Here is a 72089-nt window from a genome sequence, read left to right on the forward strand (position 1 = left end):
GCGGGAAAATGTTAATCAGATGAAGACTCTTTAAAAACAGCTAAGTCATGTGAAATATATGGTTGGGCCATGTTAAACTTTAATGGCTATGTTTGTTTAAACTTATAGTGATCCCCTGAAGAAGAGCTACAGTAAAAGCTCGAAATGCATTGGGAATAGGAAGATTCACTGAAAGATTTGTTTAAAAGTATGGGCATACGACAGCAAGAGGTTGATACACAGCTGCCGTGTAGAAGCATTTATACTTTTCATCGTTTACCATGTAACCAGTACAACTGAGGAACGAGTTGGATATATTCGTAATAAAAGGACTGAAATTTGATTACATTTGTGGATTTTTGAAATACGCCATTAAGGCAATTGCAGTGCACTCAAGTTCGAGGCTTACCCGCCTCAATTCCTTGCTAAGTATTCACCCACGTGGTCCCAGGACAGACCGCATCGAGTTGCACGCCAAGAAATTTCGAACGTTGATAAAATGGAGTAAATATCGTCGTCTTACACCAGGAGTGCGCATGCACCTTTCATGTTGTTATTTATCATTTTAAAATAAAACGTTTCTGCATCACTTGTGTTAAACCCTGAGATGTATGGGAATTTCTCATAAAATGTTTTCGAGCTGCTTTTAGGCGGTGTTGCACAATGTTCCCATTGGTTATAATTAAAAACATTTCTAGGTTGAGCAGATTTATGCAAATAGTGATGACCAAAATGATTATAGCAATACAATTCTTCATAGTTTGATGAACCCTGTAAATAATCATGTTCTGTAAATTTTGCTGACATTACTAAATCTGACATCATATTGTTAATATTTTCAAAGTCCCAATCATCAGAGAAAGTACTTGGTTTTACAAAGTCACTTAATGAAACCTTGAACTGGTATGGATATTTTAAGAGCTCAATCGGCCATAAATTTCATAATCCGCTTTGTCCCATGCTACCTCACCGGGTATTGGATTGGCTGTGATGTTCACTGATGATAATTCTCTTTTCTCGATGTGAGATGACTTGTGAGGCTTTAGGACCAAGTTGATGTTCTGACTTGCTGTGTCCATTGTACTGTATTTTACTTCAATGAATTTTCCCAAACAAAGAACCATGATGAGCCAAAGCAGGAGGAAAAGTACACCTAACACAATCCAAAATTCAATCCATGGAGAAATCAGATAGGTTTCTTTGAGTTGATGAAAGAGTTCAGTTACTTTGTCTTTGAAAGTTTTTGTTGCTGGCGTTTCTTCATGTTCACTTGGATCATCAGAAAAGTCATCAAAATTGATGAAGTAGCCAGATGCAGTTCTGTTAATTGTTGGAATTGCTTCCGGATTTTCTTTAGTCTTTGGATCTTTCTTGGAGAAATTAGTATAGTCCGATGCTACATCATTGTAGACAGGTGTTTCTAGACGAACTGTTGCACTTTGGGTTTCAAGAGGCACAAGTTCCATGGCTTTGTTGCATAGTCCTTTTTTATTCACTGTAGGTTTATCAAATGTGATTAGTCTCTCAGTTTGAACCTCTTGGATTGTAGCAAATGTTGGTGTTCTGCTATTTCTTGGGAGTCCACTGGGCCTACTACTTATTATTGGCCACATGATTGTGGTTTTACCAGGTCGATGGATACAACTCGGTTCTCCTTTTTACCAGCAAGGGGCGGTAGTACAACTGATCTTGTTACGCTGACAGTTAAGACTGGTACTGATTTTCTGTAAGAAGGGCCAAATTCCTTCTTCACCGCGATCTTCTCTCCGACCAGATCCCAAATCTTTGGAATCCAGACAGGTCTTTCTGGGACAGGTGGTTTGTCTTCAGTGGCTGTTGGCTGTTGCTTTAACTTTATATTGCTCAGGCTTCTTCTTGTTTCATTTAAGTCCTGTAAAACAGCCAAACGGTCTTTGATATCAAAGGATTTTTCTTCTACCACTGAAGTGTGACTATCAAGATCCTGAATGTGCATTCTAGTACCGAACAATAGTTCGTACGGAGTGAGACCTTTTAGAGAATTTCTTGGCAGATTATTAAGACTACGTTGGACACTTGTTAAATGTTTGACCCACCCATCACCCGAACCTAATACCCTCGCCGTTATAGATTGCTTTATGTCTCGGTTTTTTCTTTCCACTACCGCATTTCCCTCAGGATGGAATGGAGAAGAGTACCACAATGCAATGCCCATGCTGGCCATGGCCTCCTTGTAAGCCCGAGAGCTAAACGCAGGACCCTGGTCAGAATGTAGCATGCCAATTGCGTATGTGCCGGTATAGACTCGCAAATCTTTTATAACAGTTGTGGCATCAGCCGAGCGCTGGTGTCTGCATTTTAAGTGAATCTAGTCTTAAATATTATGGTGACGCATTTCTCCTACTGGATTTCTGCGTATAGATAGCCTGATGCTTTCTAATAACGGGGTCCTGGCACTAGTCTGGTCCGGTTCACGACTGTGATCTCTGTTGCAGTTTGGACACTCCTTTACAAATTTGTAATGTTGCAAGCTCATCCCCGGCCACCAGTATTCTGATTGTAATTCTTTTAGAGATTTCACAATCTCTTGGTGCCTTAGACCCAATCCCATGTGTGCCGCTTCAATCAAGAAGACTCTCCTGTTCGTGTTTGGAATTACTCTATCCTCCACTCCAGGGATTTGAGCAAAAGGAACGAAGTTTGCATCTATTATGTATGTATAATTGAGTGGATAGCCAAGAGGTAATGCTGCATAGTCGCCTTTTAATGAGGTTTTTACCGCGAGCATTGTTTCTCCGTCTATGTATTTTTTAGTACGCTTTTTTGTGGCTACGGAAGCCGGTTGAATCGCTTCCGCTGTGGCTCTGTTAGCCAATGAATTCCCTGCAATGTGAACGCCATCACGTTGATAACTCAGTGTATGTATCAGGTGAGTCTTTCGTAGTTCTTTCTGCAAAAGAACTACCTGTAAAAAAAAAAAAGCTTTTTATGCTTTATTGTGGCACCTGTGTCATCTTTGTAATCGTTTTGAACCCAGTCCTGCAAGTCATTGTTGTAAGACCTGATGCAGAAATGTTAATCGCACACTATTAGTGTCGGGAATTCACGATCAGCATTTTCAAGCGCCATCTTTAAAGATCTTATTTCAGCTCGCTGAGCTGAACAGTTTCTGAGTGATTCACTTTTGGTTAATATTGGTCTGAATTTACCAAAGCGCCAGCGACTTTAACAATCGTGCACGCTGCGTTGTAGGATTCTTTCTCTACATCGTAGTGTTGTGCAAATCTGTCCATGTAGATTACACATGTGTACTGTTCGAGAGGCAGAATTTCGATTGGCAGAGGATATTCTTCTTCATATTTTAGATCTTCCAGTTTTTTCATTTTCGGGTCAAAATAGTATTTCACGTCTTCTGCAGCAAGAGAATTTTCCCATTGTATCCGTTTTGGATCTAATGCCACAGCAGTCAAATTGCGTGGGCTTGTTAATGCCTCAAGGGCTGATTCTGCTGTTAAAACAGTTATTCTTCTGCCTTGGGCTTGGGCTCTTTCTTTTGCTGCAGCAGTTTGAACCGCTATTTGAATTTTTTCAGTAGAACTAAATTTCATTTCAGCTTGGGTGTACAAGTGTGATTTGTAAGCTAATGGTACCGTTTCTCCCTCATTAGAGGTCAGGTACGTGAATCCGCATCTTCCTGGGATGACTCGGATTACAAGGTTGAGTAAGTTTTCGCGAGTTTGTAATTTTGTTTTAGCTAACATGTCTGTTTGCAATGATCTTAAAATTTCTGTTTGTTTCTGAGTCCAATTTATTGGTTTGAAATCAGGTTTTATTAATTCATAGAGGTTTAACCCTCTCTGCATAATTTAGAATGTATGTTCTTCCGAAATTCAGGAAACCTAGTATTAATTGTAAGTGCTTCAGCGTTTTTGGTGCTTGGAGTACAGCACACTTCTCTAAGGCATACAAGAGTCGGTAGTGGTGTTTCCAAAGATTTGGAAAAAAACGCACATACACTAATAACAGTATACTGAAAACCAGAGCTGGAAAAGTCAATATAATCTTTCTAAATATCAAAGACGGAGTACTACATAGACCGATATCCCCCACTACCAGGAAGAGTCAAGATTGTAAAACCAAAAGGATTGACAAATGTATATCTAGACAAGAAAGGTCAAGAGAGCACAATCCTCAGGTATAAGTACATTTAAGACTAATATGATTTATAGTCATAACAATAATGAATCCAAATACAATCTGCAACTTGTAATGTAGGACAGAACAAATCAGTGGATAAAGTTCATATTTATGTCATTTTTTTCTTTATTGATCCATAAAAGTTATTTTCCAATTGATAAAACGACAGCTGACACGTGTTTCGTCCGTACTCTCAATTAGTACAGGGACTTTTTCAAGGCTAATAAAGCTGGAATATGCGGCGCATGTATCATCAAATCATATGAATGTAGCTATGATCATAAGGCTCCAAAGTAAATAACAAAAGTCCAAAATATCCGAATGGGTCAAGCGCAGTGAGAAAGCTGGGTAGATGTCAAGGTGAGGTTGTCACTATGAACTCCAAATAAATAGCAAAAATCCAAAATATCCATATGAGTCACGCGTATAGAAAAACCAAAATAGATGGCAAGATGAAGTAGTCAAACGGACTCAGCACAAGTTAAATATTTTCCTCATTCAAATAAAGAGATTATAAAAAGAGCATAATAATGTTCCGCATAGGCATAGGTCAATACATTTCAATCATCTTTTTGACGGCCCAATCCTGAATCGCAATATCGTGTAAAGGTGAATTGTTGCACCAGCGTACTATGGAGTCGCCTCAATGATATGTGAGACGAAAAAAAAGAATCTAGCACCATCTGATTCTGGCACCCTGCAAGCCAAGAAGTTGTCTGCTAGGCTTTTGCCTTCACTTGATAATTCATATCCTAAAAAATAGGACAGTTAGATGGGCAATTCGTGACTTTTTAAAGTTGAATTTGTAACCCTCAGCTGCAAACCCAAGTATTATGGTGTTTACTCTTTTCAAGTGTGTCTCCAGGTCATCATCTGTTAGATAGATGTCATCAACATAAGATAATGCCTCATCATCATATATTTGTAGTAACTCTGTTACTCTTGCTGAGAATAATCCTGGGCTATTCTTGAATCCCTGTGGGAGTCGACAGAAGTGTTTATGCGACCCCATTATTGAGAAAGCGGTCAAATACCTGCTTTCAGGTGCAATATTTTGACAAAAGAACCCATTAGAGATGTCTAATGTAGTTTTATATTTTTTGCGCACGATGTTATTCATTAGTGCTGCACTGTGTGAGTTTTGTACTGCAAATGTTTTACAACAGGAGTTTAAGTGTCTGTAGTCCAAAACTAGACGATATGAATCGTCTGGCTTGGAGACAGGAAACAAAGGATTGTTCATTTGTGAGGTGCATGTTTCAATCACCCCCTGGTATTCAAGTTGATCTAAAACCCCCCTGACTTGTTTTGTAGCTTCTTGCTTAACTAGGTACTGCCTTTGTGCAGTGGGCTGATTTTTTAACTGGATTTTGTGAGGAGGAGAGTCCTCATCCCATCCTACATGACTTTTGTATAATGCAGGAGCTTGGGCCACTGCCCATTTTCTTGCAAGTGTATATTTTTTATGAATTGGAATATGATTTGAGAAGGCAGGCATAATCATGTCTTCGCCATGAGGGCACTCCCTGACAAACTCTGGTGGCCAGTCTTTCTCAGCTAACAGGATGTCATAGCCTTTCGAAAGGTTATCCCAAAAGAGACCCCTTACTTTCCTAGTCTTGTCCCCCTCTATGCGTAATGTTATTTCGTATAATTTATGGGGTTTGCTAACTCTGGTATCTGCAGTTTCCACCTGAATGTATTCATTCGTGTCTACTGTCTCCAGAAGATTCATCAGGATCTTGCGAGCTATTGTCACTTCTGCTGCGCTGTCTAGCATTGTCTGAGCCCACTCTCCGTTTTTCAGTTGTGTCCTCAGTATCCTCGGCATGTTTAATTATTTTAATACTGGCTACCTTCTTTCTTGGAAATTGTAATTTTTTACTCTGATGAGCAGGTTCCTTGTCTTTGGACTTGACGTGCTCTTCCTTGTGTTCTGACCGTCCTCTTCTTTCCGATTTCTGTGAGGAAGTCTGAAAAGATTGAGAGGGACGTGTATCAATATCTTGATATCTATCAGGTTTCTTCAAATTATCCCAATTTCTAAGGTTGTATCTTTACTCAGGGGGCTCCCTTTGGTGAGACTTGCCTCTTTGGTCCGGAGATCTCTCTCTCCGTTGAGGAGACCTTCCTCTGGACTGGAATCGTTTTTCTCTGGGAGTGGATTGTTTATTACCATCCCAACTCTTTTTTGGAGTGTTCAGATTATTTTTAATAAAGGTTTTTTCAGGAAGTTCAGTTAGTTGGGGTTTTGCTGGTTTCCCACCCAAACTATCTCTTCCTAGTTCTTCATAGGATTTTTCTATGATTCTGGCAAGTTCACAAGGTTGTTCTGCTATATCTGTTTCTTTCAATTTCTGGCGGATCGCCACAGATGCTGCTTCTCCTTTTATGTTGGCTAAAAATATAGCCGAGACCTGCTTGAAGTCTTTTAGTAATTTCATACCCAGAGTTAAAGCAGGTTCTGGACCGTATTCATTTTGAATCTGTCTTAGTACGTCTGGTATAACCGCCATGGACGGAACACCATGTGTTTTTGTGTAGATGGAAGCAAAGACCGTGCCCCAAGTGTCAAAGTCCTCCACATGTGGTGCGATCCCCATTGGAAGGCAGATAGTCAGAATTCTGTCTTTCTCAGTAGGTGTAGTATCAGGAAATACTGCCTCTCTTTGAGTGATTTTTTGTGCTAACCAGAATGGAATTTGTTCCCGTTTTGCGGGTATTTTACCAAGACATGATTGTATGTTCTGTGATGTAATTTTGTTTGTGTTCCCCTGATGAGGGGTGGTCTGTGGAATCTTTATTGCAGGTTGGATTGTTGAAGTCCGCATTACATATTGGACCAATTGTCTATGTATTTTATTTAGCAGTTTTAGCTGAGCTAAAAGTTCCTGGTCTGACATTGTTTCAATGTCTGGATGTGGTGTGTAGCTGGCTAGAACCGGCCACGTGGCTCCTGGTCTACCTAGTAGACCTAGCCTGGTGATGTGATTTTGATGTTTTAGGGTGCCTTTAAACCAGAGCAGGTGCTCTTGGTAATTTAGTGGGTGTATTCATCCGGAGGTTCCTCTATTTTGTGAAAGTGGAATTCTTTTGTTACAGCGTTTGCTGCTGGAAAGTTTATCCATGAATAGAATACCTCTGTCTGCCGATATTCAAGGGCCTCTACCATGAATATGACTGTACCACCTTGTGATGTCAGTCCATTTTCTATAAGTTTAATAGTTATAGTTCTTCTTATATTTGCCGGAATGAGTATAACATTCGGGTCATTTTCTTGGAGACTTGTGTCATCCGCTTGGAGTTGAGCTGCTATTCTAGCTGCCTCCCTTTTGTCTACACTTTCCCCCATTTTACTGGAAGAACTTTCGTTGCAGATCAAGTTTCAAGGAAACAAAGATTAGGTGCACAATATTTTGGAACACTGTATCCTTTAATGTTGACTAAACCAAAATCCATACATAGGAATCTCTTTCTACTAAGTTCCGGCGGATTTTAACCTTTTACCCACTCCAGACGTCGATTGGAGTTTTTACGGGAAAAAGGGTCTGTGTGAAAAAGCCCGACTGAGTTACTTTATTGTCTTGCGTTAGATTATCGCCTTATCAAACGCTGGGCGCCATGTAGTGTAGTTCCTATATTCCCAATAGGCTCCGCGCATTGGAATAATATAAGCAGCAGTGTAGACGTAGGACTGAGGTCGACTAGGTCTCTACTGACTATATTAGACCTAATTAGTTTTGCCAGCTAGCTCAGAGGTCACTAGAAACTTTCTCGAATGTTCAGGAAAGAGTTAACTCTCCTGATTTAGACAAGAAGGGATTAGCTTCTGACAACCGCATAAACATTTGTGGCCGAAAGACATGTCTCCTCCCACTAGCTCGTCTGCGAAAGCCAAAAATCTGGGAGTGGTGATTGACAACAAGCTATCTTTCGGACCACATATCTCATCTCTCACTGGGAAATGTTTCGGCATCCTGCGGATGCTTCGCAAATTTCTCCCCCTAGTCTCTATCCAGCACAGACAAATTATTGTCCAGGCACTGATTTGTTCCAGGCTGGACTATGCAAACATTCTGTTTTTGGGACTTCCCAAATATCTGGTCAGGCGTTTGCAAATCGCCCAGAATTCTGCAGCCCGAGCCATTTTTGGCCTTCCAAGGAAAGCCAGAGCTACGGATCTTCTTGCCACATTGCATTGGCTACCAGTTGCAAAAAGGATTTTATTTAAAACACTGACCACGACTTTCAAGGCCCTGCATGGCATAGGCCCCAAATATATCTCCAAGCGACTGTCTTGGTATACCCCTCTCAGATCTCTTAGATCCTCGTCCTTATCAAAAATGAGTGTTCCCACTATCAAACGGGCAAGAGTAGGAGGACGGTCTTTTCGGCACTTAGCCCCTCATGCATGGAATGATCTTCCAATCTCTTTAAGACAGACTTCCAGTCTTCTGTCTTTCCGCAAGGCCCTTAAGACTTGGCTCTTCCCGTAATCTTTGAGGCTGTTTTTATGTCTGTATGCTCTTTTGGTGTTATGTTTTTTTTTTTTTCTCCCCATCTTCGGTTGGGAGTCTTCGTCAAAGCGCCGGGATACTCCAGTGGAGTGGCCGTGCGCTATAGAAGTGTACAAATAACATAACATAACATAACATAACATGACAACTTTGCTCCCTCAGAATAAAGAGTGTATCTCTAGAGTCGTGTGAAAACAATAGACAGTTATTTCACTCAGTCGATCGTGCATACTTAGTTTCACCAGAGTGCAGAGAAATAGAGAGACGGGCGTTTTCAATAAAAGGTGTTATTTATTGAGCAGTCTTCTTTCTCATGCAAGAGAAATGAATTGCCATAATTGTAATACTTATCATAAAGTAAAGTGCGTACAGTAAAAGGAGTATTATGAAATAATACTGTAAAAGCATTGATATGGTTTCTTAGCCATTTGATACTTTAAAATGGATAAAATATATACATACATAAAAACATTGACTAACGTACTCAACTGGTGCTTCTAATCTACGCCTACCCCGGTGTACCTGACCTAAGCCTAATACGTGGAAAGGAGTAAGTAAGTAGCAGTTTAAGTTAAGTTGGTTTTGCCAAGAATCTGAATCAAGAATTCTCTCAAGGGTTTAGTCAGCTCCGTACCTGGGTAATAGAATGCAGGAGGTCTGGTATCTCTCTCTCAGGACTCGATATCCCAGTAACCCGCAAGGGTATCTGGAAACACCGGAGCTGGATTTTCTCGGCAGGAGAAAAGACAGCGTCTCTCTCAGTGCGTCAAAAGGGAGGGGCGGCTTCTGTGGGCTCTCGCATCAGCTGGGCTCTCGGGCAAGTAGATAGCCGCCTCACAAGGATCTATATAACCACGTCACTAAATACCTTGCAGTGTCCAAGGAAACCAATAGTTGCAGCACTGAATGTGTTGTCAGTTCTTTACGCCCTCCGCCCCACAGCTCCCTGAAGGTTCGTATCAAATATTAATTGGTGAGGAATTGGCTCGGGGGTAATTTGTATTGGACCACCAAATCATCCAACTGGACCAGTGTGCCCAATAAATAACAATCTCCCGTCTATCTTTCGTCCAGGCTGACATTTGTCCAGCTGTGGAAAAAGAGAGTCACCATGTGGGAGACCCACCAATGGCAGCGCTGGGGCATAAAGTGGCGTTTCCGCAGTCTTCAGCACAAAGCACCTCCAGCATTTGACTGCCACCTTTAGTAGTACAAGGAATCACCCCTGCTGAACAAAGCAGTTTTGCCAACAGTGCTTCCAGATTTGTAGACTACCCCACCAAGTCCAACTCCTCCTTAAACCAAGAAACAGGCACCCCAACCAGAAGATTATTAAAAGCGTAAAGCAATTTTGGTAACAGGATCATTTTGTATACAGAAATCTGGGGCATGATTGGCAGCTTAAAAGAGCACCAAAAGGGGACCCAAGTGCAAATAGATTGTAGATTTATCCCCAGATTTCCCTCTCATAAATCCTCCAGTGAGTGGAAAACCTGTATAACCAGGTACTAAAAGGATGAGGGGCACCATGGCAAATCTTGTAGGATATCTGACAGCCATTGGACGTCCGGTGACATGTGAAACACACACTGGCCTTGGTTTCATTTACACAGAAACCAAAAATCTTCTCAAATTCCTCCAGAAGGTGCAGCACAGCTGCGGAGCCCACAAGGCCATCAGCAAGGTAAAGAAGGAGGCCGTCTGCATAAAAAAGAGATAATGTGTTTCAGGCCCTCCACGCAGATGTCCGCATACTCCTGATGAAAGAGGTCTGCCAATGGTTCAAATGCCAGTGCAAATAGAAGGGGGCATAATGGGCACTCTTGTTTCGTTCCTCTGTAAACATTGTATTGCAGGGAGATGGTTTGACACGTGCAGTAGGGGCAGTGTACAGGGGTGTAACCCAATTGATCTAATGTTTCCTCGTCCCATCCATCGTATAACCTCACATAAGAAATCCCTTGTATAGTTTCGAAGGCCTTTTCAAGGTCCACTGCCGTAAGCATGAGACTCGGTGGAGACTGCACTTTTGGATAGTAAAGAACATGGTATAGCCGTTGAAGATTAGGGGAAGTATTGCAGGTTGGAATTAAACCATTCTGATCACTGTGTATCAGTGTGGGGAAGTAGTAGGAATGCTAAAACCTTGCTAACGATTTTAAAATCCATGTTAAGCATGGATAGGGGATGAAACTCTGAGGTACGGGCTCTGTGATCTTTAGTCTTGGGAAGCGGATAGTGCATCCTAAGTGGATTTAGGTATTGCCCCCAGATGCAGGGAATTGGCATAGAGTGATTCCAGTTTCAGGGCCAGGGTCCCTGCAAATGCGCAGTAAAACTCTGCAGGAAGGTCTTTGGGGCCCGGGGTTTTACCAGTAGCCATTTCCTTGATAGCCAACCAGATTTCATGTGCCGACACCGGTCCGCTAAGGTTCTCCTTATTCTCTCTAAGGCTAGGTTTGGCCCTCGGTTTACCCATAGGAACCATTTGTACAAGTCCCCGTAGGGCTCAGGGCTACCAGCTCCAGGTGTGCCCGGGTCGAACTCTGATATGTGGGAAAAAATACACTGCCCCGGGGAAAAGAACAAGCTCATATCCCCAGGGGCATCTGCAACCACATGCGGCTCCAGGCAAGAGAGATCTACTTCGTGAGGTCAGTGAGGGATAAGGTCCAATATCTGCAGCACGCTATCCGGCACTAATGTGAGAAAATAGGGCGATGGTGGCTTCCTAAAAAGCGTCAGGGGCCACAGGGCACTGCCTGTTGAAGCACCCAGCGGGGAACATCACTAGATGAGTTGGCCACCACCCACTGCTCGTTACAGCGAAGGCCGTCTTCAGGAGTGTAAGCAAAAGTGGGGCACCCACACCGGGAAGCCTATGCCCCAGTAGTTTAAGGGCTCTGCCCACAATGTCCATGTTGACCCCCAGCAATAATTCAACACTTCAGAGCTTAGACTGGGGAGGAGGGAAAAGGGGAAGGGGGTGGCAGATGGGCTACTGGTGTCTCACAGACGCTGTGGTAGAAATAGTACAGGTGACACAGTCCACTCGGCTTCACTCATGGGTCTCCCCAATACACCCAGTCAAGGGGGATTCTCAAGCTATGGTGCCCACACTGTGAGTTGTGTGGTCTCACAGGGCAGATACATGAGCGCACCCTTTCACAGTGTCCTGTGTAGATAAATTCCCAGAGCACAGCTCTCCCAACTAAATGCAGACTGCCCTGGGCCAAGCCTTGAAAGTCATCTCCAATCACGGGGGTCTAGCTAGTCAGACTCCAGTCATGGATTGGCCGCAGCCCTTTGCTCCGGGCCCCGATACAGGCCCCACGGTGTTTCGACTTCCCACACGCAGCGGCCATAGCCGGGACGATATCCACCACTCATCAGCACAGTGATATCCGTTTTCAAATGGGGCACCGCTAGAGGCTGAGAAACGCATCCCAATATTTACAGGGGCGCACCACCCATTCAGGCCAGGTCAGCTTGTCCGGATGGGACACCCTCAGCAGGCCCCAGTCACCATCTTAGAGATTGGGGCTGTTAGTGTGCTGCAAACAGGACAGACAGCGCTGCTCCAAAATGTGCACACACGGCACTGAGGTGGTCTCCAGCCAGGTCTCCCAATCGCCACTAACACCAGAGGGAAAGCAGCCAGCCAGCTCTCAGTCATCCCCCGATCATGGTCTTAGTCACCAGACCCCGGTGTAGGCCTTGTTCAGGCGGCAAAGCTCAGCAGGCACAGCGTCACATACCTCTCTACGGTGCTGCACTGCCACCACCTGGTGCCCCACAGGGGCCAACACGAGTGTCTCCTTCAACGGTATACATGGGAGCTGTGCCGCCCTCTTAGCATGGGCCAGCCGACTCGCAGGAGTAAGTCTCCCCAGGCCCCGGTTGACATCTTGGGAGCCGGGATCGGCAGCATGTTGCGGTCAGGGATGGCTGACTGCGGTGTGAAACGTGGCTCGAGAGTGACTGCCACCAATGGTACACAACCTTTACAACGTAGTCATTAACTTGCATTACCTTTACATAGCAGTAATTACATCACAACATCCTTTACATCGCATGTCATTACAACGCAGCCATTACATTGCATATCACTACAACGCATATCATTACAATGCATGTCACTACAATGCCGGCATTACATCGCAGGTCATTACAACGCATTCCATTACAACGCATAGTACCCTTCCACTATCCGACACTTACCCTACTGTTGCACTCACTGGAGTTAGAATAGTAATTATTACCCTATACTATCCAACACTTACCCTACTGTTGCACTCACTGGAGTTAGAATAGTAATTATTACCCCTATACTATCCAACACTTACCTTAAATGCAATGTAATGTATGCATTGTAATGGTATGCATTGTAAAGGTATAATGCGATGTATTGGAATGTGTTGTAAAGGTAGTTTCTGAAAATGCGATGTACTGGCATGCTATCTAAAATAATGTGCTGTAAAGGATGTTGTGATGTAAAAACTGCATTGTAAAGGCATGCATTGTAAATGTATGCGTTGTAACGTCATACATTCCCATCATTACTGTATTGATGGTACGGTCGCCTCGATCCAAGGCAATGGATGGCTAAGGATATCCAGTGGACCGGCTCGAAGCAAGAGGCTCAAACGTCCATAATCTTTAGCTTGCTAGCCATGTCTCCCCATCTTAAACATGTTTAATACATGTTTTTCATTTTTTAATACATTCATTTAACATTTTTAAATTATTTCCCATTCATTTATATGAGGTGATAGTCTTTCATCTAGTTTCATTTTGTAGTCTATTTGTGTAATTTTTAGGCTATTTACTGGGATCCAGGTTGCGATAAGGTGATTCTGTTTAACCGAACAGGTACGTCCTTTTCAAAGGTTTTCTTCCTAGGGTTTTGTGGATAGGGGGGATGTAGCAGGAGGAATAGAGGTTAGATATATGGTTGTGGTTTTTTGTATGCTTAGTTGTATTAATTGTAGTATTTTTCACTCGTGCGTAGTTTAGGGTTTCTGTACACTGTTTTAGTAATGTGCTGTTGTTATGTTACTTATTTTATGATGATTGAGTAAAATTTAAATGTATTCTTGGAAATATAATTTTTTTTGTGGGTGGATTTTATGGCAAGAAACGTCGGCTAACATTATGCAATATATCTTTATTGCCACTACTCAAGCAAGCTGGGCCGGGAAGCTTGTTTCCTTCCCAGTGTAAGAATTGGCTTTTGTAGTCTGGTCTGCCCTGTTCCCATGATGCACTGGGCCAGGGACAGACTAATTTGCATACAGCCAGGTTCTGAAACTGGGATGGTGCAATGAGCTAAAAAACGGTGTTGGATCTAGCCCTGATCTCTTGACTGGGTGAGAGTATTCTGCTTAATTCAGAGACTCTGTCCATCACCACCCCTTGTTGTAAATACTACTCCAAAGCAGCTCCTTTAAATAATCTAGAATTTAGAATGTCGAGCGCTTTGCGCGCTGGAATCTTGAAGCGGCAGCGATGTGAAAGCACACGTCTCCTTGATGACAAATGTGAGTGGAGCGCGGCCGATTCGCGCGCTGCTTCTCATAAATTTTTTAGTGTGTGAAGGCTTCCATTGCTCATCTAATCTTAGCAAATTTCAGGCTTGGGATTTTGTTCATAAAGTTGGTTTCAGGAGGAATACTGCCGGTGGGGCTAAGGAAGGGTTTAGGTCTACATAAGTTGTACGGGAGGTGCTCAGAGTGTCAAGCATGGAAATAGAAAATGGACTTGTGTAGAGTAAAATTAGGCAGCCATTTTATAGGAATGGGCTGGATTAGATTCAATAGACAGTGTGATGAGTTTTACAAACGAACAGCAGCTATGACAGTTGAATTTGATAGAGGGTGTTCAGTCAGTTTGACAGTATGGTCTCTTTGGTCAGGGTTTTGTGGAGTCTAGCTGGGACAGGTGTAGTTTGGTTTAAGATATTTTCTTGTGCAAATTGGGATAATTGGTCTAGGAGGAAAATATGAGTGAAGATAGATCCCAGTTAAATGAGCTTCAGTTTGAGGAAAAATAAAAGAAAGCTGTTGAAAAAATGTCTGAAGATCTAAACTCACGTATGGAGAAAAAGTTGGAGTCTTTATTAGCAAGTGCAAAGTCAGCTTCAGAGGAAGAGAGGTTTTGATCAGCGGGGGAGATATTCCAGGCTAAAAAAAGAGATAAAGAGGCAAAAAAGAGAAAGCATCTTTAAGATGATTTTACTTATGCGAAGAAGCGAAAATCTGCGTTGGCAGACCAGGGTGCCAGTGTGAGCTTGAGGCATGGTGATGTCGAGGACACACATGGGGGTCAGTCAAAAGGTCCCAGGAAGGAGAGCAGATTGAAAGATGCTGGGAAACATAGGAAACAGTCTGCTGTTTACTGTGATGAGTCTTCGGGTAGTGTTGAAGTGGAGAGAAGTTGTTCTTCAGACTTTGGTACGGACGAGTCTGACAAGGAAATGATTGAAGTAAAAGATAAGAAAGATAAGATGAGGGAGTCAGAGCTGGAATTGATTAAGGATCCATATGGTGAGGATATGTTTGATCCATACTTGGTCAGACATCCTCAGTCCCGGGAGTGGACACTACTTGATCATGTTGCTGAATATATGCATTCTTGGATGCAAAAGCAGATACCAAAAGACGTTAGGGTCAGATTAAGGTCAGAATGTCCAAGGCCTTCTTTGCTGGACAGTTATTGTAACTCCAGAGCTGGACCCAAAGAATCCGGCATTCAATGGAAAAGGCGGTAGGGAGCCCAAAAAGGTGTTAGATAAGGAACTTTGTATGTGCCAAGATCGGCTTTTGATTGTCTCTGGTCCTTTAGTGAAAATATTTGATTTGATTGAAGAGGCACATATGAATAAGGAGAACGTGGATACAGAGAAACTGCGTCAATGGGTGCAAATGGCAATTTGTTTATTAGGAAATGCTAATACTGCTTTGTCAGTAGAGTGCAGGAAAAGTATCTTGTTGAAAATTGACCCTAAGTTGGTTGATTTGGCAAATAATGAAGGTGATCCTGTGGCTAAAGGTCTTCTCTTCAAAGATGATTTTATTATATCAATGTCGAAGTTTGTTGGTGCATTTGGTATTTCGTCGGTCCCATTGTGCTTTATGAAAATTGTGACAGAAAGGGGAGTTAGACTGATTATTTACCTAGACAACATATTGACGACATACGACATATTGATCAAAGCAGGTTACGTGTGTTGAACTACACAGGGATGACAGTCAGTTCACTAGAGATGTGTGGGTTTTGTTGTAAACAGAGAAAAATCATGTATGGTGCCAAATCAGGAGACTCGTTTTTTTTTTTAGGGGTGATTACGGTCAAGGGGGTTTTCAAACTTCCAAAGGAGAAATTGAAGAGGATAAGGAAGGAATTGAAAAGAGTTCTCTCTTTGGGGAGAATTTCTTTGAGGATGCTTGCTCATGTGGTTGGCCTTCTATCATCCACGATCCAGGCTATTTTTCCAGGTCCTTTGAGTTATTGGGCTTTGCAAAGATTGAAGGCTATGCATCAAAGAAATGGTTTGAGGTATTCTCAGGATTTGACTCTCACGGAAGAGGCAAGGGAGGAGTTGGAATGGTGGATGTTAACAGGGAGGCTTGGAATAGGAAAGCGATTTTTGGATAGAACCTAGAGTTAGTAATAGAATCGGATGCAAGTTAAGTCCTAAAGTTAGGAGTCCTAACTTTACTACTCCTATACTGAGAAAAATCGTAACTTTAAGACTTTAGGTACTCACAGAAGGCATGTAGGAGTCCTAAAGTTAGGACTCCTAACTTCTGTAAATACCGAAATGAGTAAGTTACTTCTGTGAATACCAAAATGAGTTAGTGCCTTCTGTGAATACCAAAATGGTAGTAAGTTTAGGATTTTTTCTTAAGTTAGTTCTGTGAATTGGGCCCCTAGTCTCTCTCACACACACACACTCTCACCCACACATACGCACACATATGTCAGATGTATCCCCCAAATAAATATTCAGAAATAGTTTGCAACCCAGGCCGCAGCTAATGCCTCTCACTCCATGACTGAATCATTTCTCTCTGCCCCAGTCAGCAAGCAAGACGCAAATGCTATCATCTTTTCTGAATTTCCATGCATTTGGGACAATACCACTCTGATCCCTTAGAGTGCTGGCATCCCCTGTTAGTATAGTTTTTAACCTCATTTGAACTGGGCCCTAAACCTCAGCATTGGTAATATTATTCTTCAGCTCAAGGAATGCCCATTGTTGAGCCTCCACCCAAACAAACTTTTTCCCTTTCCTGAATAATTCTCTCAAGGCCTCTGTCGCGTGTGCAAAATCATGAAGAAACTTGGAATAATATTCCACTATGCCCATAAATGATCGCGGCTTGCCTCTGTCATCTGACACTTCAGCATTCACAATCGAACTTACAAGATTCAACTTTGACTTAACCCCTTCTTCATGAAAATAAATATCTGTCACAAACATGACGATCCTTGTGGTCTGAGGACTGGAGCCGGCTCTGTGTTTCTCACCCACCCCAGAAGTCAGGCTGCAGGGAGGGACCAAGGACCTCAGTGCGATGCCATAAAGCCGGAAGAGAGAGTGCGTTTTTTTGGAATGCAAGAGGAAAGAGGTGGAGAGAACATGCGTGGCTCTTAATTCGGAGCCAAAGGGAACCGACTAGTGGGAAAGAAGGAGGGAGGGATCGGGGTCAAGAAGAAAGGCAAAAAAAAAGAATAAACTTAAGTAAACAAGTTGGATGAACTAGGGAATTAGTATTTAGAAGCTGGAAAAGGCATATTTAGATAGTAGGTTCTAAAGGTTCTTTTCCTTTCTTACAATTTTCTTTCTCTTTTTTTGCTTTTGGGAAATTTCCATTTCTCCTTTGGGGTGTACAGGTTCTTCAAAAGGAGTAAGGAAAAGTATTTTCTTCCCTTCTTCTTTTCCCCCATTTCCTATTAGTAATCACCTTCCTTACAGAGAGAATAAAAAGAGAACACCCCAGTAAACCATCACATAAATAATCCATACTAATATTATAAAGAGACAGCCCAAACCTTTGAGGCGGGTAATCTCAGTAACCACAGCACTAATCACAACACCCAATACAGCATTGGAAAGGGCAGTTGCAGCAGAAGGACATAGGCTATGCAGACGCCCACCATATACATTAAAAAGGTAAAAGAACTGTGCCAGCAAAGTAGTCCCTTGTGGGCGTGTCTGCGTTGTGCTGTGGGCGTGTGCTGGGGTCGTGAAAAATGCTGGGGGCGTGACAAACGCTGGGGGCGTGTGCTACGTTCCGCCCTTCATGCCATGTGGGTTGTACATACAAAATAATCATATCGTGTGCTGTGGGCGTCTGCTGGGGGCGTGACAAACGCTGGGGGCGTGTGCTACATTCCGCCCTTCATGCCATGTGGGTCGTACATACAAAATAATCATATCGGAAAAATAATACAAGGCTCACATTTGCAGCTTGCGCTGGGCCTCAAGCGAGACCACACGCGAATGAGCGGATCTGCTGGGAAAATTACTGCAGCGTCTCCGGCGCGCTGTCACTCAACTGTGTGCATAAATTAATTTACACACAGCGACCATAAAATGCACGGGAGCAAGAGCGTTCAATGGGCGTCTGTGTTCAGCTGGAGGCGCGCCAATTACGCAATTGCGACGCATCAATGGGCGTCACAAACGACAGTGGGCAAGGCAATTGCGGATTGCAAGGGGCGTACACAATGTGCGCGGCAATCGGCAGCCACCAATCACCACACATTCTAAAAATGGGATACCAATCGCGCACCTGGGCGTATGCCTTCAATGGGCGTCTACGTTCACCTGGAGGCGTGGTAAGTAACCGTTCGCTCGACTCCCTTGGGGGACTGCCCGTTGTCTCACACATACTGGGGACGAATGCAGTGTGTGCCTTGGCCTGGGTGCGTCTCAAAGGTCCGAATGCAGTGTGGGCCTTGCCCTGGGTGCGTATCAAAAATACTCGGGCCGAAGACCGTTGGTGTGGGTCCTAAACAAATAATAAGAGCGGGGAAAACTTTCAAGGCTCACACAATTCTAATTGTTATACATTCGCCGCTGGGCCTCAAGCGGGGGCACACGCGACTGAGCGTATCTGCGGGGACAATTACTGCAGCCTCTCCTGCGTGCTGTCACTCAACTCTCTCATTACATGAAATTACACGCGGCTGCTAACATCAACCAAGGCTGCAGCTGGGCCTCAAGCGGGGGAACACGCGAATGAGCGTGTCTGTGTGGACTAATACTGCAGCCTCTCATACTCGCTGTCACTCAACTCGCTCATTAAACGGATTTACCCGCGGCTGCTAACATCAACCGGGCTCAGGCGGTGGCTCACTCCACTTTGCGGCACTGCTGACACACTAAACTTAACACGGACTGCACTCTCACACACATGCTGACTCTATACCGCGCACTGTCACACACTCGACTCTGTAAATCACTGAACTTTGTAAATCAACGATTTGACATCGCAAGTACAACATCAAAGGCCCTTCCGGACTTCCACCTCATTTACTCCAACTTAAAGTAGGAATACATATCATGTTATTACGAAACCTACATCCACCCAATCTATGCAATGGTAAGCGCCTACAGGTCAAAACTCTTTTGCCATATATCATTATAGCAACAATTCTCTCAGACCCAGCTGCTGGACAGTTAGCTCACATTCAACGCATACCCATGATACCTACTGATCTGCCATTTCAATTTAAACTCTTACAGTTCTCTATTAACATTGCATTTGCATCCACCATTAACAAATCTCAAGGTTAGATGTACAAAGTCATAGGCATTGACTTACGAGAAGACTGCTTCACTCATGGACAGTTATATGTCGCACTCTCTAGGTCCGGCAATGTTCAAAACCAATTTATTCTCCGTCCAGATTCAAATGAAACAAAAAATGTTGTCTACCGCGAGATTTTAAAATAAATTGCCCTTGCCAAATACACACATTGCACACATTCTATTTCATACCCGGACAATGTCGGGACGGACTGCTAGTTAAAACTATAAAAGGAAAGATTCTTGTCTGCATCTCTTCTTCTGTCAAGGGTACTGGCGAACAGGAACTCCGAGGGCCCTGTAAAGAAAGAAGATTTTTTTCTTTGTACCATATACCCTTATTTTTTATCTCTAGAAAATAAAACAAAGAGAATGCAATCAACCCTCTGAGTATTCATTGTATATTAAGCCTCTACTACCAGCGAGAATATCCTAAATACTTGAATTTTTGCATCAAAACTTCTGCACTTTTCCTTGTGCAATGTCAATCCTGCAGTTGCAATACGTTTCAATACCTCTTTCAACATTTCGTTAAGAGTGGCAGTACTTTCCCCAAAGATCGACACATCATTTTGAAAACAAACAACATTCTTCACACCAGATAGAATACTAGATATCAATGGGAAACATCCTTTACAACGAAACTTTTACAACGCACTACCATTACGACGCAACTTTTACAACGCAAACTATTACAACGCATAGCGCTTGGGGGCGCTCTAGGATAGGGAATAGGTTAATCTACTATCCAATAACCTTCCCTAGTGTCCACGGGGACTGGAGTTGGAATAGTAAATTAAACTATTCACTATCCAGCGCCCAAAAGCATTATGCGTTGTAATGGTATGCGTTGTAAAACTTGCGATGTAAAGGTAGGCGCTGTAAAAGTATGCGTTGTAACGTCATACATCCGATATCAATCTATGCAAAATGCTTGCTGCTGATCACAAGCCAAAAAGAACACAATGGAATTGAAATACACCTTCACTAGTAGTAAACAAAGTTAAGTGTTTTGAATCGGTATACAACACAATCTGGTGGCAGGTACTCTGAAAATCCAGTTTTGAAAATTACCTCTCCCCAGACAACATCAAAACCAACTCATTAATGTTTGAAGTGGCAAACAGTCTGTAAAAATGTTTTTGATAAGGCTGGGCAAGTCAACACAAACCTTTAACAATCTATCTGATTTATTCATTATAACCACTGGTGGTATTCGTTCCACAGCTTCCACAACTTCAATAATTTTATCTGTGATCATCTGATCCAGAATCGCCTTCACCTCACACCTGATGAATAGGGGAACTTTCCCTGCAACATGAATGACAGCTACAGCACCCTGTTATGCAATATTCTTTTGCAAATACCTACAAGTCTCTCTCAACCTGTCTTCAAAAACTGCTTTGTGCTCTTCCAAGACTGTCTCCAATTCTTCATTTATTTTCTTCCGCCTCTTCCACTTCAGCTGCTGCTCTTGGAGTCACAATAATATGCAAATCATATTGGTGAGACCACCCAAAAATCTGTGGCCCAGATTCAGCCACATATACCTTACCAAATGCTTCATGGCCCTGAATGTGATCTTTGAAAGGATAAAGCCCATGACATCTATATGTGCACCTTGGTACCCTTTCAAAATCACATGGGCAGAGGTTAATTTCTGGCCAGGCCATGTATCAACAAATGTCTGTTTAGAAATTAAAGTGAACAGGGAACCAGAATCCACCACCAACAAAACATATTTTCCATTTGTTTGAATACTTCTTTGGATGGATTTTCCTTTTCACTTTACCCTCAGGTTCCTTTATTCCAAGGCGTTATCTCTACACTGCTCACAGTCTAGTTACTCCTGCTTCATCCTCAAGAATTATTCTTGTCTACACTCTTCTGATATTTGCCACTCTTCTGTACTCTGATGTGGCATTACCTGCCTGACGCAATTTATGAATGCATTAAGTAACTATAGTAAAAAGTATATAAACAAATATGTAAAATAATGGGTTGGTGTGAGTGGTCCAATGTAGGCATGCACCCAATTTAAATTTTAGATTATGGTATGTTAAATGTATCTATAGTGCACATGCTAGTGGGAGAGGTGTGGCGCCGCGGCCAGGGCGACTGACGCTGGAATCTGGGGATCAGGGTTCGATCCCCGGCTCCGGCGGCAGGTTAGCCCAGCACCATGTGACTCTGGGCAATAGCTCGCTTAATCTTCCCGACGGCCCCCAGCGCCTAGAGACCCTTACGGGTATTGTGCGCTTTACAAATGTGGATTATTATTATTATTATGCTATCAATAGTATCACCCTGTGGGAATAAAGAGGTCTAGTAACTTCTTGCCCTGTTTTTCTGTTTTTAAGGCTTCTGACCCATACTATTTCAGTACTGTGTTTCTCGCTAGGTCCATTCATTATGAAGTTTAATTGGTGTGGTCAGAAATCTTGAAAAATGGATTAAGTGCTCTTTGTGTCATTTGGCTTTACCATTGTTCACTATGATGCTATACGAGTGCGTTAACTAGAGTTAAAAACAGTGTTTGAGAGTTTTCATATCCTTCCACTGGCTGGGTGGATGTAAGGAGTTCAGTCTAACATGTCTGTTATTGATTGACATGTAGAGTATTGGGTTGTGTGCATGCCAGTGTCAGACCCAACTATATTACATATATCTGTCCATTGTGCTGTAGAAGATGTTTATGTATGTTGCTTCTTAGTGTTTAGTGTTGTGGTGACAAAGTTGATACCCAACTAATGGCCAGATGTACTCTGGAAACAAAATGTGATCGGAAGATTGAGCACTGACCGTTTGCAATCAGTCTTTCATTTTGCAGTGTGATCTAGATACTCATAGGTTGCATCATAAACAAACAGCCTGATAAATATTAATTTGGCAGGTCTCTTAGCTACATTCTGTGATTTGCTATAAACACTAGAGTAGGTGCTTGAAAGGAACAGCAGACCCCCATCCCTGTGTTTGCATTCCAAAACAGGAACCTTTTTAGGCAGTCTCTGTTTCAAAAGGTAACTCAAAGAATATTCCTGATATCACTCAATATGATTCCTAAAGGGGCAGCTGTTCAATAGGAACAGCTTCATTTTTGGGAATATGTTACAGTGTTCTTTGAGGAATTAGTAACTCATCAATGATTTGCGACCGAAATGTATGCCACAAACCACTGATACATCTCATACCAAATCACAATTAAGAGGGGAAGCCCTTTCCATGCCCCTTCCTTACTGTAACTAGGAAAGAGCCACAAAACACCTTATGGGAACTGGAGAACCTTTTCTGAGTTGCAAAGGTGGTTCATAAATGCTAATATATTGGGGGGGGTTATTAAGAGATGTTATTGGCATACATTCAATTGCTGAAATATTTATCATGTTACATCATTCTTTTTGGAACGCATACATGCATTGTCAATTCTTATACGTATTACAAACCTAACTTTGCAACAAAATAAATCCAATGCAATCATATGAGTCAGTTGTACATGTAATAGAAAGATATAAATCTTAATTACACTCGTTCTTCTTTCAAGGCATTTGTCTTTTCTGTGCTTCATAAGACCTAATTTCAGAGTCTGTAGTATCTGTCGCCGTCTCCAGCCCCGGCAGGAACAGCCCGCGGTAATCTGACAATCTTTGCCAGATTTTAGGATGTTTCTGTGGGCATCCACGGGCCTGGAGGACCAGAATCTCTAAACCCATACAAAAATCCATTCCATTTCTCCAGGCCCTAATAGTAAGGGGTGTATCTAGTTCCCATGTTCTGGTGAAATCCCGTTTGGCGATGGTAAGGCCTAGTCAGCGGAGATGACACTTATATTTATTGCCACCTGTTGTATCTTTTCTATGTAGCAGTGTCAATCTAGGGGATCTAGGTAGTTCTCATCGGAGTACCTCAGTTAGGTATGCCAGCACACCAGTCCAAAATCTATCCAAAGCCGTGCACCCCGAAACTGTATGTATAAAGGACCCTCCATCGTTTTGACAGCGTAGGCATGTTATAAATTCTATTAGGCCTGCTCTCCATAATCTATAGCATGTATAGTAAGCCTTAAGCAGGTACTTAAATTGAATAAGTTTAAGTATCTCAAGAGTAGTGATGAGAGATTGATATATTTTTGATATCTTATGCTCTCCCAGATACCCCATGAGGAGTTTAGCCTCTAGTGTGTTAAATTCTGGAAATGATTCAACTTTATCAATGTGAGGATAATAGCATGACGAAGCTGCAAGTATTTGTAAAACTGGGAGGTATGCAGGCAGAATTCGCCCTTAAGGGCCTGGAATGATTTGAGGACAGTACCCTGAATGACATTGCCAATGGTCGAGATACCGATGGGATCCCATTCGTGAAACCCCTGGAGCCCAGTGAGGTGGGATATCAATTGATTATGCCAGAGTGGCGTTTCACAGGTAATACTAAACTATTGTTTGGCGGTCGCAAATCCTGTCATTTTACAAATGATAATGTGTGCAAGTGCAAAATGTTTAAGTGTATTGGTCCCTACATTATGTTTCTTTGCCAGGTAGAATGTGTGAGATATCTTTTGATTGGCAGAACCAATCATCCTGCTAGAGCTGTCTTCCTGAGACAGAATGTGGCTTTACCTGGATCTTTCAGCTTAGGTTCGTGTAGCTAGACAGACAATTAATGGTTGGTACAGCAGCGACGGAAAGGAGATTGAATTACAAATTGCTAAATACACGTGTGGCTGCTAAGAAGCCTGGTGTATTATTGCACCTGTTGCATACATCCTTGCGGTTACTTTATTTGAAATCCTAGCAGGGCTTGCTTTGAATTTCATCTTTCCGGGATCAAGAACATGAACACCACTGGGTGTGGGAATAGCCTCAAGTCTTGGGGGAGTGAGTCAACCCTGCGCAAAGAATCGGGTGGTATTTATTACACAACATTTCATAAATATGAATGCTATACTACTTGCAGTGCTGGAGTTTGGAGCTGGACGGCAGGAGTGGCATTGTGCCTTTAAAATACCTGCTACTTAAATACTGCTGCCAGATAAACATCTGGTAGAAATGTAGTTTCGGAATTTAAAATAGACTTTCATTAATTTGATTTATTTTGATGATTTGCAACACACACTCTGCGAACCCTGGTCCTCTTAGTCAGAAAGGAAAAAAAATCTAAATAAAAGTCGCGTCCCCGTTCGGCTAATTAGCAGCGCGCACTGACATCAAAGTCCCTCTGCCCACGAGCAGGACACGGTGCCTGATGTGTGACGCACTTCAGAGGGAACTTCTCCGCCCCGTGTGCATGCGGTTTGCGGGAAATGCGTGATTTCGCAATTGAAGAGATGAATTAAGCACAACTGAGGCAAGGCAAGTTAAGAATTTAACGCTCCCACTTCCGGCACCAACCCATACGCGACCCAAGGTCCCGGCAGTGCCAAGAACACAGGGGTTCATGAGCGCGTGATCCACATTGGCAGACCAGTATGAGGGCCGTGACGCTGAGTGCCAGGGTAGGATTGGTAAAGCGGGCACTCAGGCAATGGGCGAGGGGCAGGTATCGAAGTTCCAGCTGTGGGCTGCTTTTTTGGTTGCCTGGGGGGTGATTTGGGCTGTGTCTGGTGTGTTCAGCTGTCCCAGAGGTCCAGTGGGTGCCTGAGTGGCCTTTTTGGAGACAGATTGGCATGCACTACCCCCTTTTTATCAACGGGCAGAGGTGTCACTCCCTTTCTCTCGCCGACCCGGCCCATAAATATATGCATACTGAGTGGGTGCAGGGGGCCTGAACAAAAGTGGCCTCTCTTGTTTTCAGGTGTTTATAAAACTTCACCGAACCAGTGTTTTGCGGAAAGGCAATGTGCAAATGTGGGCCACTTTTTTTTAAGCGTGCCCGGGCCGATATTTCATCCCAATCCAACCCTGCTGCGAGCCTAGCCAAGGCCACCCCTCTAAGCTAGGTGAGTGCCAACAGGACCTTCGGTATCACAGGAGCATTCCTTCTCCAACCCTGACGGTCTCGCGGTCAGGTCTGGTCAGGTAACCACTGCAGCTTGAACCACACATTGCCCCTACAAGTGTGACAATTCAGACTATTCCAGACCCACAAAGCTAAAATAATGCCTTAAGCAGCAGGGAACAGTCATTTTTGATCTATATTTAATTAATAAACAACTGTATTTTTGCTCATCTCTAATTTAGACATACAGCACCACCATGTGGCAGCCTCTCACAAGCGCTGGTGTTGACAATTAAGTACAGGTGCCCAGCACTGGAAACCACCGGCTCAAATTAAGCATGGCATGGAGTGAGCCATTAGATTCAGCTGTAAGTCCCACCACACCCCTTCAGCCTCTGAGTCCCGCAGGTACATATATCAACCAGGGAGAGGCAGCTGGCTGTGGACTGACTATGGTGAGGTGGAAAGTCACTGCCTCTTACTTTCTGCCCGGATTGGTCCCCCTAAGAGACAATCCTTGACTTTAAACCTCTGACAGCCTCTGTCACTAGCAAATATTCAGATCCTCGCTCAAAAACATGCACACAAGCACCTATTCCATTCTCTTCTCTGTCTCTATTGCTCTCTCCCCACCTCTTTCTCTCTTGACCCTCTCTCTTTCTCCCTATTTCGCCCCCCCCCGCCCCAATCTCTCTATGTATGCCTCTCTCTAGGTCTGTCTCTCTCACTCATGGTCCTTTTCTAATAGTAAACACCACCATCTCAACCTTATCGAAAAAGCACTCACCTCAACAAAGCACTTCCGTGACATTCTAATGGTGGAAGATGCTATGCAAATGCTGACGGCTGTACATGTGTCTGCAGGTTGGGCTTCAATGCTTTCCCCCCCCCTTAAACACACCAAGGTCCTAAGGAGAACATTCAGTGCCTTGATGTTCACCTTTTCGGTATTTAGCAATGCCCTAAGCACAACTATGTGAGTAGGCAATACTCCTATATCTGATTCAACAAAACAATCCTTTATTTCTGTACACTTGCGGCTTCTGTTTTATGTTCTATATCGAAAATAAAAAAATATTTTTTTAATAAATCTGTGACTGCATTGCCTCTCTGTATTAATACTGCCCGAAACGTCTGTTGTGCGCCCGTCTCTCCATTTCTATACATGGTTACCAAGTAGGTTTTTTCTTTCTTGCCTCTCCTTGTCTACCACAGGATAACCTGGGCTAACCTATAACCCTCAGACAGCACCAACTAACATCATACTAATGTATAAAAGCAACAATGGCTTTGGAGACTATATATATATATATTTTTTTTTATCTGAGTACTGTAGTGGTCCAAGCCCAGAACCGATGCACGACCCACCGATCAATACATACATTATAGCACTCATTATTCTATAAACCAAGATGCTTGGGCTCCACTATGCCGTTCAGCATATTGGACCCAGCAACTTCTACACACTATTGTTCCAATCTCATCTACAAATCGGCCTATTCAACCATCACATGGCAGCAGGCACCGCTCACCATCATACTCTCAGCAAGTCTCCAAAGCCATATACTCGACAAAACACTGCCTTATCAATGGCATCTTCAGAACCAACACCAACATGCATCCAAGAAACACTCAGATAATACAAGCATACGTGTATCTCAGCTTCATACCTGCGATATCCCACCAAAAAGCATCAGCCTGACATGTGATGCTTGCATAAAAATCACTATACTTTACTTGAACAAGGCACAATTGATGCCACCAACTGGGAGAAAAATGGAAAATCCTTGAAAAAACTCACCTACACACACAGACGTTAACTGGATTGAGCTAACTTTACTTTCACATTAACGAACACAAATCATTGAAAACCTTAAACACTGTACAAACTTTGTGACCACATCTAACCAAGCGCCAACAAAGCAAAAGACAATATCATATTATGGTTCCTCCAGTCTCATTGACTGCATTCGTAGAACTCAGATAATACTCCAAGATGCCATAACAATAGTGGGTAGCACTACACAAAGACAAACTGCATAGCACACATGCCAACATTCTGAAACCAAAGGGAGCTAGAATGTTTCAGGTTTAACAACCATTAACTAGAGTAAAGATGACATCACTGGAAATGACATCACACAACCATCACCTCATTTGAGACACAGCAGAGGAAATGAGCATTTGTCTTCTGACCTAGGTGACATCACGGGAAGCAAATGGTATGTGACTAACTTAACCACAGTGCCACAACTCATCCCCCGCAAACACACCTGTGCAGGCATTTCACAACACTGCTTGACTTTCAGAGAGCTGCTGCCACTTATCTTCCCACTCAGAGGACTGGCTTAGACCCTTCACAGGCTCCATCTGTAGCTAGCAGGATGTCTCGAATGAATGTGTTTCCAAATAAGCTGCAGTGTCTTAATTGAAATGTTAGGGGTTGACAAATACGTTCGCCCCAAGATATAACCAGAATCATATCATAGGTTTACCACACCTTTACTGAAAAAAGTTACAAGGACTTATCTCCGCTATTTTGGCTTTAAAAGCCAAAGAAGCAGAGATAAAAAATATCGCCCTATTAACAACAGTGTGCTAACATGCAAAATCGCATGTTAGCACCCTTTTACACTATGCTTCCCTTTGCATCGCTAATAGATGCAAAGTGGGCGTTCCAGTGCAAAATAATAGGAGTAATGTCGCTAAGCAACATTTCTCCTATTATCAAGCTTCACGCTAACCCTGATAGAGACAAAAAAAGCAGCGCTAACCAGGGTTAACGCTGCTTTTTTATGCCTGCTAATTTTCAGACTTAGCAATGTAATCCAATGAAAGGTGGATTACATGGCTAAGTCCACCATGGGCTATCAACAAGGATCCTATCCTATCCTTGTAGTTTTATTGCTGCATTACCAGCGATAACCTTCCAAAATGCCGCTATCGCTGAATTTTTTATCGCCTAGACGATTAGCGTTGTTAATAACGCGATAACCAGGCGATATTATCCAGCGATAGCAGGGGTTAAAAAAATTACCGCTAAGCGCCCTTAGCGTTAACTTTCCCTGTTCCTTGTTAATATGCCCCTTAGATTCTAGAAAACGAAAGCGGAAAACAATTGCACAAATTCAGGAATGTAGAGGAGCGAGTTTTGGTCTAAAAGTTACTGTTTTAACCACGGAGTTTCTGAAAACAAAAGAGTTAGAGAAGATGACATCACAAGGAATCTGACCCCACGAGTGCATTGCTGGAAGTTGTCTAATATAACCTTTGACCCTGATTGCATGACAGGATAGCGTATGGACATTGACAACGATGAGGTCACCGCAAATGTATGCAATAATCTTGATGTTATGTTATGTTACGTAGATTTATAAAGTGCAGCATTTACCCGAGGGTGTTTTGGCGCTGATAGATGGATGATATTTGTATCGCACAATATATTAAGATGTTTCATGGTGCTGTAGTGATGTAGCCCTTAGCTGTGTTAGAACAAATATAGATATCAAACGAAAAGGTTTTCAGTATGATTTTAAATGTGAGGAATCGGTGGAATTTGGGCTACTCCGCATTACTCTTTAACACAGAGTTCTGGCCAAATTCTGCCAATCACCCAGTGGTGGAATTTTTCTCCCACAAGGGTCCAGAATATGCAACCTGGAGAGCGCGAGTGAGATTTGGCGGCCCCTGACACAATTTTCTAACGTGGGTGGCCACTGGTGGTCATGGTCTGGGCGGTACTGTTCAAGTAGATTTGCGGGAATATCATAGAGTTTTTCTGCATCTTCTTGGAATTCTGTGCAGTGAAACCTCGTGAGATCCGCCCACTCCTAGTTTTAATCCAGAGACGCGGCATCCTAGCCTCAAAGATATGCTCTCATTTTCCCATAGCGTCAACGCCTCAGACTGTAGTGTTCTGTCCACCTAAAGTTTGCTCACTAGTATCATGTCACATCCAAGTATTCTATTGTATTGTAGCCACATTTATATAGCTCATACCAAAGAATGAATATGCAGACGGGTAGCACCTTACTCCACAAGAGTTAATAGGGATGGAATGAGTTTGTGTCTGTGATGTGCCCATTATGTCTCTTATATAGTTATAGGTGCGATCTTATGCATGAGCACCAGAGTTGTGCCCTTATTGTGTTTTATCACTGGGCTTATGCATGTATCTGAAGTGAAAGGAGAGATCTGATGCTCAAGCATAAGATGACCGTGTATGGATACAAAGTGTGTGATTGTAATGTGGTCGGTGTGAAAAGTGTTTTGGTGATTTAGGGGCATATTATCAAGGGATTTATCTCCGCTTTTTTGGCTTTAAAAGCCAAGAAAGCGGAGATAAAATTATCTCCCTATCAGCAACAGGGTGCTAACATGCAAATTTGCATGTTAGCACCCTTTTTCTCTATGCTTCCCCTTGCATCTCTAATGAGATGCAAAGGGGGCGTTCCAGAGAAAAATAGTAGGAGAAATGTTGTTAAGCGACATTTCTCCTATTATCAAGGATTTCGCTAACCCTGTTAGTGATGAAAAAAGCAGCGCTAACCGCGGTTATCGCTGCTTTTTTTACACCTGGTATTTTCCTTAGCCATGATATCCTATGGAAGGTGGATATCATGGCTAAGTTTGCGAGCCCCTATTATCAAGCTAACGCCAAACTTCGAGAGATTATCGTTGGTTTTCCAGCGATAATCTCTCATTTGGCAGTTAGCGCAAGAATTTTTATCACTTCTGAGATAAAACTTGCTAATAGCAAGTTATCTCTGCGATAATTTCCGGCGATGCTTAGCGTTAAAAAATTCGTTGCTAAGCCTCGTTAGCAATAAATATCGCTAATCGTTGGTAATATGCCCCTTAGTTTTATGAAAGAAATTGCACAAACTGGGTTGAGCCATCATGATGCTGTGCACATGAGTCTAGGAAAAACGGGCAAGAAACAACACAAGTGTGCAGGTATGCAAATAGCTACCATCTTTGGAGTGGTCTTTATCATACAGTTTAAATCATATTGAATATAGGTATGCAAATGAGGCTAATATTTTGCAACAACTATAGTATATGCTCTGAAGGGAAAAGAGTGACAGCGAAGCATTCCATAGCAATGTTGTTTATGAAGCAAGCGGTGGTATGTTCTCTGATGGATTCACCACTACCTGTCAAAGGAACATTTATTATACTACAACTCCTGTGATAAGCCAGAGAGACCTGCCCAGATGTGGCTGAGAGCAGCTCCCGGACATTATACAATCGGATGTATGTCATCATAACGCATGCTTTTACTACGCATGCCTTTACAATGCAGGTTTTACAACGCAAGTCGTTACAACGACTTGCGTTGGGGGGGACGCTGGATAGTGGAATAGTTTAATTTACTATTCCAACTCCAGTCCCCGTGGATAGTAGGGAACGTTTTGGATAGTAAATTAAACTATTCCCTATCCTGCAGCGCCCCCAGCGCAATTCATTGTAATGACTTTCATTGTAAAACCTGCGTTGTAAAGGTACTGCGTAGTGAAAGTTGCGTCATAAAGGATGTTTCCCATACAATCATCCCTGAGCTGTCCACCTAGAGATGGCAGGGAGCAACCTATAACAGTGAGCATTAGACAGCCAGTCAATGTATGTTCTGTCCGGAGACTGCCCAGAGGCAGAAAGAGTAGTATTCAAAGAGCCTTTGTAAATGCTATGGAGAGACAAAAGAAAGTGGCTGAGGAGCAACCTTCGAGACTGGTCGTTGTGTACGTAGCATTCATGTATAGTCAGCGAGCCCACTCAGGAGAGGCAGAATAGGGATGTAGATTATCCTCCATGGCCATGGTATATAATCGAAGGATTAGAACAGGACAACAGAGCAGCAACCAATGGACACGGGCAGGAGTCATCTTTTTAATATTAGCCATGGGGAGCATAGAGCCTCCATTATGGTTGTGCAGGATGTGTCTCAGGGACACATCCTGCCACCGCTAAGAAGGAAGATCCCTGAGACCTACTGAAGATAAGAAGACAAGAACAAGTTTTCACATTGATAAAACCCAGAAGAGTCTGTCCCCATTCAAAGCGCTGCAATTTGCAAAGCCCAGAAGAGTCTGTCCCCATTCAAAGCGCTGCAATTTGCAAAGCCCAGAAGAGTCTGTCCCCATTCAAAGCGCTTCAATTTGCAAAGCCCAGAAGAGTCTGTCCCCATTCAAAGCGCTGCAATTTGCAAAGCCCAGAAGAGTCTGTCCCCATTCAAAGCGCTGCAATTTGCAAAGCCCAGAAGAGTCTGTCCCCATTCAAAGCGCTGCAATTTGCAGAGCCCAGAAGAGTCTGTCCCCATTCAAAGCGCTGCAATTTGCAAAGCTCAGAAGAGTGTCCCCATTCAAAGCGCTGCAATTTGCAAAGCCCAGAAGAGTCTGTCCCCATTCAAAGCGCTGCAATTTGCAAAACCAGGAAGAATCTGTCCCCATTCAAAGCGCTGCAATTTGCAAAGCCCAGAAGAGTCTGTCCCCATTCAAAGCGCTGCAATTTGCAAAGCCCAGAAGAGTCTGTCCCCATTCAAAGCGCTGCAATTTGCAAAGCCAGGAAGAGTCTGTCCTCATTCAAAGCGCTGCAATTTGCAAAGCCCAGAAGAGTCTGTCCCCATTCAAAGCGCTGCAATTTGCAAAGCCCGGAAGAGTCTGTCCTCATTGAAAGCGCTGCAATTTGCAAAGCCAGGAAGAGTCTGTCCACATTCAAAGCGCTGCAATTTGCAAAGCCCAGAAGAGTCTGTCCCCATTCAAAGTGCTGCAATTTGCAAAGCCCGAAGAGTCTGTCCCCATTCAAAGCGCTGCAATTTGCAAAGCCCAGAAGAGTCTGTCCCCATTCAAAGCGCTGCAATTTGCAAAGCCCAGAAGAGTCTGTCCCCATTCAAAGCGCTGCAATTTGCAGAGCCCAGAAGAGTCTGTCCCCATTCAAAGCGCTGCAATTTGCAAAGCCCAGAAGGGTCTGTCCCCATTCAAAGCGCTGCAATTTGCAAAGCCCAGAAGAGTCTGTCCCCATTCAAAGCGCTGCAATTTGCAAAACCAGGAAGAATCTGTCCCCATTCAAAGCGCTGCAATTTGCAAAGCCCAGAAGAGACTGTCCCCATTCAAAGCGCTGCAATTTGCAAAGCCCAGAAGAGTCTGTCCCCATTCAAAGCGCTGCAATTTGCAAAGCCAGGAAGAGTCTGTCCCCATTCAAAGCGCTGCAATTTGCAAAGCCCAGAAGAGTCTGTCCCCATTCAAAGCGCTGCAATTTGCAAAGCCCGGAAGAGTCTGTCCTCATTGAAAGCGCTGCAATTTGCAAAGCCCAGAAGAGTCTGTCCCCATTCAAGGCGCTGCAATTTGCATCACAATTAGAATTGCATGTATTCGTGTTTTGCACACGCAGCAGAGCGCTAGGTCCCACATCCTTGCTCTTGTTGCTCATTCTTGTTTGCGAGTCGAGGCCACTCCTGGGGGATGCAAAGGGAACCTCATCACATACAAGATTTATCATTGAGCATACAATGGGACCACAGGTCCTTCCCATTTCTCTTGTGCTCTTGACCTTGCTCTCCCCCACCACCTCCAGTCTCCATGTAGGTCCCCTTCCCTCTCACCCCAAGCACTGCTGCGGCTCAGTGTCTGGGGCAGATGAGATGGGGCAATCCTTGACAAGAGGCATTATTTTATTTATTTATTTATTTAAGAAGCATGTAAAGCGCACGGCTACCCCCAGAAGGGGGTGTCCCGGCGCTATAGAGTACATGTCAACAGAAAAGGAAAACTGTATTAAGCGGTAGTAAACAACCAGGTCTTGAGTTTACGGCGGAACACTTGCTCCGACTCGCAGAACCTCAGATCTAAGGGGAGGCTGTTCCAAAGCTTGGCAGCAGCTACTCCAAACGTTCTGCCCCCGCTCCTGGTACGGCGAAATCTGGATACCACCAGGAGACGTAGGCTGTTTGATCTCAATGATCTAACAGATAGAGATAGTTTGAGTCTTCTTCTCAAATAGACCGGGCCCGAGCCATTAATAGCACGGAAGGCAAGGATCAGAACTTTAAACTGGATGCAGCGGGAGATGGGGAGCCAGTGCAGTTCTTTCCGATAGGCTGCTACCGAGTGGCGGAGAGGGATATTACCAATTAGTCTGGCCGCTGCATTTTGAACCACTTGTAACCTTTCAATAAGGTACAGGGGGGCACCAGCATAGAGACTGTTGGAATAGTCTAGGTGTGACGTAATCAAAGCATGGACAATGGTCTTACGGGAGTCCAGAGGAAGATAAGGGAAAATCTTCCTAATCATGCGGAGTTTGCCAAAACAGGCAGAGGTAACCTTATTAATCTGGGCCTTGTGAGACATGGTATTGTCAAATTGAAAGCCCAGGTTGCGGGCTGACTGGACAGGGATCGGGGGGGGGGGTTTCAAAACAGTAGGCCACCACAGGGTAGCGGGAAGAGCAGTTTTTTGGTTAAAAAACAGAACCTCCGTTTTGTCAGTGTTCAAAACCAGATGGTTGGAGGCCATCCAGGAACAGATGTTGCCAAGGCAGTTGCGGAAGTTGGTAAAATGGGAATCAGAGTGGTCTCTAAAGGAAAACACAAGCTGCGTATCATCAGCGTAAGAGACCACTCTGACCCCCCACGCCTCAACCACCCTGGCAAGCGGACCTAGGTATACGTTGAATAAAAGAGGGCTCAGAGCCAAACCCTGGGGCACTCCACACAGAAGAGGTTTATCCTCTGATTGGAAGGGCCGAAGAAGTACCCTCTGCGTCCGCCCCGTGAGAAACGATCTGATCCAGGTCAGTACAGTGCCTCCGATTCCCAGCTGCTGTAGGCGATCTAGTAGAATATCGTGGGATACCGTATCGAAAGGGGCGGACAGGTCGAGGTGGACCAACATGGCCTCCTCACCCCTGTCCACACACTCACGAATCGTCTCAGATACCTCTAGTAGAGCAGTCTCTGTACTAAAGCCGGCTCTAAATCCTGACTGAGAGTCATGCAGCAGGTGGTTAGTTTCTAGGTAACAGGCCAATTGCCTCTGCACCACCTTTCCCAGGATTTTAGCAGGCTTGGGAAGGAGGGATATCGGGCGGTAGTTGCCGAATTGTAAGGGATCCGCATCTGATTTTTTTAGGATGGGAACCAGCAAAGCCTGTTTTCACACTGAAGGGAATTGACCCAGGTTTAAAGAAGAGTTCCAAAGGGAGAGAAGGGAGGTGATGAGAACCGGGGCAAGATTGCCCATCACCTTGGCGGGGACTGGGTCCAATGGTGACCCAGTCCCCGCCAATTATACTGTTGACACTATAAATGAGAGGCATTTAAAGTGAGCCCTAAAAACGATTTCGATCATATAGTGACAAGGCTAGCGGTATGCCTACAGAAAAACTTATTTTGAGTGCAAAAAGGGCTCTGATATGTCCTTTCAACACAGTGGCGTGTCCAGAGGCTCTGGGCAATTCTGACAATTTCGTGGAGACCGCTAGCCTTGTTTACTATATGATCTAAATCGTTTTTAGGGCTAACTTTAAATGCCTCTTACGACTTATTCTTACAAGGATTATTTGAATTGAATATAGATAGGCTCGGAAGCTCAGAGGGGCGAAGGTAATCACTATACCTTTTGCAGGATCATTAAAAATAGACTGGTCGCCTATCCAGCCTCTTCCAAAAGATTAGAAATCAACACTAATATAAGGATTGGTAAGACCCACTTATGGACCTTGACGGCAATTAAACCTAATTTTGCAATCAGCATAAGAAATAAGCCTTCAGAAAGTTACGCATAGTAACGAAACATGTGTCGGCTGTTTTTGGCTGCTCTCCATTTGCCATCACTGGGAAGGCTCTAGGATTAGGGCCTTCATTCTGGCTTATGTGATTGCTTACAGTGTTCAAAGTGCAGAACTGTCTAATGTATTGCTAAATATTCATATCCTGTACCAAATTACAAATGTCATGTACTGTATTTTTACTTTATATACTGTATTGAGAGAAAAATAGAAAGAATATTAAATCATAAAGAAAATGCATTAATCTAATGTTCTCTTCTCTTGAAATGATATATGTATCGGTTATATCTCTATGTTTGTGAAACAACATTCTGAAAACCTTAACAGAGTTAGGGCGTTTTGAATGGGCCATTTGCTCTGAGTGGATTACTATATAAAAAATGTGTTCTTTGTAAAATATTAGAGTGCCGAGGTACATCTGTTTTCAAACGAATGGTTTGAACGTACTCCAACCAAAGTATGTCTGTGGAATAGGTTGATGGTAGATTGAAACACTATCTGGGGTGCCCCTATTGGTAATCCGAAGACTAAATGTAGACAGGCAAGCTCGTGACAGGTTAGGTCCAGCAATAGTCAGGCAGGCTGGTGGTCATCTGTTTACCAGCAGCAAGCAGGCAGGCTTGTGATAGACTGGGGACAGCAACAGGAACAGGCTGGTGTTAGGCAGGGGTCAGAAGTAGGCAAGGGCGGTAAACTCAGCTCAGTTTGCAAAGCTTTTCCCACTCCGCATCTGCGTTTAGCGCGCAGTACCAAAAAACTCTGCTGAGTTTTTCCTCCCTGGCAGCTCGTCAAAGTTAAGTTGGCGAGCGTGAGAGAGGAAAACCCAACGCTAGACCACCTCCCGGCAAGATTTCTCTACCGCTCATGTTGAGACATCTGCTGCATGAATTGAGAAAGCTGTCGCTTGAGTAAAACATCTACTGGAGCAGCAGAAAGAAGCTTCGCCCTCTTGTGCAGTGCGTGACGCAGATCGCATTGATTTTACAGCGCAGACAAACGCCTGGTGTTAAAAATCAGCACAAGCAGCGCAACATATCTCACTGTGCCGCTTGCAAGATTTGTTGTCACTTCGCGGAACTCCGCGGACTCCGCCCAGGCCGAATCAGCAGTAAGCAGACAGGCTAATAATAGGCTACGAACAGCAGCAGGCAGACAGGCCTGCAATAGGCTGGGGATAGCAGCAGGGAAGGGGGGACAAGAATAGAAGGAAAGTTACACTGTGAAGATTCTTGAACATGCAGCCTGGAAACTGGCAAGCAAAGAACAAGGTTTCTGGCTAGAAAGAAAATACACTGTTAAGGAACAATGGGTATTGTTTTTGGCTAATTAATGTAACTGATACAATGTAGCACACAGGTTTCACATAATGAAAAAGGTTGGCATGTGTAAGCACGAGACACTGGCCAGTTCTGGTATCCCTTAGCGGTAGCAATGTTGGAATGCATAGGGGAGAAATACTCCTCTCTCAAACACGAGGTTTGCCCTGAATAGGAGAATCTTCCAGGTGGCTGTCCACCTTGACCCTGATAGCCAAAGGAGTCGACCCATAGGCTGGACAAGCACAAAGAGTCTGATAGGAACACGGGCGGCCTCTTGAGAGTCCCAAGGACCACAAGTCTAAAGCCATGTAACCAGGAGGGTCGGAGACGTGGAGCGGTGACCGTAGGCGCTATGCGGAGCTCCACCCTCAACAAGGTAAGAAGTCAGAGGTGACTGGGCGTACAAAAAAACAAAAGCTCCTGAGCCAATACCTATAAGAACTGCTGAATCAATCATAATGAATTAATTAATTTGTGCAAATACATCAATATCTACCCACCATCTTGGACAGCACCAGAAAGGTCCATAAAGGTGACTGCATCAACCATGCATTTCAGTGTCTACATTGCCCGTTTGCAATGGTGCCAGCAAGATAGCTCAGAGATTTAAGCATTTGAAGCTGAAATTAGTTGCAGTCTGCAAGCCATGAACTCAACCGAGTTGTTGATTAATGCAATGTCAATGAATTTGGTAATTGTGAGAAACATTATTTGGCCTGCTTTTACAAAGTAAGCTGATGTTTTAAACACTATATTTAAAGAAAAAAGTGCACGCTGTTATTAATCATAGCAAGCCTCTGTACATTGTGCACGATCTAACATACTTTAGGGACATCTGATGTACTGTGGCATAAATATAGCCATTTTTGTGTAATGCAGAATTACCTGCATGTCAGTGTTCATTCCTGGCATATCATGGGCATCCCTGTAAATACCTTGCATACTGGTGGGGTTCCATAGCACTATGAGGATTATTACTGGTGTAATGGGGTCCTTCACTGACATTAAGGGGTCATTAGGATGGCGGGCGGACTTGTATGCCCGCCATCCTCCCGTGGAATGGGACCGCACGCCATAGGTGAGGGGGTCCCATTACAGAGATTAGGATGCGCCCGCCACACTGGAGGGTGCATTCTGCATTCCTTACATTGCGGCGGGCAGTGCACTCAGCATCGCCCGCCACAATGCCAGGAAGGCCTGTCGTGCACTTCCATGCACAACATAGGAGGCACTGCGCGGTGCCTGCCATGTTGTGCATGGAACTGCAGGGGGGTACTATAGGTAACCCCCATGTGCAACCCCACCCCCCGGAGTCCCTGGGGGCCCGCAACGGGCCCCTGCATGCAGACTCCGCATGCCTTTCCTTGGGGGCAATGCCGCCACGGAAAGGCATGTCCCAGCATACATCCTAATATGGCTGGTGGTGTCTAATCATTGAATCAGTCACTGGTACAATGAACATCTCCAGGAGACTCTTTGAGAAAGAGCAGCGCTGGGTGTACCGTTTAGGTACTAATACAGCAGGTTTAAATGATGACATCCCATGGAATACTGTCCTGGGGTAATACCGACAATGATATAAAACTGTCACTTCCAATTATCTTTCTTTCCATGGTATTGCTTTAAATGTGAAATATTACTGAGAACACTGATTTAGATCGATAAGTATCACTCCTAGAGGTTCCTTTCCACCCCTGTTAACTATGATTTGCAATAGCACAACAACTCTAACTACCCTTAGTTATTATTGCACAACAGGGGAGAGGGGTTGGCCTAACGGCTAAGACGCTCGACCTCGGACCTGGGGAACTTGGTTCGAGTCTCGGTAACGACGCCAAAAACCCCCTGTGATTCTGGGCAAATCACTTAATCTCCCCGTGCCTAAAATGAAAGTGTGTCCTCATGTAACGTAACTGGTGCTATGTAAAGCGCTCTGATAACTGATTCGGTTCGGTTCTAGTTCGCGCTATATAAAACTCTGCAAAAAAATAAAATAAAAAAAATAAACAACTCTAACTACCCTTAGTTATTATTGATCAATTTACAACCTTGTCTATAGCCTCCGGCTTTCCAATTACTGTTGGTAAATAGGCTGACTGCCTGAAGTTATCCACGCTGTTATAACGCCGGGTGCTGACAGTGGGCACCTGATAACCCACCGCTCATTGATCGGTGTGCTCTTACTGTCGCTCTCCCATCTGTTCATAATATCCTGTTCCTAAGCTTCACAATGCACTTTGCACCGCGGTGTTAGCAAATATAGGGACCCATAGGGACCCTTCTGGCAGCAGTTGCGCTACTATGACAACATACAGCATTCTAAACCAAGCCTCGCTCTCGGGCACACCACGCCCAGTCCACCAGGTCCGGCGCGCCTCAAGCCTCTCTCTGAGGCTGGGCACGCCCACCTGGAAGAGCGTTCCGAGCGAGAAAACACTTATTAATCGGTTACCGGCCCCGCTCCCCATCGTCGGGGTCCGGTCCAGAGGGTATGCTAGGTTGCAGAAGCGGGCTGATAGCGTTGAGGGCGTGAGAGCCGATCCTTCTCACAGTACCAACATCGACACGATCGAGCTAAGTACAATCTGATCGCATGTAAAAAACCTTTGTTTTTCATTTTCAGGATGTGCCAGGTACGCTTCGGCCCCCCTCCCGAGACCCATGGTGCAATTAGCGCCATCCTATAAAGTGAGATGTTCTTAATATCCTTGACTTTCGCGGTGGGTTCACAGACCTTTGGTCCATTGATCCCTCCTATGGAGTGTTTTATCATGTTTTTAACCCCTTCTAGCCTCACCACTTTGTTATAGGCACAAGATTCTCCACGTCACCAACCCAGAGTTAGTGGTAATATCCCTGCAGGGCTATATGGATGGTGTTAACTTTAGCGTCTAATTGGGAACACTATCTATGCCACAACCATGGAGCACCTTGGACAAACGCTATGACCTATACAAATGATTAATTGTATGTATGTCTCCTCTGTGTTTGTCTGTACTTTTCTATTTACAGGTGCAGATACACTCCTGAATTTGGAGTATTTTTGGAATGAGCTATTCGCTCTTCCCAACTTTTTTATGCACTTTATCACTTTTCTGATTTTTTCACTTTCACGTCCCCAGGTTAGGGTGGATGATTAGAGAGTCCATACCGCCGGGGTTTAACTAGTCCTGACGAATGCCTAGGTAAATTAAAACCATTTAAAGGCAGAAACATGTTGACTGACTTAATTAGAAATCTGAATTAACCAATCCATTACCTTTGGCAACTTATTCAGACACATAATTCTCCTTTTTATTCGTGTCTTAGGGATCACACATTAAAATATTTTTTTTGATACCCTCTAGGCACTTTTTAACTATATAACTCACTGCACGCCCTTTCCACACAACCAGCTCCGCAGTCTCCTGGCGTCGTAGCACACAAAGAGGCATTCGGCCTCTTTTGTGGGGCCCGATGATGAAGCATGACACTGACCAGGTCGGTGTGTGAGGGCCTTCTAAACCACCCAAAGTGGGTGTGTAATTCCCCAGTGCATTGCTCCTTTCTGTGGCTTTTGAACCTTAAATAAACCTCTCCTTTTTTTGTTTATTCATACTAAACCGGGGACTAAGAGAGAGTTCCTTATATCTCCCTGCCTCTCCTATTGTTGTTTTGTGGTGTCTAACAGACACCGACACCATATTGAACCCTTTTCCGCCCGGTCGACTTGTCGACCGGGCGGAGCAACGTCGGACGGTCTTCCGTCCACGCAGACCCCCCAGCAATTGTAATATGGCGCAGGGTCTTTGCTGAGAGGTTGGCGTGTAGGTCGCCCCCGCCGGGCTGGCGGAGACTACCGCCGGCCCGACGGGGGCGATCTACCCGCCATCCTAATGGGGCCCTCGGTTGGGATTCCATGGACATGGTGGGCATCCCTGTCATCTGATGGCCACCTCTGCTACATACGGGCATCCCTGACATTTGGTAGCCACCTTTGTCTTATGTGGATAACCATGACTTCTGAGTGCCATCCCTGGCATCTCTTGTCTTCTTCTGTCAAATAGTGGGCATTCCTGGATGTGATGATCATACATTAGTATGTGAGGCTGGACTGAATCTCAGCACTAGATCAAGCTGATTTTTGTGGCCCAACTTAATGCATTCACTAAAACTACAAAAGCTGATATTTTTGGACAAGTTTATGTGCAGCCAAAGGCTAGCTTTATTTTTAAAGAAATCATTTTATTTACGAAAAACAAGAAAAATTTCGTTTTACTGACATAATGAATATATCTTCAAAACCTGCCTGCAAAATGAGTTAAGATAATTAAAATAAACCTCATATGCGAAGAAAAAATGTGTGCATTTTCGTAAACAGACAAGCTCATGTTTGGGAACAAAATATGCAAATTTCCAAAATGTATTTAAAGGTGACATTCGAGCACTAACCCAATGCGAGTTACAGACATTTATTGCTCATGTAATCTCTTTGCTGTCACAAGGCACATTCTTTTATTTTCAAAAATATGCGCAGTCCTTGCATTGATAGCTTTGTATGACCTTTTCATCCCCACTGTTTCTGTAACCAAAGTCTGCAAGATCAGTATAGCATCATGAACATGTCTACAGGCTGAACCTGTAAAGTCTCATTAGCCTGAGTAGCAGCTCTTTTGTCAGCCCCTAAAGATATGTGGAATCCAAATGATAGATAGGTCTACAACCTAAGATGATGAGTTTAGGGTACTCTTCGGATTTCCATCCTTTCCCTGTCAATTTGACTCTTATATTTATGAGTCAAATTGGCAGGGGCGACTTAAATCTACCCAGAAGGGGAAGGAAGGAAAATGAATGGAAATGGAATGTGGAATTGAAAGAAGATGCTTTAATATTTTGAGTAAGCATCCATTAAAGTTGCAGCCCCACTGGAGTCCTGGGCAACAGGAGAGCGTCGTCTGCATACAATAGCTGTTGGCTTCAGCATGGCTGAAAGTAAAAGAAAAGAAAAGAAGTTTGACGCTGCCAGTGCTGGTCATGTTATAGCGCTTTTTTATTGCTGGCGGGAGGGCAGGAGAAGGCAACACAGTAAAGAGCGAGTGTAAGAAGAAAGTGCAATGATGCAGCCAGTGGTGCCCTCATCATACTGGGCCCGATTCACAGAATGAACTTAAGACTCAATCCTAAACTTGCTACTATTTTGGTATACACAGAATGCACTTAATACTTTTGGCATTCACAGAATGAACTTAAGACTCAATCCTAAACTTGCTACTATTTTGGTATACACAGAATGCACTTAATACTTTTGGCATTCACAGAATGAATTTAAGACTCAATCCTAAACTTGCTACTATTTTGGTATACACAGAATGCACTTAATACTTTTGGCATTCACAGAATGCACTTACTACTTTTGGTATTCACAGAAGTTAGGATTTTGTCTTAAGTTTGTCTTAAGAAAAACTTAAGACAGACTTAAGCTGACTTAAGACAGACTTAAGACAAAATCCTAACTTTTGTGAATACCAAAAGTAGTAAGTGCATTCTGTGAATACCAAAATAGTAGTAAGTTTACGATTGAGTCTTAAGTTCATTCTGTGAATCGGGCCCAAAGTTTTTTGTTGTTAAGGCAGGTGGGAGTCAAGCAGCAACAGGGAGGAGAGAGGAAGGCTGACGGAATGGGGCAATCAGTAACAAAGATGAGGAGGGAAGGAGTATGGCAGAGAGAATGCAGCAACACAGATGAGGGAGGGTGGGGGCAAGCAGAAAGAGAGATGAAGGAGGGTGGGTTGATAACGGCAAGCAGCAAGACAGATATTATATATGGGCAAGCAGCAAAAAGGACTAAGGGCCCGATTCACAGAACTAACTTAAGACAAAATCCTAAACGTACTACTATTTTGGTATTCATAGAAGGCACTTACTCATTTTGGTATTCACAGAAGGCCCTTACTCATTTCCGTATTCACAGAAGTTAGAAGTCCTAACTTTAGGACTCCTAAATGCCTTCTGTGAATACCGAAAGTCTTAAAGTTAGGATTTTTCTCAGTTTAGGAGTAGTAAAGTTAGGACTCCTAACTTTACGACTCCTAAACTGTGAAAAATCCAAACTGTAAGACTTTTGGTATTCACAGAAGGCATTTAGGAGTCCTAAAGCTAGGAGTCCTAACTTTACTACTCCTAAACTGAGAAAAATCCTAACTTTAAGACTTTCGGTGTTCACAGAAGGCATTTAGGAGTCCTAAAGCTAGGACTCCTAAAAGAATACCGAAATGAGTAAGTGCCTCCTGTGAATACCAAAATGAGTAAGTGCCTTCTGTTGATACCAAAATGGTGGTAAGTTTAGGATTTTGTCTCAAGTTAGTTCTGCGAATCGGCCCCTAAGGTTGGGGGTAAGCCACACCAATGAGGGAGGGAAGGTGAGGGTAAGCAGTAGAGCCCAAGGGGGGGGACAAAGGGGAGGCGAGATACACAAGAGAGCCAGCCGAAAAAGGTGCATTGTGGTTGAGTGCTTAAACACAAAGAAAAAAGTAGCTCCAAAAAAATGAGAAGAAGAACACAAGTAATGTTTCCATGCTCCAGGGGAGGGACACACACACACAGGAATGAAGCCTATGGTATCCGACCAATAAATAGCAAGCAAATGAGAGTGACAATGAAGCCAACTAATGGGAAGCAATGATCGACCTCTAAGCCCACTGCTAGAAAACAAAAGGCCCTGCAGAAACAGAGCATGCTCAGTCTAGGTGAGACCTAAAAAGGATTGGAGGGTCTGCCAAATTACATTGCATGAATTTCTCTTCAGACATATTTGCAAAATTTAGGGATTTTTAGCTGAAAGATTTGCAAATGGTTCTCAGCAACTGTCCTTTTCACATCTTGATTTCAATTAATTGATCTAGTTGAAGGACAAACAGTATCTTTGCACCAACAAATTCACTCACTCACATAAAACCCCTTCTACCCACTGATCTGCTTAATAAAGATCCCATCTCCTAAAAAAAAGTTACGCCTTGTAAGAATGTTAGTCTTCATAAAACTAGACTCTTACAATGGGAGTGCTGAGATTGCAGAACATCCATACCAGACAAGGGATGGTTGCTCGTAATTGTTTGAGTTCATTGGGTGGGTTGTACCACACAGGCGAGAGTAAGTAGGCAAAGTCCCATTTCAGCCCTATTCCACCTTCTAAACATACCCAATGACACCAAGCTGTCCTGGGCTTTTCTTTAATGACCTAGTGCTTTGTAGGAAACAATTAGAGTGTTGTTGTGGCCTATACCTGTTATGACAGGGTCCCTTTAAGTCAGTCTGGTCATTAGGTGGAATCCGGGGTGCCTGTGATTCTACCTGGTGACAGTTATGTAGAGGAGACAGGACCGTTCAGCTCTTTGTGTGCTGGCTGGAGGTGGATGCCAATAAACGCTTATAATCATAGTATGTGTGGACTTCCTGTCAAGTGGTGACGAGCGAGAGCATCCACCTCACTTATTGAACCCTGTGTGCTGTTTGTGAAAGTTTCTCAACACTGTAATATAGATGGTGAGGATAAAGGTGGTAATTTGTCAACGGTAAATCTGAACTTGGTTATTTGCGAATGTACAATCATTGTTTTTGCATTCTTACAACTCGAGTTTTGATGAACGGTTAACGTTATTTGGGGAGGCTATTACAATTTGGGAGCATAAGCATTTACAGTTTGACTGCCAGCGCATATAACTGCACATGGAGAGTCTTTGAGCATGGCACCAAGCACTTACTGTTGCCTGGCAGTGTGTAGAAGTGCAAGTAAAGAGTTTCCAAGGACGTTGGCGGCTGTTTCACAGAAGTGTGATGGTGACGTTTTCGTCATTATTGTTGCGTCTCTTGATCAGGAGCACCAAACTGCTACCCATACAACACGAAGCAGAAGGCAGACAACATGCGAAAGCTCTGGGTGCACTGGCACATACGGAATCTGCCTCTCTTTACACGCGAAGCACAATAGATTCTTAGATTCTGTCACGGGTTTAGGTGGGGGAACTAGGCCTAACTATTATTGTGGGGAAATGACCGGGACAACCACACAGTAGCTCGGTCCGTGTCGTCAACCACGAGCTCTGATGTCACCCTTTATTTATACCTCTTGGTCCATGCCCGGCCCAAGAGGGTGAATATGCAACAAAGTATAGGCAGGGCCGGGTGGCTCACTACAACCCTCCTTATCCATCGACTTCAAACAACAAACTAAAACAACAAACCAACATAAAAACTTCAACATAATAAAGTCAAAGAAAGAGTTCAAAGTGTCCTTCTTCTGGATTGTATTCAGAATTCCTCAGCATAGAAAGTCCTTCAACTTTATGCTTGGTCGGGGATTGTTTCTCAGTCCATAAGGTCTCCATCTTTGGGAGCTGACCTCTCCTGGCTGCGAGATGTTTTCCTCCTCTTCTCCTGGTTCCCTTTCCTCCTCCGGGGTCCTTCGAAGGCTGTGATCACTCTCCTCCATTTCACTCGGCCCATTCTCCTGACTATCTTGTTCCGGGGTCTCCCGACCTCGAGGGGAAGGCACCATTAGCTTCTTAAATCATGATACATTTCTGGTTATCGGTTTCTCTCCTCTTCGGGCAGTCACTATTGTTCCTCACATCGCTTCTACTTCTCAGGGCTCCAATTCAAATGGCGTTCTTAACTTCCACCCCGGGTATCTGCCATTTACAATCACCTTGTCACCTCTCCTGAGTTTGACGTTCCTCGCTCTTCTCCTTTTACTGGCCTGATCGCTGGTGGCTGTTCTCTTGGCCTGGACTGTCCACTGTCCCGGGCTCCCATTCTTCACTCATGGATACCACATCCCTTACAGCATGCTTCATGATGAGATCACTTCGGGCACACCCGGTGGTGCGGCGGGGTGTTTGCCAGTAAGCTCTCAGAAACCGATGCAAGCACGTCTCAAGCTCTTCTCGTTGATCCACACCAATTCGGAGGGCTTTAGTGATCATCTGCATAAGGCGCTCCACCTCGCCGTTGGCTTGAGGCCACTGTGGAGTTATCTACCAGTGATGGATATTGTGGAGCTCCGAGTGAACATGGAATGGAGGCCCATTGTCCGTTCGTATTTCTTCGGGCATCCCCAACAGTGCAAATGTTTTCTCCAGCACCGGCTTGACTTTTTCAAATGCCGTCGACCTCACAAACTCCAAGACAGGAAATTTGGAATAGCTGTCCAGGATCACCAATGTTAGTCTCCGGTCAGGCAAAACTTCCGAAGTCCATGCCGATGAAGGTCCACGGTTTCGTGGACGGCCGCTCTCTGATGACTGGTGGAGCAGGTGCATCGCTCCCAGTAATCTGGCATTCATGACAGCTTCTCACTTTCTCCTCCACCATCCGGTCCATCCCCAGGAACCACACCTTGATGCGCAGGCGAGACTTGGGCTTTTCAAATACCTGCTGCCCTTGGTGGGCCAGGTTAATCGCTCTCCTCCACAGTTGTATGGGAACCACAATTCTCATTCCGGGAAGTATGATTACTTCGCTGCTCTCATGTTAGTTCTTCTCAGTACCTCCATACTCCCATCCGTGCTTCTCTTTTCTCCTCGGTCCGCCTACGCAGGCCATCCAAAAAATGCTTCCATGTTTGATTTCTCAACATGTCTTTTACTGCAGCTAGGCATTCATCTTCATCAGTGGTTGACTGGATTTCCTCTTCGGACAAGGCTCGGGGACAAGACTCCCCCGTGATGTACTTGATGAACGATTCTGCCCCCTCGTCCACCTCCTTTGGCTGGTCTGGGTCAAGAGTCACAGGGTGTCGCGATAGATAGTCCACCGGATTGTTAGCTCCAGGGCGATAAATTACTTCAAAGTTGTAGTGCTGAATCTGCACCGCCCATCTCTCGATCCGGAGTGGCCCATTTCTCACGGTCCCGGTAAACAGTGGAACCAACAACTTGTGGTCTGTCATGACTTTAAATTTGTGGCCACACAGATAAATGTCGAAGTGCTGACACACCCATTTTATCGCCAAGGTCTCCTTCTCAATCTGCGCATAGCGAGTCTCCACTGCTGTCAATGCCCTGCTGGCGTATGCTATCAGACTCCACTCATCCGCGCCATCTAGCTGCAAGAGTACTGTCCCCAGACCTACTGGGCTCACGTCGACCACCAGTTCCGTGGGATGTCCAGGTTTGAAATAGGCTACGGTTGCTCCCTGTAGTAATGCTCCTTTGATGTCCTGCAACCCCTTCGCCGCTTCACTTGTCCACTGCCACTTCACATCCTTTTTCGTGAGTGCTCTCAGCGGTTCTGACAAGGTCGCCAGATGGGGTATGAAATGGCCGCAGTAGTTTGCCATCCCGAGAAAACGTCTCTCTTCCGTTTGGTTCTGAGGGGTTGTTGCAGCTCGAATTGCTTCCACTTTTGCCGGGTCCACCTGTAGTCCGTCCTTCAAGAACCGCTACCCAAAAAATTCCACTTCGTTCACGTAGATTTGGCATTTTTCTCTATGCAGCGTCTGACCTTGCTCGACCAGCCGCTGGAGGGTAGCTCTCAGGCGCTCATGGTTTTCCTCGAGTGACTTGGAAAAAATCAACACATCATCGCTCACGTTTAAAACCCCCATGAGACCAGACAGTGCTCCCCTAATTGAGTCCTGAAACACCTCGGCCGCCGACAATACTCCGAAACTGGGCCTTTTAAATCTTCTCAATCCTACATGGGTGGAAAAAGTAGTTATGTAACAGCTAGACTCATACAGCAGCAACTGGTGATGTCCAGAATTAAGGTTCACTTTGAAAAACAATTGTGCCCTGTTGATGTCTGCCACTATCTCATCTATTGTAGGGGAGATGTGCCTTTCTCATTTGATGGCGACATTTGGAAGGCGCATGTCCACACACAACCTTATCACTCCCGGTTGCTTTGGTATTGGAGCAATCACCAACGAGGATACCCACGGGGTCGGCCCGACACCTTCTCGATTACTCCTGCCTTCTCCAACCTCTCCAACTCTGCCTCTACCACGGCGCTCTTCGGCACTCTTCGGTGCCTCAGCGCCACAAGATTGACATTCTTGACGATGTGCAGCTTTACTTTTATGCATTTGAGGCACCCCAACCCGGTGAACAACCTTTACAACGAAACTATTACAACGCACTACCATTACAACGCGGTCATTACAACGCAAACCATTACAACGCATTGCACTGGGGGGCGCTCTAGGATAGGGAATACGTTTAATTTACTATCCAACACCTTCCCTAGTGTCCACGGGGACTGGAGTTGGAATAGTAAATTAAACTATTCACTATCCAGCACCCCAAAGCGCTATGCGTTGTAATGGATTGCGATGTAAAAACCGTGTTGTAAAGGCAGGCGTTGTAATAGCCTGCGTTGTAACGTCATACATCCCCCCAACCCTTCTAAGAGGCTAGAAAACTCATCCATGATCCTTTCTGCATGAGATTGATGTATCTGCACTGAGTGGCAGCCCAGTAGCGTCCCTGCACTGTCCTTGGTCACATAAAATCTGGTCATAGCTGACCTGCTACCATGAGTGACCTCTACTTCAATCATGCTTTGCAATGGGATAGGGGTATATCCTCATGGGTGAAAATCCTCGCCTTCGTGGATTGAAGTGGTGGCTTGGGATTGAGTTGTTCATATTGCTCGGTGTTAGATCTGGGGGTCTCTAGTTGGCAGAGGTAGGTACCAATGTCCAAATAGGAACCCTTGCTTCTAGTCAGGGTAAAGAGGATACACTCTTTAGATATTCCCTGCTCACCCCCTTGGTAGCTTGGCATGAGCAGTCAGGCTTATCAAAGGCAATGTGTAAAGTATGTGTACCAACACTCACAGTAACACAGTGATAATACCACAAATGGGCTCCACACCAGTTTAGAAAAATAGAAGTATTTAATGTAAAGTAAACAAGACCAAAATGACAAAAATCCAACATACACCGTTCAAGAATATGGTTTCAAAAGAGTTCTTAAGGTTGCGTTAAAATAATCCACAGTTGTGTCACGTTTTAGCCAAAAGTACCTTTAGATGCGTCAAAAGTTCCAAGTGAAAGCTGCAGCGTTGAAAAACAAGCGAAGCATCACTCCTGAGACCCTGGGGAGGGGATAAGACAACCCAGCTGGATGCAGCGGGCGTGTTGCGACGAATCTGGTCTGTATGGGGAGGGAGGCGATACCTTGTATGGATTCCGGTGCACAGGTTTCGTAGGAAGCGTCTCGCAAAAGGTACGGTGCGACGATCTTCGGGACGGCGGCGATCTCAGGTGCGGTGGCGATGCGAGGCGCAGCGTCGATCTTCTCCTCTCGCGGCCCATTGATGCGATGGCTCTGCGACGACACTCGCAGCAATGTGATGCGGTCCGCAGGCAAGCGGTGCGACTATCTCACCCAGTGATGACAGGCTCTGAGACGATACTCTCAGCGATGGTACTGCTCTCGAACCGGAGCGATGCGTTCTGCAAGCGAAGGATGCGTCGGTTCTTGCAGTGGCAGGAGGGCTTTGAGCCCGGTCTGAACCAGTTCTGGGTGTTCCTTGAGCACTTTGTTTTCCTGGCCTCTCCTTTCCTTTCAGAGAAAGGGGCAGGGTCGTCAGCCGCCCAGCAGGAGGTGGAGCCAGCATTGTGGAAGGCAGGCACAGCCCTATTCAGGCCCAGGTGCTACCCCCTCCCACCACTCTAGATGGAGATGGAGCTATTCAGCCCAGGGAAGGCCCACTACGCCTCTGGGAGCCACCCAGCCCCTGCTACTCACAAACCAGACAGCAATTCACAAACAGGCCAAGGCACACAGAGAGGTCAGACAAGAGAACAGCAACTTTCTAAAACTGCTGTTCTCAAACACAGGATTTAAAAAACACCTTTCCTAAAAGATGTGTTATTAAATTCTGAGTTCAGGGTTACAAGACTTTTATGTCCTATCTTGCTCCAATGGGAATATATGCAGGTAACCACTGTAGCCAGCATTCCCCATGATAGCCTATGGGTAAGATAGCCTTACAATGGTGAAAAACGAAAATGGCTGTAATTCCCTACCAGAGCATGTCACCTGCACTAGTACATGCTCTGCCTTTCCCATACACTGCACCCTGCCCAAGGGGTTACCTTGGGCATTCCATAGGGGTGACCAATGTGTACAGAAAGGAAAGGGTTAGGCCTGGTCAGTGTGGACACTGGCCAGGTTGACAGGGCAGTCCACAGACTGCACACAGGCACTGCGGTGGCCGGCCTGAGACGCCAGTTTAGGGCTACTCATGTGGGTGGCACAATCAGTGCTGCAGGCCCACTAGTTGTATTTGAATCACCAGCCCTGGCACACTTAGTGCACTTTACTAGGGACTTCTTGGTGATACAAATATGCCAATCATGGATAACCAATTACACATACAATTTACTCAGGGAGCACTTGCACTTTGACACTGATCAGCAGTGGCAAAGTGCCCAAAGCATCTAAACCAGCAAAAACGAAATCCAGCACAGCATCAAAAATACAGGAGGTAGAGAGGTAGAGGCAAAAAGGCAGGGGAAACCACGCCAAAGGTGCCAGGTCTAACACTCGGCGTCTGGGATATTTACTGACGCTGCAGTATCTATCAGTGCCGTAGCATTGTTGTGTCTTATGCATATCTGGCACATGGGCGGTGGTCGTTTCCTGGAATTTCTCCTCCCTGTGTAGGATATCACAAACACGTAATCTTTCTCATCGTCCTACGTTATTCTCATGTGCTGGAATCAACTTTCCCCTTCATCTGCGACCTCCGCCGTGCGTACCTCTTGCCTGTGCTGCCCAAACTTCGTCGCCTTGCTGCCTGGACCCTGCATTCTCATCGCGCCCATACACACCTTCGCAAAATGTCAGAATTTTCCACATTTGAAAAACGCCTGCCCTTGAGCCAGACATCCTAGAGGGGGGTGATTCTCCAGTCCGCACTTTCCACATCTTTGACCACTCGTGCACCCTGCCGTACCTCCCCCGTCTCTCCTGGGCCCTTTCCTAATAGCGTCCACTTTTTCCTCATTGACTACTGCTGTGAGGCCTTGCATGCTTCCTCCCGATCTTCTCGCCAGCACTGACTCCATCTCTCCCGCTCGTGCATCGGACAGTTCATGAGACCTTCCCAGGATTGGAATGTCATCTAATGATATTCCCGACTGTCGAAGAAATACTTTTCTCAAATCTGACGACTTGCTGCCCTGGATGAGTTGAGCCCTGATTTCTAGCTGTTTATCAATGCCTGCGCACAAACTGGTCCGCCCATGCAGCTGCGCATGGAACATGTCAACTGACTCCTCCTCTCTTTGTTTAGCCTGGCATAGTTTAAAATGTTCGAAGTCAGGGTTGACTTGCGGGTCAAAGTGGCAGTCCAATGCTCTTATCGTAGTCATTCCTGTCGTCGGTGTTAGGTAGGTCAAGTAATAGTTTGTGTAGTTCATTCCAGCCCATGTGTAGCATGGTAGACCTCTTGATGGCATTATTAATCTCTCTCTCACTGCTATAAAATAGTTTTCCAATTGACCAATCCATTTGCGCCACCGTGGCGCCGTTGTAGCTGGACCAGCCACTGGCGGTAGCACAGTCAATGCGTTGCATGGGCTTTTTTCTGCAGCCGCTTGACCCCCTGCCTCTGCCTGCTGTGACATCGCACCTAGTGCCCTTGTGACCTCTTGCAGTAGTGCTCCTGATCTTCCGTGTGCTTTGTGTTGCAGGGTATGGGTATGGCCAGCTATATCTCCTCACGCTGTGGTGCCCACTTTATTCCTGCCACCTCTCTTGGGGGGTCCACACTCCTCCTTTACTGTAGTCCTGCACACCCCTCACATGGTGTGTCTTCACTCCTACAGAGCTTCTTGATGCCCCCTCTTGTAGCACTCCTGTATGCTGTGCTCGAGTGCCATCCACGCGCGCTGTGTACCACGTGTTCCTCACACTTGCTGGGCCTGCTTTTTCATGTGCTGATTTGAATTTTTGTATATAGGACCCCGCAGTTGTGGCTTGCCTGGTGTTACTGACATGGAGCGTGGGGCTCGGCCACTGCTCTCCTGCTGCCCCACCGTCAGCCTTCTCACTCACCATCTTTCTCCCTGATGCTCCTTACTGCCGGCGCTGTCGCAAACTCACCCTCTGCACACGGATACGATTTTCCGCTCCTCAGCGACGTCCACGCACTCAGGTCTTCTGCCCCTTGAAAGTGTCTCTCTACCTTCTTCGTGACGTGCCGTTGACCTCCAGCGCCACGCTCCGGTATGTCACACCCCAGGGGTGCAGTGTGCCCTGTTAATCATGCTGTGGCGGTCCTACCGCATCGACGTCGCCAATGTAGCGGGGCAGGGGGGTGGAAACTAGGCCTAACTATTATTGCAGGGAAATGACCGGGACAACCACACAGTAGCTCCGTCCGTGGCGTCAGCCACAAGCACTGACGTCACCCTTTATTTAAACCTCCCGGTCTGCGCCCGGCCCAGGAGGGCGTAGCTAGGGCTTGTGGCGCCCGGGGCTATCCTTCAGATTGCCGCCCCCTTGGAGGGTGCCGGGGGAAAAAGAACGGCGAGCACCTGAAAGAGGTCCGAGAGACACGTAGTATCGCCGCTAATGGTTACCTCGATCATGCAAGTTACATGCACATACATGACACGGTCCAAGGCTAGACAGTCCCCATCCCCAAAATAGTGCCGCTTGGGGCGAACCGCCCCCACCTAGCTACGTCGCTGAAGGAATAGCAGAAGGAAACCTAAAACTTACATCAGTTCTACCTACCCTGTTTGTGACATCTCACTCATAACATTACAGCTTAGATTTCAATGAAAACCGACGGAAACCCCTGACCTTTACGTTTTGCTGAAGTCCCATTTGCCTACGACTCCAATCCAATGGAGACCTTTGTGCTTTAGAGTTCAGTGGAAACCTGTTGGTCTAAGATTTTGATGAAGACCCCCTTACCTTAGATTCCAAAGCAGCAACAACGAAGAGAAACAAAACACAAGGAGGACAGGCAGAAGTGATTTTTTTTTAAGACTGTCAAAGCTGAACTCTTTTTCTCGCAACTTTCCGTTTTTGTGTACCTGGTGGAATGGAATCGGTGTACAGGAGCTGAGACCAGCCTCTAGGGAGCCCAGGTTGACTGTCTTGGGAAAATCGCCAGTCTGCCAATGTGCCCTGGGGGAAAGAAGCCCGGCAGAGAAGAGTGTGTAGTTTGGAGGAAATAGATTCACTTTACCATAGTTCTTTTTGAGCCCGATCTTAATTCAACACAGAAAAATGTTGCTGTTCGCCATGAGAAATAATCCTAAATTGAATTGTGATTAGAGGGATCAACGGATCTTCTATTGGACACCAGAAATAATGTACAGTTATCGTGTTGGTCGGAAGGACATGAAAAAGAATTTTTTCAAAAAACCAAGACTTCATTTGTGTATTCATACCTTATGCAAATGTATCATCCAGAGGAGTCAGGAAGAAGTGCCGTGCGTGATACATAGCTGCCAAGGTTTCAAATTGCTATGTGTGACATTTTCATAATTTCAGAGTAATTATGAGTGACATTTTAATAACTATGAGTGACACTTTCTGGTGCGCAAAAATAAGCAATGAAGACGAAGCAAACATATAACTATCAAAAATTGCACTCCTTTGAGCAACGAGAAAGTCTAGGAAGATCTTAAAACTGCAGCAAAGCACCAGAAATGGAACAGAACTAACCTATTAAAAGCAGTAACTCACAGCTAATCCTCTAAAATAGTTTTGCGAATATACATTGTACATGTTCTATAGCAGAAACTGTCAGAAGACAAAACTCTGAGCTCGCTTCAGCACTCCATTATTCACCTGGGTTACCTTGACCTTTTTTCTTGATGCATGAAAACTCCTGGCCTATCCCTGTCCATTTTAACCCCATTCATAACTTACCTAGGGTCACAGGCTGGTAGCAAGCATGCAATAAGTGCAGAGTGAGCAAGAAGCCCGCCGATATGGGATAAAAATCTAGAGAAATAAACGAAGAAATACAATTCCAACAGCACTTCCGGACTAAGATTTAATTATGGATGGGGACCCGTTTTCAGCATGAAGCAGATCCAAAAACTTAGCCTGTAATTGATTTTTTGTAAGCGATCTTAGAGAAGGCATTGTAATATTTCGTAGTTACAAATAGAGAAAGACATAAATTATTCTGAGCATTTCTACACAAGGTGTTCACTAATAACACTAGCTCATACGGTATAAACCAGCAGTGAATGACAAAACTACAAGCGATACCCCACAAAGGGATATGAGAAAGCTCAAACAGTATGTAATAGTAAAACAATAAATTGGTATGTGCACAAATTGACATCCAACGGTACACAAAACTCCCGAAGCTGTCGGAAACATCGAAGATGCAATAAATAAGCCACCCCCAAACAGATTAAACATTCCTCAGCTAAAGTGCAGAATACCAAATAAACAAGTGAGCTAAATGTTACTCACTGACTCGTCCCCCGCCAGGCCGCATTTTGCGCCTGTGATCATCACCACGATGTCATGTTTCTGATACGCAGTGTGGCTCAGTGTCCTCCTGTCTGAGAGTGAGAAATTAATTAGTCACTCGATCTGGCCTAAGGGGGGTGGGGGGGGGTTTATTGCGCAGTCAGCAGCGCAAGGCACCGAGTTACCCGACTCTCAGATTGACCTCGAAAGTCCTCCACTCCGCTCACATTCGGATTATTAATCCCGGGCCCCCCACTGCCAGTAGCAACAACTGCTGAGCGCAGGCCCCGCTCCCCGGTCACGTGGTGCTTGTGTGAAAAGCGCGCAGCGCCAGCGGGCCTCAGAAAATATGCAGAGAGGCTGCTGGGCAAATTTTAAACACAGGACCGCCCCTAAAATAGTGCCGCCTGGGGCGGACCGCCCCTAAAATAGTGCCGCCTGGGGCGGACCGCCCCCTCCGCCCCCCCCCTAGCTACGCATTGTGCAACAAAGTACAGGCAGGGCCGGGTAGCTCACTACAGATTCCAGAAACACGGCGTGCAGATAATTTTCAAAGTGAAAGAGAATGAGAACCTATTTTAGCTGCGGATTGCGGTGATTTTCACATCTCTCTTTATTTATTGTATGTGGAAGTTATTTTTCTCTTTCTTCTTTTTCATTAAGCCCATTTTTCACATGTTGGTTGAGATATCTTGAACCGCATTACTTCACCTGAAATTACCTCACCTGAAGTGGTTGGCCTTTTATATATTTTTAGTGTTACAGCATGTCCTTAGCCTGAAGCAGTTAAATTACTTTGATTTGTTATACTAATTGTTATGGTAATTTATTTTATTACTTTGCTGTATTAGTTTTTGGTAGATTGTTATTATGAATTTCATTACAGGGGTTTATCATGTTGCACTGTTCACCTCTCAGCATGTCACAACCACCCCAATTCCTCTCTGAGCGTGGAGAACCTATTTTACTGTAGAAACAATGGATATGGTTGTTTGACTCTTACTTGGTTGCCATTTGGAGGAGAAGTGTCGCAAGGAAACAGGGTATTCTTCTTCATTATTTGGGTATTGAAGGAAGGAACATCCACAACTTAATAGCGATTGGCAATGCTGAGGGTGAACTTATGGATATCTACGAGATGTCGGTTATAAGGGCTAAAAAACATTTTAGGGCTCGCATTAATGTATGGAAAGACCCAAATTCTTTATGGGGACGCAAGCCAAAAATGAGAGAGTAGGGAATTATATTGCTTCCTTAAAGACACTGGCACAAACCTGTGAATTTGCCGATTTAACCGAGTCGCTGATTAGGGAGAAGCTGGTGCACGGCACCAATAATCCTAGGGTGCAAAAGAAAATATTTGTCCTGAAGAAGACCCCACTGTAAGGACTTAAAAGCCCCTACATACACCATTGAGGTCGAAACGTCAACGGCTTTACCTATTTTCCATGTACAGATAACAGCGATTGATTGACTGTATCACTTGAATGTATGGTTCTCATGTTTGTTTAGCCTTCATTGTGGCTGGATAGGTCACCAAATTCCTTTGATGTATATATTGCACATTGCCCTTCCTCTTTCACCAACCCTCACATTTCCACATCGTTGTACACTCCCCCCTCCAATTCTGGAGCACCTTTTTTAATAATAATGCAGACCATTGTGCTGTTATTGAATGTGAATATCATCTTATGTTAAACAAAAATAAACTGCAATTTGGATTTATCCAAAGGTGATGTTGTATCCAATGTTGAATCAAGTTGTAGTAGTATCAGATGTTGGTGGTGATTTAGACATTGTACAAAATGTTCCAGAGGTCTCTGATAAGAAGCTTAGGTCGCTAAAAGATTTGAAACATGAGATCATTCTGAAAGCCAATGCCAAGCCCATTGTACATAGTGTCAGAAAAGTACCACATCTTATGTTGAATCCTCTGCAAGAGGAACTGGATAGATTGCTCCAACTAGGGGTGATTGAGGAAATTGAAGCCTCAAAGTGTTTGGCAGCCATTGCTCTTGCCCCCAAGGATATTGGTGCAAGAATTCTAGTATGTGTGGATCTCAGAGGACTGAACCAATGTATCTGTGTGGGCTGTCAACCTCTGCCCAACATGGGTGAGACCTTAACCATGTTCAAGAGCTAAAGTTTTCAGTATGATGGATCTCTCTGCAGCATATCATCAGGTGTTACTCCGTGAGGATTCTAGACCTCTCACCTCCTTTGTCACTCCTTTGGACACTTTCAGATTTATCAGGATTCAATTCGGGTTGGCATTTGCTGCTGCTTGTTTCCAGAGGGTGATAAAGGAGATACTCAAAGGTGTCATGTGTGGTGAATCAGGAGTTACCACTCATGAGCTATTCTTCAGAAAAGATAAGTATTTATTTATTTATAAACTTCACCCATGACATGAAGCGATTCTCCAGCACGAAGGTTGATCAGCAACTGACATTGCTCATCGAACCCGCAGCCGGCGCGCACTCCATGCACGGGCCCACATTGTTCAAAACAGAACATTCTTTAAGACGTCTATAACATTCTGTAAAGCATTGACATCACATCATTAAAGTAAAACAAACCCACTACATCATGTTCATGCTGTTTTTTCAGGACAACATGGTGATCTATGGTGAATACAATGGTTGTATGACATCACAACGCATGCTTTTACCACGCATGCCATTACAACGCAGTTTTTACAACGCAAGTCGTTACAACGGATACAATGGATAGAAAATTAAGCTATTCCCTATCCTACAGCGCCCTCCAGCGCAAGTCGTTGTAATGACTTGCGTTGTAATGGTTGTGTTGTAATGGTAGTGCGGGGTAAAAGTTGCATTGTAAAGGATGTTCCCCGAATACAATAGTAAGCATGATGTTGTTTTGAGGGAAGTACTGACGAGGTTAAGAGACAGTGGCCTCACCTTAAAAAGAGAAAAATGCAGTTTCAGAGTGGGCACAGTTTCTTATTTAGGCCATACCATCTAGGAGGATGGGATTTGACCAAAGCTGCATTTGGCGGAATCTATCATTTTGGTACCGACGCCTTGTGACAAGGAGCAAGTGAGATCGTCCCTTGGCCTTGCAGAATATTACTCAAAATGCATTCCCAACTTTGCTAGTGTGGTTCAACCTTAACGACTACTGATGAAGAAGAGTACGAATTTTGAACGGTCTTTGGAGTGTGAGGGAGCCTTTGTTATGGTGAAGAGAGAAATTGGAAACATGCCTACCTTAAGTCATTTTGATGTTAAACATAAGACCCTGTTCAAAATGGATGCTAGTATGAAAGGTTTGGGAACTGTACTTTCTCAAATGTATGATGGTGAAGAAAAAGTGATGGCGTTTGCCTCACGCTCTCTTAAGGGTGCAGAGGAACGCTATTCCGTCATGGAGCGTGAGGCCTTGGCTTGTGCCTGTGCCATGAGCCATTTCAAATACTACCTGTGAGGTTTGCTTTTTGTGGTCAGGAGTGATCACAGACCTATGGTGCAGATGTTTGCCTGTAGAATGGATGAGTAAACTACTCCATGCATCAAATGTTACGGGGAAAGTATTATGGAATTTAACTTTCAATTAGAGTATTTTCCTGGGAAGAATATCCCGACAGATTTTCTCTCTAGGTCACCGCAAGGGGAAGATTGTGTCTTGGCTGAAGACTTTCCTGTTTTGTGGGTCAAGGAGTCGGCCCTTGGTAAAATATAATGGTGTTTGGAGATGGAAAGAGATGCTATTCACAAAGACGTTTCTTGCTATACTGTTGAGGGTTGACCTAACTGGTGTGATTGCTCAGCTGGTGTTAGGTCATTCTGAAATGTCAGAGAGAAATTAGGTATTGTCGAAGGCGATTTGTACAAGAAAGAGAGCCATATTCCACCTGCAAGGTTGTTAGAGAAATTAACTAACTTGGCTCATACATGACATGTAGGCAGGAACCTTACGACGGCTAGTATAAGAGAATGCTACTGGTGGCTGGGCCATCACAGACAAGTTGAGAAGGTAGTGGGAGACTGTATTCAATGTGCAGGTGATGACAAATCCAAAGTAGTGAGAATGTCTACTTTGTCCCCTGTTCCTGTTCTGGATAAATCCTGGTGTAAATTTGGATTGGATTTGGTTGGACCTTTTGATTTCTTACCACCAAATGAGCGGTTTGTCAGTGTTCTGGTGGACTACACCTCTAAGTAGGTGACAGCTAGTTGTATGCATTCAACTACCACCAGGACTGTTGTGATATTTTTGAAAGCTGTTTTTGCATGTGAAGGGGTCCCAAAGATGATTGTTAAAGATAATGGGGTCCAGTTTATTTTGCAAGAGATAAAGGACTTTCTTAGTAACTTGTCTATTACCCATTTCTACACTGCTTTATATGCTCCACAAGCTACTGGTATGCTTGAGAAGATGAACCAACTTCTGAGAGCCAATGTGCACTCTGCTTTGGAGAACGTATTGCTTTCCAAGACTGTTCTCCCCGGGAGAAGTTATGGCTCAGAGGAATGCACTGAGTGCAGTAACAGGACTCTCTCCTTTCTGAATGCTTAAGAGAAGGTTGGCTGGCTCTAAATTGAACCCGGTATCGTTGAGTTCAAGGAGGGGTGGTAGAGCTGTGTTACCTGGCAAAGTGATAACTAGTCGGGACAAATACAAAAACGGTTTGATGCTAAACATTGTGTGTGCTGGAGGAAATGGAATGTGGGTGATTTGGTTTGTATCAAGAAGCCTGTGTGGTGTCCCAAAGGAGGGAAATCCAGGAAGATAATTGAAGTTAAAAAAAATGTTGTCATTTTGGGTAGTGTTTATGTCGAGAGCATGTCGCGGTTAGCTAAATGTATTGATGCGAACCCTGCCCCAAGTGATGTACCTGACAATTTTGTGTGAAGACAGCGAGTATTTCAGAACCAGTGCTAGGGCCAGACACATCCGGTGCATTTCAATTATTATGCTGTGGATTAGTTTCATGTTGCATTTCATATATGTATGAGCTCTCATTTACTTTCATTTGAAATTACTGTTATGTATGTTATGAGATTCTGATTTCTGAACAATGTTACATCATATAAACAGTGATGCATTATCGTTGCAACGTGTACCTCTTTTATCATTTTCTGTTCTTTCTTTATTCTTCTTTCCTTTCCTAGTAGCAGAATGTTGTTCCTCATATGTCCTTGTTTTCTCCTCTATCTCTTTCTCATCACCCCTCAGCTGTTAACATTATGTTAGGGGGGAGATGTGCTGTGGCCTATACCTGTTATGACAGGGTCCCTTTAAGTCAATCTGGCCATCAGGTGCAATACTGGGTGCCGGTGACTCTACCTGGTGACAGTTATGTTAAAGAGACGGTTCCGTGAAGATATTTGAGGACTGGCTGGAGGTGGATTCCAATAAATACTTATAATCACAAGCGCGTGTCGACTTCGTGTCAAATACCATATCTGAATACAACAATTTGAAAAAGGAAAACCTAGGACTGGAACCTGGTATTTCTGCTAATATAGAACCATGTAGAGAGTGCAATTCTTGCCACTGGTCAGTAATGAGCTACTACTAGGTGGCAGGCTGCCTCTGAATAGCTCACACATTATATCTGCCTATCACAATGCAGGAACAAGCAGCTCATCCTCTTTTGAAATATTCTTTCTTTCCCTACCTCTTACTTTCTCTTTTCTTTTTCTTTTTCCTTCTCTGGTTTTCTTTTGTTTTGTTTTCTCCTTCCTTTTCTTCCTTCATATTTTTTTACCTCTACTCCTTTTGCTTTCTTTCGTATCTTCTTTCTCTCATTCTCGCACTCATTTGTTCTCTACTTTCCTTATTTCTCTCCGTCTTGTTTCTATGTCTTATTTTTTTCTTCCTTGTTTCTTTGTATGTCTTTCTTTCTTTACTTGTTCATTATTCTCAATTCTTCCTCTAAATCGCTCCCTTTCTCTCCTTGTCTATGTTATTTACCTTTTTGTCTTCCACTCTTTCTTTATCATCTTGTTTCTTTCCTTTTCTTTTTCTTGCTTTTCCTACTGTGTTCCTCTTTCCTTGTTTCATTTTTCTAATCTTCTTCTGCTTTTTCCTTCTTCTTCGCCTTTATGTTTAATTTGTGCCCTTGTTTTCCCCTGTATGTGTTCCATTGATTTCTTTCACTCTTATCTTTTTCTTCTAATGACTGTTTCATACTTTAATTCTACGCTTCTTTATTATTCTTTTTATTGTTCAATCTCTTTTCCAGTGTCTCCCTTCTTCTGACTCACTTGCTATCGTTCTCTCCAACATCCATTCTCTCCCTCGTTCTTTTTTGTTGTTTCTCTCTTTCCCTCTTTCTTTCTCCTTGTTTGTCTTTTTCGATTCTCCTTCTCTCCTGCTTTATCGACTTCTTTGTCTTTCTTCATGTTGTTCTCTGTTTATATCTGCCTCCCTGTCATTTCTTTTTCTTTCTTCCTTGCTTTTCTTATTGTTTCTTTATTCATTGGTCATCCCTTCTTTATTCTTTTATTTATGTCTCCTTTCTTTCTTAAGCGTTCTTAGCTTTTCGAAGCAATGTATTCATGCATACTGTGTGCGTCAGTATTGCCTGACAGGTAAACCATGTGGGGGTGACTGCAGAGATATATTTACATCTAGAGTGCTATAATGTCTGCAGGTGCTTCTCAAAATGCAATATTGCCATAAGTGTCCTAGTTAAGGGTGCAATGTATACATTAACAAAAGATTTACTTGCTTGCTTGCAGACATCAGTCATGCCAATTAGGCAGATAGTGGAAGTCTGTTGGGACCTAGCTATTAATATGAGCGCAGTGGCGTCATATATTGGATGGCAATAAGGTGATATGTAGAAAAGAGACACTCGCCTCTCGCAGATGACTCCTTTTGGAACCGCACAGCTAAGCCTTTTGTGGTACAGCTCTTGTGCCATTAAAGTTGCATGCTCGCTGGGGCAAGTACGTGGTACACAAGGGCGGTGTTTAAGTTTCGTAGCATTTAAGGAACCTTTATCGAAACTCTATATTAGGCATTAGCTCCGAGAGGTGTTCAGTGATCAGAAACGGTTCTAGCTATATAGGAGGATGGAGACCCCTATACTAGACGTTTTACTAAGTAGACATATTACCTAATCCCAATGGCTATCACCTTTAGCCCAGAGGGACAGGCACACCTGTAATTGTACCACAGTGCATCGCATTTGGTGATGCAGTGTGTGCAACGAAATTCGTTTTATTTATTTTTATGTTTACTTACCTTTAAAAGTCCGTAATCCATACATTACTACCCCCACCCTGCCCTCCCCCTCCCCATGTCACTGCCCGGCCGGTACTCCCACTACCGGCCGCGGCTGCCACCAGGCTGTGCAGCATAAAGTTATTATCATTATCTTTTTGTTTTTTGCACTGCTCAAATAGCAGTGGGGCGATGCTTCTCCACCTTAGCGGAGCCGCCACTGATGAGCTGTATTTCATGCAGCTGTTCCGCTGTTTACTTCATCGAGTCCCGGTCTGTAGCCTTTATGTGTGGTCTGCTCTGACAGTGCTGCCTGAAGCGATCTTCACAGCACAGTGGCGTCAATGAAAGATCAATTAGTGAAAAATCATCAATCCTATGGGATCAATAGCATTTTAAGCGTTATGTAGCTCGTGGGTTGACTTCCTACTGATGGTCACAGCCCTTGTTAATGGTTTATTAAGGCCTGCAGCGATGTCTAGCATCCTATAAATCACCAAATAAGTAAAAACCAAACAATGACCAACCAAGTCAACACTTTGAAAGTGAGCTAGCTCCTTGAGCTGGGTGCCCAAAAACTACTGAAGAGAACCATGAGTCATACACTTACTAGGCTGTTTGTGGCAGTCAGTCGAGGCTTTTTGCCAAAAGCAGTTTACACACTGGGTCTGCACGCCAAACACTATAACTGGGAAACCAATACTGCAATCTTCTGATGTAAAAGCACTACTGGTTTAAAAGGCAGGCAGAGAGGGGTAGGTTATAGGCGCAACTTCCCATGGAACCACTTTTATCTGTAGCTACGTGCGGCACTCTGCCTAGACCTTAGGGGAAATGCTGAATTACTCAACAGTACATAGATCATTTCCCTCTTTTTTCTGCATACAAGCATGTATAGCAGACATTAGTCTATTATTTGGTAATACCTAATTCTTGGCACATATCCTATCTAGGTGTAAGGTAGGGATTCTCTTGGTCCTGTAGAAACACCGTGGATCCATCCTGGGCCATCGAGGCGTGAAACCTGTCAACCCTACAACAATCACTTTGAGGCTGTCACGATTCATAGATCTCATTTGACAGCACTCGCTCATTCTTTTTATCTCTGTCAAGGGGGCCACTTTGTTAAAATTGTATAGGTACCCTTCAGGCAGTTTTAATTCAAATAGCACCTAATCTAGCATGGCACTGTACACTCACCTTTCCCTCATTCATCATTATGGCAAAAACAGAAGATCTCTGACAAAGAGCCATCATGCGAGGCCCGTCGGGCATTGCAGCTCCGTCCCGACGAGGAGCAAGACCAATGATGAAGCATGACACCCATTCGAAGGTCTAAGGGCTCTGTTTTCTGATCATTAGCACCTTTCCTCTGCAGGGTTTCAACCTATATTTCTTAGCTTTTTCTCTCTTTATAGGAACAGCCCCCTCTTCATGTATGATTTGCTGGGAGCATGGATGCTGGACTTGTATTAGCTCCAGGTCCTCCCCTTTTTATTAATGATTAACACCTTAGGAGCTTCGTAAATAAACCTCCCCAGTGCTGCGCTGTCCATTATCCAGTGCTGAACTGGACGTCCAGCGGTCGCACGCAGCACTGGGGAGGTAGTGCCCGTGACGACCGTTGGCCGACGGCAGCACTTAAAGGGTTAAAAAGACATGGCCTGATGAAGTGGTTTCAGAGGCTGCTATGCTAGGCTTAAAATCCCAGGATGGCGAAAACGGCCTTTATTTTTTTTAACATGTAAAAGACGTTATTAACTAATAACTTTTTATCAACTCCCTCAGCACAACCACTCTGCCAATGCCCACGGATAATAATGAACAAAAGAGATGCACGTGCCGCTATGACTTTGACTATTTTTTCCTAAAAACATATGAGCTGAAACACCATGTTACGTGTGTATTAACACTTCTTTTATTTATTTTTGGATTTTATTTATATATTTCCCTTATTTGGTATCTTAGTTTGCCAAATTCACATTTTTAAGACCTTATGTACACAAGAAAAATACATTCATATTTACATAGACAAAAAACAACAAAAAACAAATTTCAATAAAAGCTTCAGAAATTGGGAATCATTCAAGCCACCATTCATTCGTCAAACATACCACCACAAACAACAATAGCAATATATTTTTAAACAAACCGGAATCAAAGTATTCACAGTATAGCCATATACAATTAATATTCTCTGAAAGAGATCAGATTGCAGAATTATTGGAACCCTTTTTATGATTTTTAGGCTTGTTGAAAGGTCTACGCGTTTCAAACTCGTGCTATTTTAGAGTTATCATCAGGACCGTTATCTCTTGTTAATCAGAGTGAGGGGGGCTGCCCAAGACTCCCGACGTGTACAGGTTATTTTGATTGAATTGGTCCGTGTTGTTTTAATGCCAGTCTATCCCTGCCTCACTGCACACTGGCAGGAGGGCACGGGTGTCTGAATTTAGGGATTCTTGTGCCTCCGCCTTCGGTAAGGGGGGCATGGAGCGTACAGCTTGTCTGCTTCGAATCACTGCAGTCGCGTTTACTTCCGGGTCCGCAAAGGATCAAGGGAGCCCACGAATGCCAACACCGCAGCACGCAACCTCCACCAATGGCTCTCCAACTGCTCTGACACCCTGGCACCTCTCAAGAGAAGACCAGGCAAACAAAGCTCCAAGGCAGCCAGCTGGTTCAACCCCGCCCTCCACAAGTCAAGATGCACCTGCAGACGTCTCAAGAAGAAATAGAGGAGCAAAAAAAAAACAGAAACTCACACAGCCTTCAAATCTGCCGTCAACGCACACCACCTCCTCCTGAAAACCACCAAGAAAATGACCCTCCACGACAGAATCATAGTCAACGCACACAATAGCAAAGAACTCTTCACCATCATAAAGAAGTTTGCCAGGCCAAACAGTGAGACCACAGACGTTCGCCCCTCCCAAGACCTGTGCAACAGACTCAGCACCTTCTTTCACCACAAGATAAGGAAGATCTACAACAGCTTCGACACCCTGGACCCAGTCACTACGCCCGCCACCAATGCACACAACCAAGCCGACCCCCAATTGACAGCGCTCTGCTGGACCCCGCTCATTAAAGAGGATATGCTCAAGAACATGAAGAGCATCCACTCAGGAGCTCCAACGGACCCATACCCGTACCACATCTTCCACAGAGCAGCCGCCGCCATCGCCTCCCTGCTTCACCACTCCATTAACTGCTCCATCGAAACTGCCACCTTCCCCGTCGACTGGAAACACAGTGAGATCAACCCCTTGCTGAAGAAGCCATCCCCAGACCCAACGGGAATCTATGACATAATATCGACAGACAGAATATAGACATACAAAAATATCGACACAAAAATATCGAAATCAAAAATATCGGAGTTCTATCTACATAAAGGTAAGTACAAAAATATCGAAAAAAATATATAATAGTACAAAAATCTCGAAGTTAAAAATATCGTTTTTTTAAATGTATTAATAATAATGTAAAATTTATTTTAAAATACATATAATTTAGCAAATTAAAAATATTAACATTAAAACATATTAAAAAATGTATAACTAATTTATTATTTATTGATTTATAAAACATATAAAGCGCACTGTCGCCATTGCAGGCATCCTGGCGCTGGTACTCCAAATACATGAACGGAGGGACAGCAGTAAAGACAGCCAACTCAAACCCTAGGGAACAGCCAAGTCTTCACGGATTTTCTGAACGGGAGAAGTTTATCCAGTTGCCTAATCTCCCAAGGTAGACTGTTCCAAAGTTTGGCCGCAGCCACCCCAAAAGATCTTCCCCCTGCCCTGACTCTTTTAAATCTAGGGACTCTCACCAGGCGTGGAGACGAAGAGTGCAGTGCCCTGGCAGGGGTATACCATGCAAATTTAGCTTGCAGCATTCTGGGTCCAAGCCCATGGAAGGCCTTAAAAACAAGGCAGAGAGACTTAAATCGTATTCTCTGTCTAAGGGGGAGCCAATGGAGTTCGGCCAGGGCCGCAGATGCTGATGTTCTTCTAGGCCACCCCAAGGCCATTCTGGCCGCTGCTGATTGAATTCTTTGAAGCCTATCAAGCAAAAAACTGGGCGACTCGAGCAACAGTGCATTGCAATAGTCGAGTCTACTCAGAATTGTACATCTGGCCACCAGGGCCCGGGCAGAGGAAGGTAAAAGTGGCATGATTTTGCGAAAGGACCTAATCAGGGCGAAGAAGGAAGATACCGTTTTTGCAACCTGAGCCTCCATAGACAGCTTGTTGTCCAGCATAACACCTAGGGTAAGCACTGTTTTAACAGGAGAGACCCTAGTGGCAAATTCTGGGGGCCAGAGATTATCAGGGAGAGAGTGAGGGATCTTACTCCCCGCATAGAAGAGCAATTCAGTTTTACCTGCGTTGAATTGCAAGGAGTTAACCTGTAGCCAGCCAGCAACGTCCCTCAAACACTCATGGAAAACCTCAACCGATATTGAATCCTCCCCCTCAAAGGAAAGGATCAGTTGAGTGTCATCCGCATAATTAATATTTTTGATCTTGTAGGACTTAATCAGGGAGATCAACGGTTTTAAATAAAGATTAAACAAAATAGGGCTAATAGCCAAGCCCTGAGGAACACCATGTGGTACTGGGAAAAAAGCAGATTGAAAAGGGGGGAGGGCCACAGCCTGCTGTCTGTCTTCAAGAAAGGAACGAAACCACCGCAGGGCACAGCCCCTCACCCCGGCCTCCTGCAATCTGCACAGGAGGATCTCATGGTTTACCGTATCAAATGCGGCAGACAGGTCAAGCAAAATCAAAGCGGTTGCCTGACCCCTGTCTGCACGCCTTTGAAGCTCATCCATGGCCGTGACCAAGGCCATCTCAGTCCCATGGGCAGGGCGAAAGCCGAATTGCAGATCCTCCAGCAGCTGGTGTTGCTCCAAATATTTGGACAATAGAGAACTGACCCTACGTTCAACAATCTTTGCGGGGAAAGGAAGCAACAAGATTGGCCTATAATTCTTAGAGCACTCTGGGTCCAGCGAAGGTTTTTTTAACAGCGGGGATATCAAAGCTTGTTTCCAACGAGTGGGCACAATGCCGCTGGTCAGAGACTGGTTGCAGATCAGTAAAGTAAAGTAAAGTAAAGTCCACATTTGTAAAGCGCACAATCACCCGTAAGGGTCTCTAGGCGCTGGGGGCCGTCGGGAAGATTAAGCGAGCTATTGCCCAGAGTCACATGGTGCTGGGCTAACCTGCCGCCGGAGCCTGGGATCGAACCGTGGTCCCCAGATTCCAGCGTCAGTCGCCCTGGTCGCGGCGCCACACCTCTTCTCAGGCAGAGAGCAGGGTTAATTCCACCTCATACTCCTTCCAGATCTTATGCGGGACCGGGTCCATAGGTGAGCCGGAGAAGTTGTCCCACGCCAGCCTCCTAAAGTCTTCCTCCCCTAAAGGAGCAAACCATGATAGTGGCTCCCCAGGCTGTCGACAGGTGCCAATGTCCCTGCCGAATGAGGTCCGGTCCATCAATACCTGGGAGCAGCTGGGCACAGGGGGAGCTTGGAGATCATTGATAATGACCTCGATTGTGTCCCTAAAGAACTCACAGAGTTCCTGCGATGGTGGTATCGAATTCCTGGAGCAGTCCGGGCTGGTAAGGCTGTTAAGAATATTAAAGATGCTCCTAGAGCTGTTTGAAGCGTTGCAAATGGTAGAGCAAAAATACTCTGCTTTAGTGTTATGGATCAGGGTTTTATATTCAGCCAATTTAAGCTTCCAAAGCAGCCTGTCTGAATCGTTATACCCCCGCTGCCATTTCCACTCTGCCTGTTTGCAGGCTAATTTGGTAGATTTCAAGGTGTCAGTAAACCAAGGGGCCGAGGCTCTGCTTTTGCATCTAAGTTTTTTTAACGGGGCATTGGAATCTAGCGTTGTGGTAATCCTAAGGCACAACGCGGTAAAGTTTTCGTCAACCTGCTTGTCCAGGGAGAAGCAATCTCTGACCATGAACACCGAGTCTGACCCTCGCAGTCGTGCAAGGGCCTTCCAGTCCCTGCACAGAACATCGGTAGTGGGACGCACCAGTCAAGTTTGGCCAGTATTGAGGTTAACATAAAATGTAATCAAAAAATGATCGGTCCAGACCAGCCGTAATGTATTCCCCATATGCAGCAGATGAGGGACGGAGAAGAGAAGGTCAAGGCAATGACCGTCCATGTGAGTAGCACCCACCACCTGCTGAACGAGGCCCAAATCCTCGCATGAGTTGAGAAGATTACGGAACGCTACATCTAGAGGACCGTTTGGCCAAAGATTAAAATCCCCTAAGATTAGCAGATTGTTGTGGGAGGCTGCCATGTTCGTAAAGGTAGTTAGCAGAGATTGTTGTTGTAGAACCGTAAAAGCCCCAGGAGGTCTATAGCAGATAACCCCAGTGGCAATAAGGCCCGAGGCATTCTTTATAGCCAGGCCCAGTAGTTCCACCCCAACAACTGAGTCCATCTCAATGGTCCCGACTAGCCAGGGGGCCCTGTAAATAATCCCCACCCCACCCCCCCTTCCATTGGGTCTAGGGAGATGAAGAATTTTGCAGTCTGGCGGGCAGGCCCAACCAGGCTCAATCTCGCAATCAGGGCGAGTCCCAAGTTTCCGTCATAAATAAAACATCAAGCTGATGAGATTCAGTTAGCAATTGGATTTCCACACAATATTTTGGCAGGGACCTCACGTTAAGGAGTCCGCAAGAGAGAAGGCTTCCACCCAGGAAATCGCTCAAAGGGAGAGCCGAGTCAGCGAAGGCAAGATTGCCCCTGTCGGCAGAACGTTCCCCTATATTGAGCAAGGTATCCCTGGAGTAATGCCGAAAAGTCATCTCTGAGGAGGGCACCCTACCTTCACCGAAAAGGGCAGCGTGGCTGGCGCTGAGCGCTACCCTGGCGCGGACGGGCGCAGACGGGCTTGCCTTTGGCGCCCCGGCGGCGTGGTCGCGCCAGCCCGCTTTTTGAAGGTCTGTGGAGGAGAAAAGACTAGAGCGCTCACCTTGGCCCACTCAAAATGGCGGCCGTCCAGGTGAGTGCCTAGTCGCGTTTCCCGCCCTTCTGGACATCGAAATCAAGTAATAAACAGTAGCCTGTCTTCCCTGAGTGACCAAGTTAACATACAAATCAGCAGCACAATTTATTAGAAAATATTAAAAACGAGTAAAACTGGGAATAAAATTGATTCAAATAGCAGCAACAAATCCTGGGCAAATAATTAGTGCAAAATGAAGCAAAAGGGCAGAGTTAACAGCAGCTCCCGGCTCACGCCTCAGGAGCAATAGTGGGTGCGCGGTCGCGCCAGCCCGCTTTTTGAAGGTCTGTGGAGGAGAAAAGACTAGAGCGCTCACCTTGGCCCACTCAAAATGGCGGCCGTCCAGGTGAGTGCCTAGTCGCGTTTCCCGCCCTTCTGGACCTCGAAATCATGTAATAAACAGTAGTCTGCCTTCCCTGAGTGACCAAGTTAACATACAAATCAGCAGCACAATTTATTAGAAAATATTAAAAACGAGTAAAACTGGGAATAAAATTCATTCAAATAGCAGCAACAAATCCTGGGCAAATAATTAGTGCAAAACGAAGCAAAAGGGCAGAGTTAACAGCAGCTCCCGGCTCACGCCTCAGGAGCAATAGATTAAAAACTACATATAAATTAATATATATACTTACTCTACATATTGCAACAGTAGGGAAAGCGTTGGATAGCGTAGGGGTAAAAATTACTATTCCCACTCCAGAGGGTGCAACAGTAGGGAAAGCGTTGGATGGCGTAGGGGAAAAAATTACTATTCCCACTCCATAGAGTGCAACAGTAGGGAAAGCGTTGGATAGCGTAGGGGTAAAAATTACTATTCCCACTCCAAAAAGTGCAACAGTAGGGAAAGCATTGGATAGCGTAGGGGTAAAAATTACTATTCCCAGTCCAGAGGGTGCAACAGTAGGGAAAGCGTTGGATAGCGTAGGGGTAAAAATTACTATTCCCACTCCAGAGAGTGCAACAGTAGGGAAACCGTTGGATAGCGTAGGGGTAAAAATTACTATTCCCACTCCAGAGAGTGCAACAGTAGGGAAAGCGTTGGATAGCGTAGGGGTAAGAATTACTATTCCCACTCCAAAGGGTGCAACAGTAGGGAAAGCGTTGGATAGCATAGGGGTAAAAATTACTATTCCCACTCCAGAGGGTGCAACAGTAGAGAAAGCGTTGGATAGCGTAGGGGTAACAATTACTATTCCCACTCCAGAGAGTGCAACAGTAGGGAAAGCGTTGGATAGCGTAGGGGTAAAAATTACTATTCCCACTCCAGAGAATGCAACAGTAGGGAAAGCGTTGGATAGCGTAGGGGTAAAAATGACTATTCCCACTCCAGAGGGTGCAACAGTAGGGAAAGCGTTGGATAGCGTAGGGGTAAAAATTACTATTCCCACTCCAGAGAGTGCAACAGTAGGGAAAGCGTTGGATAGCGTAGGGGTAAAAATTACTATTCCCACTCCAGAGAGTGCAACAGTAGGGAAAGCGTTGGATAGCGTAGGGGTAAAAATGACTATTCCCACTCCAGAGGGTGCAACAGTAGGGAAAGCGTTGGATAGCGTAGGGGTAAAAATTACTATTCCCACTCCAGAGAGTGCAACAGTAGGGAAAGCGTTGGATAGCGTAGGGGTAAAAATTGCTATTCCCACTCCAGAGAGTGCAACAGTAGGGAAAGCGTTGGATAGCGTAGGGGTAAAAATTACTATTCCCACTCCAAAGGGTGCAACAGTAGGGAAAGCGTTGGATAGCGTAGGGGTAAAAATTACTATTCCCACTCCAAAGGGTGCAACAGTAGGGAAAGCGTTGGATAGCGTAGGGGTAATAATTACTATTCCCACTCCAAAGGGTGCAACAGTAGGGAAAGCGTTGGATAGAGTAGGGGTAAAAATTACTATTTCCACTCTAGAGGGTGCAACAGTAGGAAAAGCGTTGGATAACGTAGGGGTAAAAATTACTATTCCCACTCCAAAGGGTGCAACAGTAGGGAAAGCGTTGGATAGCGTAGGGGTAAAAATTACTATCCCCACTCCAGAGGGTGCAACAGTAGAGAAAGCGTTGGATAGTGTAGGGGTTAAAATTACTATTCCCACTCCAGAGAGTGCAACAGTAGGGTAAGCGTTGGGTAGCGTAGGGGTAAAAATTACTATTCCCACTCCAGCGAGTGCAACAGAAGGGAAAGCGTTGGTTAGCGTAGGGGTAAAAATTACTATTCCCACTCCAAAGGGTGCAACAGTAGGGAAAGCGTTGGATAGCGTAGGGGTACAAATTACTATTCCCACTCCAGAGAGTGCAACAGTAGGGAAAGCGTTGGATAGCGTAGGGGTAAAAATTACTATTCCCACTCCAGAGGGTGCAACAGTAGGGAAAGCGTTGGATAGCATGGGGGTACAAATTACTTCGCACACTACTCCCCCTTTAACACACAACACACTACACATACAAAAACCCACAATTAATATAAATATCAATTAATAAATTAATAACAATTAATATTAAATTGATGTAATTATAATTTAGCTAATTAACACATATTAATTACCAATTAATAATTATTTACCAATTAATTAACAAGATATTTACAAGAATAAACAATATTTATTAATACATTATTTATAATTAATATAATGAAATAATAAAAAAACGAATAATCAATTAATTAATTAACAATTAATTAACAATAAATACCAATAAATACATACAATATCTTTAATTAATTTAATTTAATTATGTCACACCCTATTCCCCTATAAACACACAACCCACTACAAATAAATAAATCACATAAAAAATGTATTTGTCATTTAATCAACTAATAATAATTAATTACCAATTAATTATTCATTAGCAATAACAAAAAATTAAAAATATTAGTACATTAACTCTAATTAATTTAATTAACTCATTAATAATAATTAATTACCAATTAATTAACAATAACAAAAAATAATAAACATTACTACATTAACTATATTTAATTTAATTAACTAATTAATAATAATTAATTACCAATTAATTATTAATTAACAATAACGAAAAATAATAAATACTACTATATTAACTCTAATTCATTTAATTAACTAATTAATATTAATTAACTACCAAATAATTATTAATTAATAATTATGTATTAATAAAAAATATTAAAAACAAAATATTGATCAATTAATTATAATTAAATTACTTCCCACCCTATTCCCCTATAAACCCACAACCCGCTCTGATACTAAAACGTAAAATGTAAACAAAATTACTAATTCTAAACATACATTAAAAAACATTATTAACAAACATATAAACAACATAATAAAATACATAATACTAAACAAAATTTCGATATTACTAACATACATACCTTAATATCGATATTCTGTCTATCGATATTATTGCACATCGATATTCTATACCATCGAAATTAAAGCATCGATATTATTGTATATCGATATTTTAATTTCGATATTTTGTCTCTCTACCCCCAACGGACCTCAAGAATTTCAGACCGATCTCTCTGCTCCCATTCCCATCCCAGGTCATAGTGAAGGCCATCAACGCCCAGCTCTCCGAGTTCATTGAAGCAAACCACGCCCTGGACACCTCCCAATCCGATGTCCGAAGCAACCACAGCACAGAGACCAATCTCCTTGCTGCCACAGATGAAATCCGCTCTCTCCTTGACCGGGACTTGACTGCAGCCCTCATCCTACTAGACTTCTCGACCGCCTTCGACACCGTCTCAAACTGCACCCTGATCATCAGACTCCATGATGCCAGCATCCGCAACAAGGCTCTGGACTGGATCCATTCCTTCCTCACCGGCCAGACAGAGCGAGTCAGACTATCACTGTTCCTCTCAGAACCCACACAGAACAGCTGTG

General features: G+C 44.3%; 1 long non-coding RNA gene across 2 annotated transcripts; it reads right to left on the reverse strand.

Moving 5' to 3' along the window:
- Positions 1 to 19593: 19593 nt before the first annotated feature.
- On the reverse strand, positions 19594 to 54281 carry LOC144807847 (uncharacterized). Of its 2 annotated transcripts, none has more exons than XR_013606472.1 (3): positions 54171 to 54281; positions 53969 to 54060; positions 19594 to 19789 (listed from the first exon to the last, which is right to left on the reverse strand). It is a non-coding gene; the product is annotated as an uncharacterized LOC144807847 (long non-coding RNA). The 2 variants fall into 2 exon arrangements; XR_013606471.1 differs by having other exon boundaries at positions 54154 to 54265.
- Between the last annotated feature and the right edge of the window lie 17808 nt (positions 54282 to 72089).

This window comes from Lissotriton helveticus, chromosome 1_2 (genome assembly GCF_964261635.1).
Source record: "Lissotriton helveticus chromosome 1_2, aLisHel1.1, whole genome shotgun sequence".
NCBI classification, from domain to species: domain Eukaryota; kingdom Metazoa; phylum Chordata; class Amphibia; order Caudata; family Salamandridae; genus Lissotriton; species Lissotriton helveticus.